General features: G+C 50.3%; 3 long non-coding RNA genes and 2 other non-coding genes across 6 annotated transcripts; all 5 read left to right on the forward strand.

Moving 5' to 3' along the window:
* Positions 1-930: 930 nt before the first annotated feature.
* Positions 931-1,002, forward strand: trnap-agg (transfer RNA proline (anticodon AGG)). The gene has a single exon. It is a non-coding gene; the product is annotated as a tRNA-Pro (tRNA).
* A 17,487-nt stretch (positions 1,003-18,489) lies between these two features.
* On the forward strand, positions 18,490-18,562 carry trnav-cac (transfer RNA valine (anticodon CAC)). Its single transcript has one exon. It is a non-coding gene; the product is annotated as a tRNA-Val (tRNA).
* A 9,636-nt stretch (positions 18,563-28,198) lies between these two features.
* Positions 28,199-29,771, forward strand: LOC138243219 (uncharacterized). The gene is made up of 3 exons (XR_011192047.1): positions 28,199-28,255; positions 28,834-28,997; positions 29,126-29,771. It is a non-coding gene; the product is annotated as an uncharacterized lncRNA (long non-coding RNA).
* Positions 29,772-31,889: 2,118 nt separating this feature from the next.
* On the forward strand, positions 31,890-50,641 carry LOC138243198 (uncharacterized). Of its 2 annotated transcripts, none has more exons than XR_011192030.1 (4): positions 31,890-31,986; positions 34,523-34,596; positions 35,380-35,450; positions 50,172-50,641. It is a non-coding gene; the product is annotated as an uncharacterized lncRNA (long non-coding RNA). The 2 variants fall into 2 exon arrangements; XR_011192031.1 differs by lacking the exon at positions 31,890-31,986 and adding an exon at positions 32,005-32,522.
* A 5,917-nt stretch (positions 50,642-56,558) lies between these two features.
* Positions 56,559-58,519, forward strand: LOC138242704 (uncharacterized). Its single transcript, XR_011191658.1, has 4 exons — positions 56,559-56,845; positions 57,386-57,635; positions 57,958-58,016; positions 58,189-58,519. It is a non-coding gene; the product is annotated as an uncharacterized lncRNA (long non-coding RNA).
* Positions 58,520-71,492: the final 12,973 nt, after the last annotated feature.

A 71,492-nucleotide genomic window follows, 5' to 3' on the forward strand; every position in this document is an offset into this window, starting at 1 on the left:
GCGAGCGAAAGTAATGGCAAATTTCTTGACTTATTTCTGAATGTGAATGTTCTTTAGAAAAGGGATGCGGCGTTGCTTCTCGCCCGTGTAAAGGTCACGCATTCCAGACGTGGTTATGAGCGAACAGTTGCCGCAAGTGTTTGAAAAGAGCAAGAGAGGAAGCAGCCCTGCCCCGTGTGAGGATCAAACTCAGGCCCTTCAGATGACGAGACTGACGCACTACCAATTACGCCAACAAGCCCAGCTGCAGTACACACACCGGAAAGTTTGCCTCACATGGATTTCAGTCGCCCGTTCCCTAATCTTTAGACGCCCTCTGCTGAATGTTGCATTTGCCTTTTGATCTCACCGATACATTTTTGGTCTGTTTCTGTTGCGAGTCCGTCTTTCAGATCTCACCTAGCACAAGTCTCTGTGGCTGAAGTGGCCTCTCTGCTTCAGCATCGTGCCCTCACTCAGCCATTAAAAATGTCACTCGGACTTCTGACATGCTGACATGAAATGTCAAGAGAGAGGGGCGGAGTGACGCTTAAGCCAGAGAGAAGATGAAAAGGGGGCGTGGCTGCGAAACGCTTGACAGCTGCACGATGCTCTCCATGTAAGGCGGGACCACAGGCTAAAGGACACCTTTCGGCACATCAAGCTCTAAGCACACACCTGGAGGATGCGGGAATTGATCCTGCTATCTCCCACATGCAAAGCAAGCGCTGTACCATACAAGCCAACCCCCCTCGCTGGGACTTATGCCTCGGCGTCACCTAGTGCCGCTTGTTCCCCTCTTACCGGGCACAGTTCACTGCCCTTCGTCTGCAAGGCAGTCGTGTAATTGCAGCTTTCTTGACTTATTGATGAAGGTCTGACTGGACGAGCGAATGGCGCCTCTCCCCATCCTCAAGCTCGCTGACAGATTGAAATGGAAAGTGCTGCTGTGGCTCGTTGGTCTAGTGGTATGATTCTCGCTTAGGGTGCGAGAGGTCCCGGGTTCAACTGCCGGACGAGCCCTCGTGTGCTCTTTTCCTCCTCTTCCACAAGACTGGGAACTGATATCCACATCACTTCGCAGCGTCTGCTTATGGCAAACGATGGAATGTGACTAATGACTGAACGAGCCTGGTGAATTCTCATCACGTGGCACAATGAGAGCGTGCAGTCAGCTGTCCAAGGCGGCAACCTCATTGCTCGTTCAAAAGAACACGTACTGAAAACTCATCACCACTGTGTCGTAGATGAGCACCGCGATTGCTTGTTGTCATGCGTCCTTACTTGGGAAATGCAGAAGCAAAAACTGCCCTCTCTCAGCCACCGAAACGTGTGCGGCTCGCCTTGCGCTCTCTGCGCCTCACATATTTGTCGAGCTGTCTGCTCTTCTTTCTGTTGAAGTAATCAAGTTACGGGGCGTCCTGCAGCCTATGATGTTCTCACTGAGAGCTTTCAAGATTTGAAGGAAAACTACGAGCTTGATGGCTCAAGTCGAACGAATGTGATTGTTAAGCAATCGATGATCAAAAGCACGTCTTCTAACAATTCGTGAGAGTATTATCAGCACTGTTTTCACTCGGATATACTTTTCACTTGCTAAGCTGACAAATTGGACGAGAAAATGCCGGGGACGCACTCAGTGCAGACTGAGGTTGGGAAGGAGGTGTGGCCCTTCAACGCTTGACAACTGAAGGACATTCTCTCTGCAATGGAGGAGCACCTGTCAGAAGTCGCAGAGGCTAAACGAGAGCACCGGGCATGCTAAGCGAGCGCTGTACCATTTGAGCTAATCCCCCTCGCTTCATGTGTCTCGGCATCATGGCTTACTGCCTCTGCCCCTCTTACAGGGCACCGCCCACTGCCCTTGGTCTGCAAGGCAGTCCTTTCATGTGCGATGACGACGCTGGGATCTTCGTTGCCTATTGTACGAGCTGAACTTTTGTGCTCTTTCCATCAACTCATCTTGTCATCTTACAGTCTGGGTAATTGGAGACTGCACTGTTCTGCTTCCTAAGGTCATATACGGGTTTTTCGCATGAAGCCGTATTGAACAGTTTTTCTCGCATTGTGAACATGTGCACACAGCGGTCCACCGGGTTCCAGTTAGTGCGTAATTACGCATCGATGAAAAACGAAATTAGCTCACTGAAAGTTTGATGTAGAGAATGTGGAAATTTCCACAAGTTGTGGTCTTTAAAATGCATTTGGTTTGAAGACGTTCTGTGCTTCCATTGTGAAGATATGGACAAAACAATATTTGAGCGTGGTAAAAAAAAGTCATAAAAATGGCAAAGTGAAGGCTGAGAAAGCATTCATAATGCATTTTATACACAAAGCAAGTGTTTTTGTAACTCTAAGAGATTTCGCGAAAGCACTACAGGTGTGCCAAAATCGTTTTTGAACTTCAAGCTAACTTTACCCCGGTCTTAGAGAAAGGACTGCCTTTCACTTCTCTGTGTTTTCTTTCACAGCGCTGTGCACTTTTTCATTGCTCTCGCTTTCAGAGCCTCTGCACAGCACACGACTCGACATCAGGAAGCACATTGAAGTGAAAGCAGAAAGCGCTGCGACATGCACTGTGCAGATCCCGCCACACTAAGAGGTGAGTGGGTCTGTTCGATCACAGCGCTAGGCGAATCCCCAAACAGTGTGCGTGGCAACAAAAAAAGCTGCTCTGTTTTGAACTGGGGACATTCCACATGTGAGGCTAACGTGATAACCACTACACTCTGGAAACGGTGGGAAATTGTGCCTAGTGGCCCAGTGCTGAGCTACGCCAATGCTATTCAGGGGCTATTCAGGGGCCAATGCTATTCGATGTGAATTGAATGCTATTCAACTCGCCAATGCTATTCAGGGGTGGAAAAGGGTGGAGCCGTGTGTGTCTTTTGTTCAAAGACACCCCCATCTCAGAGCCGGAAGTACAGGCCTTCCTCCCGCAGGTCCACAAAGATGTTATTTTTTAAGAAGATCCTGCGAAAGTCGGCCATCCGCCTCTCAGCCCTGCAGTAGGCCAGGCTGAGAGAGAAGCAGTCCTTCACCCTGGCAATGCACAGCCTGACAAGGTCTGGCTTCAGGCCATTGTACATCATGAGGTTCCTCCTCTCCCAGACAGCTGTCCTCGTTAGGCTGAGGAGGAGGTTCACTAAAATGGCGTTAACCCCCCTCTCAGACCCGCGGTACCCAAAGAGGAACAGCTCTTTCCAGGGCACCCCGTCAAGAACAGCTCCTCGAACAGAGCGAAACAGGCCATCCAGCAGATCCGTCAAGTATGCCCTGGCTCGAGCTGGGGGAAGATCTTACCCCAGAACACCTCTGAGACCGGCACTCTGAAGCGTTTCGCCACCATCAGCCTGTAGAACATGCTGGTGGTGAACCCCAGGAGGTTCACCCCACGGTCCCCCCACTTCACCCTCAGCTCCAGCCAGGCTGGGCCTGCTGCCCCGTCTTGTGGACGGAGCTTCTCCAGCCAACTGTCTGGGAGACCGAGTTTGAGCTGCTCGTAATCCTGACGGATCTTACTGACAGGCAGCTCGTCGTCGACCTCTCGCACAGCGTCGACAATAGCCTGGGTGGGCAGAAATCCGTCCTTTACTTCATAAAGAAGATCCTTGACCTTGGATATGCCAGCCTCGTAGAGCTGCCTGTTCCATCGAGACACCAGCAGGGGGTCGAGGAACAGAGGCTGTTCCAGAATCTGGGCCCGGGTCTCCGGCGTGTAGGAGACATGCTGGGACATGAACTACCCCCTCGCCAGCAGGACCTCCCTGTAAAAGGAGGGCAGATGTTTTATCAACCCCGGAGTGAGCCTCACCAGGAGGGTCTCCTGCCCCAAGCCCCCGCAAGTCTCGAGGTAGCTTGCCATACCAATCTTCCAAATGCTGACATTATCCAGGTCAAGGAACTTCTTCACTACTTTCAGCCTAAAGCTTTACAGCTTCAGGCCTACATCACACAGCTTCAGCCCACCCCTGGAGATTTCCCCAATAAGGATGTCATGAGTGACCCGCGGAGGCTTCCCCTCCCACACGAATCCAACCACCAGTTGCCTAATCTCATTCTCTACCCGTTCAGGAAGAGGCATCACAGACAATGGGTACCACAAGAGGGACAGGCACAGTGTGTTAACGAGCAGGACCCTTCCCTTTAGGGTCAGGGACCTGTGTCTCCACCGATTTAATTGGCCCTCATCTTAATGAGCTTCTCCTTCCACAGGAGAAGCCCAGTGGCCTGCTCATCAGCGTTAATGTAGACGCCAAGGACCTTCAGGTGACCCGTCTCAACCCTGAAAGGGTAACCGAAGAGCGGGGCAAGGTCTGCCCTCCCCACCGGCATGACCTCAGACTTCTCCAAGTTTACCTTGGCGCCCGAGGCAGCGCAGTAGGCCTGCACCACCTCTAAAATGGCCGAGATCTCCGCCAACGTCAGTCTGGTGTCGTCAGCATATTGGTAGATCAACGAGGTGGCGGTGCCCCCAGGCAAGGTCACTGGAAAGAAGCTCGTGAGGGAACCATTCACCTAGACACAGCTCACGATCCCCTTGTCCCCTTGACCCTCACACCTGAAGAGTGCTGGCTGTGATGAATTAAACCAGTTTTACAGGTTTCAATCACAGACCATGTGACATGGGACTCAGTAAACTAACAGCGCCACCAGATTTGATAATACCTAACCAAAATCCGCAATATGGAAACAGAACCTGTGTGATTGTTGATAGATGATGTACTCGTAACATTTTTTCAAGACGAACTACAACATTTAAAAAATGACTTGTATGTACTTGACCCCAGGCAAGGTCACTGGAAAGAAGCTCGTGAGGGAACCATTCACCTTGACACAGCTCACGATCCCCTTGTACACGAGCCTCACCCAGGAGATGAAGGCCTCGCCGAAGCCAAAGCTCTTCAAGACCTCAAACAGGAAGGAATGCTCCACCCTGTCGAAGGCCTTCTCCTGGTCCAGTTTCAGGACGTATCCACCCCTCGGCTGCTCCCGCATAAGGTCCACAACATCTCTGATGGAGCACACCGTGTCCGCGATGTCTCTCCACTTGACACAGTAGGTCTGCGAAGGCGACAGGATCCTGGGCAGAACCTTCCCGAGCCTGAGGGAGAGAAGACGAGTTAGTATCTTATAGTCCGTGTTCAACAGGCTGATCGTGCGAAAGTTTTTCAAAAGGGAGGGATCCCCCTGCTTTTTGTAGACAAGAGAGATCACCCCCCTTCTCATAGATGGGGTCGGAGCGCCGGTCCTGGCAATCTCCTGGAACACCTCCAGAAGGAGGGGCCCCAGGGACTGCTGAAAGTGTCTGTAGAGCTTGGAGGAGAGCCCGTCCCACCCAGGGCTCTTGTCAGGAGACGAGCCCCGAAGTGCTTCAAGCACTTCCTCCAAGCTCAGCGCACTGTCACAGAGCTCACGATCGCTCTGTGACAGGCGGGTACTCACCCAAGCCAGCATGGCCCGGGTCTGCTGCTCATCCACCACTTCGGCCAGAACAAGGCGCTATAAAAAGAAAACACCTCATTCCTAACGGCCTCGGGGGCAGAGAGCCGCACACCGTCCTCTCCCACCAGCTCCTCGATGAAGGAGCTGCGCTGCCTCTCCTGCTCCAGGCCGAAAAAGAACCTCGTGCTCTTCTCGCCCTCGGCCAGATACTGGGCTCTGCTGCGCACCCTGGCTCCTCTCCACTTCTCCTCCTCCAGGGCTTGCAGCTCACCCCTCAGTTCCAGCAAGAGCTCGCAGCCCCCGCCGTGATCTGCCAGGAGCCCGAGCTCTGAGGTGATCCGAGCCCGAAGCTGTCTCTCCCGCCTGGCCTTCTCCCGCCCCCGGGACAGGCCATACTAGATACTGAACTCTTTGATGGCGTACTTGAGATTATCCCACCAGACCAGCTTTTCTGACCTATACAGGGGACACTGCAGCTGCTGCCGGATAAGGTCTTCTATGCCCTGACAGAATGAAGCCTCCCCAGGAGCGCCTTATTAAAGCACCAGAGGCCGGGGCACCGGTCCTCCTGAGCCCCTGCTAGAGAAAAGTGAAGCACAGCATGGTCGCTCAGGGTCATGAACACATAGCGCATCTGGCTCAGGCACGGGAAGAGACTCATGTGCCCCTGCAACAGGTCGATCCGGCTCTGTCTCAAGACACCTTCGACGACCTGCCGCCGAGAAAAGTCCCTCCGCGCACACTAAGCCTGACGCCACGCATCCACGAACCAGTGAGCTTCCGCACTGCGCTCCAGGAAGCTGCGAGCAGCACTGCTCTTAAAGGTCATCCCAACCGCGACATCAAGCGCACTCAGTGCACAGTTAAAATCTCCGACGACCAGCCCTGGCTGCTGAAAGCAGCTTGCCTCCAGCTGCTTGAAGAAGGCGAGCCGCTCAGCTTCCCCATTGGGGGTGTAGATGTTGCTCAGCAGCACGGACTGTCCAGGAAACCCAAGACAGACCTGCAGGAGCTGGCCCTACGTGTCGCGGTGCAGGAGCCTTACGCTATCGTACACTCCCCTCCTCACCAGCACAGCCACCCCCCTCCTGCACAGACTGGAGGTGTTGCTGTAAAACAGCTCCCCGTCCCACTGTGCTCGCACCTTCCGGACACACTCCTCGTCCCAGAAGGTCTCCTGGAGGCAGACAACATCCGTCCGCCCCAGCAGAGCTAACACTGCCCCCAGCTTTGCTCAGTCCCTCAGCCCGTTGGCGTTTAAAGAGGCGAAAGTTGCCATCACGCATATGGCCATAAGAGTGAAATTAATTCTCCGGCCCGCGCGACAGTTCCCCCGCCCTTTCTGCCACATTCTCAGTGCCAACACTTGCCGCTTCCTCCCCACCTCCTGTCTCCGCCACCGCAGAGACATCAGGGATGGGTCTGCGGACAACTCTTGAACTGGGCTTCAGGTTGGGCTGAGGCCTGACGTGGTGCCACTGGATTCCAGCCTTCGAGGGCCCAGGCGGTTGTACCCCGGCTTGCCCACAGCTGGGGAACCGCTGACGGTGATGGTGGTGGTGGTGCTGGTGCCGTCGCCTCCTCCCTCTGCCTCTCTCCCTGCACAGGCTTGGGTGTCAAAAGCCCACTGGTACGCTGAGGGGCAGCCTCTGGTGGTGGTGGTGCCCGTAGGATCTCAGCTGCACCACGCTGCACCGCCGCATGTTGTGGAGCAACCTCCCTCTGCTTCTCTTGCGGCAAAGAGTGGGATGCAGCAGGATTGTTAGGGCAACGGGGCGCCTCTGCTGGTGGAGATGCTGGCTGGTCCCCGGCTCCTTTCTGCTGCGCTGTACCCAGGATTGGAGGGGCCTCCTCTGCCTCTCTCCCATCACCGGCTGGGGCGTTGCTGGCTCACTGGGGTCCTGGGGCGCCGCTGCTAGCAACTCTCCATGCTCAGCTGCAGTGGCCACTCGTAGTCCATCTTCAACCCCCTCAGCGTTGCGGGCAGCTGCTCCTGCGGCGGCTGGATCTTCCGGCTCTGGCTCGCAGTTGCAGCTCATGAGCGCATGGAGGCAGTCCGGGCACTTGGCAGCGGTGCATTTCCTGGCGCGATGGCCGGGCTGTCTGCACTCATAGAAGAGGAACTCAGGGCAGTCCTTGGCGATGTGCCCCAAGTCCAGGCAGACATGACACACCCTTTGTTGCTGGTCGTGGAGGACCCTGAAGTACTGCCCCCCCTCTGCCGTGGCGAAGCGGGTGCTGTATGGCAACGAGGCTACATGATCGGGAAAGCGAATCCGAACAAACCTCGTGCCATCAGCAATGGTGGTCCCGGGGTAGTGGCGCATCCTGATGTCCGAAATGACTCTCACCCCCCAGCTACTCAGCTTCTCCTTGATAGTCTCGTCTGAGATATATGCCGGGAGGTGGAGGAAGGACACCACTACCTCCTTCCGCTCCAGCCAGCGGCAGTAGCAGGGTGTGCCCTGCACATCCAGCCCCACAGCCACCGCGTCCGCATGTTCTTTTGAGTACAGAGTCAGTTCAAACTCTTTTGGCGTCTGGGGGCGGCAGGCAAAAAGAGAGCCCTCCCCACAGACGCCGTACACAGCTGCGATAATAGCACCCGCAGATGGTTTCTCCACGCGCTCACATCCACCACAACAGTATGCGCCCTTGCAAAAACCCGCCAGGGGGGTCGGTCCAAATTCCTCATCCTTCTCTTACCTACACCACTCTCCTCCTCCACTACAATAACATTCTCTGCCTCCATGTTTTTTCCTTCCATTAAAACACAAACAGGACTCAGAAAGCAACAAAAAAGCAACAAAAAAACCCCAAAAGTCTCTCCCCTCCCCAAACAGAGCTAGGCTGAAGGGGAGGGCTTCAAAAATCAACCAAAAACACCAAAAAAACACAAAAAAACAAAGTCTAACTTAAGACAAACAAATCCTCTGTTCCTCTTCTTCTTCTCCTTCTTATAGAGAGAACAGCTCCGTCACCTCTTTTACAATGCTGCTTTTTTTCCCTTGCGTTTTTCTCTTCTTCCCACGTTCTCTCTCTTCACTGCCTTCGTCCCCGCTCTATTTCACTTCAGCCTTTCACTCTTGCTTCCTTCCAATGAGGACGGAGCTGAAAGGGCGCTATAGAGGATCGCTGTGGAGAGCTGCTGCGGTGCTTTGACATCTGAGCTCTGTGGAAAACGATCTCAATACAATTCTGAAAAACGCGACTCCCCGAACGCCAGCCGAACAAGTCTCCACAGCCGAAGCGCTGTGTCTCTTTTCAGCTGGCGATAAACCTTTCCTCGATCCTTTGCGGACTTGTAAAACTGTTCATGATCAGAATAAAAAACGCTCACGCTAATACACAAGCACCCGTGTCTCGCCAGAGCTGACAAATAAACAGACGGACAAGCCGCACTGCACTTGTGAACAGGGGAATGAGCGAGCGAGCGGGGATAGGGCGCCTCCTGCGCTTAAAAGCACCTGGTATTCCCAGGCTGTCTCCCATCCAAGTACTAACCAGGCCCATCCCTGTTCAGCTTCCAAGATCAGGCATGCTCAAGGGGGTGTGGCCGTAAGCTAGAGCAAAGCTCGCTGGCACCCCACTTATAGAGCGGACAGCTCTGTCACCTCTTTTACGACGCTGCTTTTTTTCCCCTGCGTTTTTCTCTTCTTCCCACGTTCTCTCTCTTCACTGCCTTCGTCCCCGCTCAATTTCACTTCAGCCTTTCACTCTTGCTTCCTTCCAATGAGGACAGAGCTGCGGGAGAAAGGGCGCTATAGAGGATCGCTGTGGAGAGCTGCTGCTGTGCTTTGACATCTGAGCTCTGTGGGAAACGATTTCAATACAATTCTGATAAACGCGACTCCCAGAACGCCAGCCGAACAAGTCTTGAAGTGGAAATCTAATAAGTAAATTGATTCTTAAAATGTAGAGAGCTTTGCAAGAAATATATTGGTGCTTTAAGATGTAGCGGTGAGGCTTAAATAATAAGGCAGAATTAAGTGTTTCTGAGCTTCCCAAATGAGGCCCCATTTCTCTGTTCATCTCTGTGGTGCAGCCACAGAGAAACTATTCATGCAAGATGTTTTCTTTTGATAAGGACAGCTCCCACAGGGGGATGCACTTAGCTAAGCCTGGCTATCATGATCAATGGTCATCCATTGGCGCCTATCTGTTTAGGGAGTGCCAGTTGGACATCTGGACTGCATTACTAAGTGTCAGGAGTAAGTGACTCATATCTCACCTTGATCAACCAATCAGGGACTGGTAGGGCCGAGTAACCCACGTGGGACTCTGATGCCCATGGAACTTTCAGCCAATCAATGAGCTGAAGTTCCTCCAGGTAAAACAGGCAACACAGAGAGCCTGGGAGATTGAGATTCAGATTCAGATTCAGACAAGATTCAGATTCAGATTCAACAATTCTAAAGGGAATTCAAAGGAGAATCCCAAGGGCAGGACATTCTCACAGCGCGCCTCCTGACCATCCTGAGACTCAGCCCGGACAACCACGGAACGGCCAGTGTGTCCGAGTGCCAGAACTTTCCTTTGTTCTAAGAGTCTAGAGTGGAGGTTGCCAGAGAGTAACCAGCAGCAGGCCTCGTGAACAGGTCGGAACTGTGGACAGCTGAATCACTATTCAGAACTAGCTCTTCATCAGGAACGAACCAGTCCTCTTCCTGACTTGCTGGGACCCACAGTCATCTTTTCTCCTGTGCACAAACTTTGCTAGTTAAGCCAACAGTGAGCATCAGCAGCGCACCGTCGCAAGCCGCACAGCACAGCCTGGCACGGAGCCAGAGAGCGCGGATTGGACAGCAACAGCCTGCAACTGTTTCTTTGTGCCCGCAGGAGATCTGAATCCCCAAAGATTGGATGAGTATTCAACTTCAATGCATTACAGCTCGAGAATTCAATTGTTATCCAAACCAGTTGATATCAATTTAATTCCTAAGAGTTATGTACTTGTTTGAGTATCTAATGTAGAAGTTGTAACCAAGTTCACTTTACGAAACGGTCTTAATGAATGATATACTGAATGTATGTCCTCTTGATATGTGTAACACTTTGTAACTGATTGAATATATACCTTTTGTATTCTGATAACCCTCTCGATAAGATCTGTTAGGTTTACATGCATATTCTATGTATTAATAAATGTATCCTCGTGTGTTAGTACCTGTGTGTGTGCGTTGTTTGAGTTATGTCGCATGGTTGGATTCTAAAGCCATCAAAAGAATCAACTTTGTGATTTACTGCTACAATTAATAATTGTCTCAGTTAATGCCCAAACCCTACAGAACTGGTGCCTTCAGAGACCCACTATGATTACATATTTGGCGTCCCTGGACCGGTTTTCCCTACATTATTTGGCGTCCCTGGGTCAGCTTAATCTACAAAGATAATATATTTCAAGGATGTAAATGCTGTGCTACAGTACGTGCAGAATTTTAGAAAACAGTGTATCAACAAAGTACACTGTTTAGGTTACTTTAGAAGACAATGTACCAAAACAATATATGCTTTCTGGGTCGTTAGAATTAGCTGAAAGTAACTGATTAGCTTTGAATAACAAATCTAGTGCTTCTTCTCTCGCTTTTTGATGTAATCAGTTTTCTCTTAGGGAAAGGACAAAGCGCTGAGCTTTTTTACAGCGCAACATCTTTTAAAAACCCTGTACTGCTTGTAACAAATTGAGTCTCTGGTTGCACTTTGCGAAGTGGCAGCAGGGCTTGCAATATTGAAATAAAGACCTTACTCAGGTGAGAACTCTCTCTTGTGGCTTCCTTGATAGTTCCATGACAATTTGGGGGCTCGTCCGGGATCAGAAACCTGAACGCGAACGGCTGCTGAAACTCCATCTGGACCCTGACAATTTTAGCAAAATTGGACGAACCTCAGAGGATAAATTGTTTATCCTTCCAGAGACGCGTCTGGAGAATTGGCAGCTGTCTGACGCCAGTAAGTGATCCTTAAAAATTAATAGTTTGAGAAGCGAGCCACAGGGGTGTTCTCACGTGGGTTTGATGAGTCTGGGACTCATATAAAGAACTTATCTTAACACAGACGTGTGTTTTTTGCTCTGCGGAGTAGTTGATGTGATAAGGTTCTAAGTAAGGCACCGATTGGTAAAAATGGGAAATTAAAATTCAAAGATGAAAATGGGACCGAGCAGTCCAGCAAAAGTACATGTACGACAAATTCAGAGAAACAATTATAGCCTGGGTTAGAGTAAAAAAAAAATAATTATGTTCATGAACTGTAAAGCTAGGGTAATAGGTGTAAGGGAACTTGCACATAATTTATATATGATAATTAGGGGCCCATAACTATGAAGGATCTTTGTAAGTGAATCAGAATGGACAGAGGAAAGTTGAATTAGGAAAAATAAGTTTTCTGAAGAAGGGGAAACTAAGAAGAGAAGGAGAAGAACGGAAAGAAAGCGAATTGGAAAGCTTATGTAATGGAAAGAGAAATCACAGAAATAATGGGAAGCTTCAAAAAAGACTAGTCTTGAAACTAAAGAACAGCAAGCTGCAGCTAAAGTCATGACCATGCCTTCTAAAAAGAAAAAGTCTCCACCAAAACTAGAAAGCGGTCCGGAGCCAAAGCCTTTTCACTTGTTCGTGAAATGCCAATGTGGACTTTAACAGGTCCAGAAGGAACTCCAGCATATGTACATTGACATTGGTCTCCTAGTGAATTATTTGCATTAGTTAAGTCTTTTCCTAAATTGCCTGATGACCGTAAAGAATTTCGAAGAAAGGCAAGCCTTGTTCTTGATTGTCTTAAGCCTAATTACAGTGACATAACCTTGTTGCTAGATTATATTGTTCCTAAAGGTTTACAACATCCTCTAAAAAGGAGGAGGCAGATTGGTGGATACGTGACCCAAATGATGAAGAAGTATCCATCTAAATTAAACCACACGGACATGGAGAGGAAAAGTTAGGCGACCGCTTCTAAAAAGAGGTAAGGACTCCTCTTTTCTAAAAAGTCCCTTGTCCTCTCCATGTTGCTGTGGTGCTGAAGCAAGTACAACAGAAAAATGAGTTAATGGTGTATGTGTTTTTAGATGCCTGTTTTGTGAAGGTGGGGTAGAAAAAAAGGGATTGCTGAAGGAATAGCGTCTCGCCCTGCCCGTGCGAAACAATCCAGGTGTTGCATCCTGGTACACGACTGCAGTACGGCTGAAGGTAGTAACTAGAACTGTACTCGCAGAAGAGCCGAAAATGGTAACTCGATTCAACTGTGTGTTTAAAGCCAGGATTTGGAACCTGGTCCGTGATCCTGAATTGTGATAGTTCGTCAGTTTGTCTCGACTGGGGGGTTCCGCGGGGCGCGTGGGAGACATGTAAATGGTTTGGTGTGAAGAAAAAAAAAAGTTTGATTAATCCAAAGTGAAACAAAGAAATATGTCGGACGGAATTTAGGCTGAACAGGAATGTAGAAAAGTGCATGAACATTTGGATAAAAATAAACAATATTTAGAGGAATATTTGAGAATTCAACAGAATATCATAGATGAGACACAAAAATCTCTGATGGAAAATCTAAAAGCAATGGCTGAACGAAACGAAGTTATATATGCAGAAAAAGAAAAAGCAAAAGAAGAAATAGAACGCCTTGAGAGAGAATCTGGGAGAAGGGTGGGAATTAGTGTGGAGATTTTTGAAAGAGCATTACCCACCGAAAACTGATTAGACAGCATGTCAGCAGAAGGAAGTGAGGATGTTTCAGATTTTACAGAAAGGTTTATAGCTTTATGGATATTATACTCGGGGTTAGCCGATGAGAAGGAAGTGAATGAAGATACTTCCACAGTAATAAAACAAATTTACTTGAGTGGGTTGATGTTGCTGATGATAAAACCTGATGTTGCCAAGAATGTACAACTATGCTTTCCTGATATTACGGACAGCGGAGACAGATTTGATTTAATAACTCGTGAAGCATGCATGCAGAAGTGCGAGCGCTGCAAATGGGGTAAAAAGACTCCCAAGGAGGAGAAAAGGGAGCCGCCAGTTTGTTGAAATTATTGTGCGACTTTAATGTTATACCGAGATATAAAACCCCAAAGACAAAACTACTAATAAGCTGGTGTACAGTTACTAAAAAAAAGGTGTTTTTTGGAGAAATTGTAAGAAAGAGGCTTGATTTCACAATTAAAGAACATGTCAGAAGCTGAAACGAGAGCCGTGCGTGAACTAACAGTTTTAATCTAGTAAACCCCTCTGTAGCCTTCCTAAATTTATCTCAGGATTTAAATAAAAGTGAAATAATCTTACAGTGTGCAGTAACTGGGGGACACAGGAGCACAGCTGTCCTGTTTTTAGACTAAAACAGCATAAAGATGTGATATAAAGTTTTCTAACGGGTAACAGGAGGCTACAGGAGAAGGGGTGCAAGGGTTGTGTTTAAAGCAAATATAAGCTGTCACAGTCTGCTTGGGAAAAGATGTACAGTTTCAACTACTGATGTGGGTGGGGGACACCCCAGACCTATTTTAGGCCCAGACTGCAGCATTTTATAAGGAATTACTGCATGAAATAGCATTTATGTAAACTAACTCAATAGAGTTATGTGATATTGTGATTGTTTTACCTAATTAGGGAATCCATAAGGCCGGGAAAAAGGAAAAAGAGGAAAAAAAGGAGTATAAAACCAACTACATGATAAAGCCAGGGTGAATGCCTTCTCAGAACGAGCTTGTCCAGTGACGTATTGGTTTAAGGGGGGTAGTGCAGTCTAAAGACAAAATTGCCTTGACCCCTGCAGCACAAACTGTTTTTGATGTTTTGAAACAAGCTTTCTTGCAGACACTGGCCCTGGACTGTATTCCCTCAGACTGATCATCTGCATGTAATCTGTCTGTAAGTGAAAGAAATGGGTTGTGAGCCATTGTGCTGGTGCAGGAGCATGGAGATAGGCATCGTCTGGTGGGTTATTATTATTCAGGACCCCTTGATGCGGTGGCCAAGGGGCCGTGTTTATGTGTTGTGCAGGCTACCTGCCTGGCTGTATAAACTGTGAATAATCTGGTGTAGAACTACCAGACTGAATGAAAATATTTAATTGAAACTTGTAAATATGCTAAATGGAAAATTGTAGCAATTTATATAGACTGTATATATACATTTGGTGTATGCTACAATTTTGGATGGCAGTGAAGGAATAGGGATTTCCCCAACATGGAAGGGACTCCAGTCAAGAATGCTGGGTTTGTCTCTGAACTGTTAGAAGCTTTGCAGCTACTGGCTGAAGTAGCTGTGGTAAAGTATAAATCACATAATAAAGAAATGTTTCCAGTAACTCGAGGGAACAACTTTGCAGATGTAGCTGTCAGGTGAGCAGTACTCGTAGAACAGGAGTCTGAGACCCCTGTGAGACCTCTGTTGGTGAAAAGGGGACAGCTACAGGATATTCAGGCCTCTAAAGCAGAGAAAAGGACATGGTTAGAAAAGAGTGTGGTGCTGCCAGCACACTGGACGCTCTGCATGCCCTCACAGCCTAATGCCCTTTGTAGCTCGACAAATGCACTCTGTCGGACACCTGGGTGGGGACCGTGTTTGAAGCAGTAGCCACTTATGTGGTAACTCAATGTGATGCTTATCAAAGGAACTCAACTACAGTTCAGGTGCAGGTGCTACAGCTCAAAAGGCCTGCTCCTGAGAAACCTTTCACGCAGTAGCAAATGTTTACAATTTACAATTGTAAAGGGAAACCTTGGCTCTTATCATCTGTTTTCCCAGTGGGTTGCTGTCACTGCCTCTGTGTCTACCAAACACTTGATGATGGAGATAAGCCCTCGGTGGGCACTGACCTACCGCTTGTATTATGATCAAGGGACAGGCTGTGGCTGGATTATTCGGGGTGAGATGGACTGAGATCACCCTCAGTCTGCTGGAACAGTGCAATGAAGGAACAGAACTCTAAAAGATCGACTAGACATCAGACTGAAGGAACGCCATGGAATGCGGGCTGGATCAAACAGAACTGTGTAATAGAGCCTGTTTGATATCATCACAAGCCAATCAACAAAACTTCCTGGAGGGATGAATTTGGCTAATGGATTGTTGAATTTGCTAATTCTCTATTGTAGTATTGTAGGTTGTTAATTGAAGTGGTGCATGGGGCTGGTGAACAGGTGCTGGACACTTGGAGACCTCCAGTAGAGGGAAGACACAACCTGATACCTGGCGAGTGGGTATGGTGAGGAAGATATACCCTGCCAGATGTTGCAACCCTGCTGGGAAGGACCATATCAAGTGCAACTGACTACCGACTCTGCCATCTGAGTGACAGGACGAGATCGCTGGATCTACGCATTGCGCCGACACCGAACCACTGCACCAGAGACTGAGTGAACATTAATTATTATATTGTAACTGTTTCTGTGTTTGTTGAGCTTCCTCAGTGGGGGCGACAGTGTACCTGTTAAGTGTAATGAGTTTTACTTTGATAAAATGGGGATATAGAATCAATACTTTATCAGTCAGCCACAAATAATAATCAGAGCTCATGTTGGGATTGTATTGCTATAAAAGATGCTCATGGGAGTAATCCCCTTTGATAGAGGTGATTATTTAGGTTTATTGGAATGGGTAAATAGCCCTGCTTTTAGTCTGAGTGTAACTCAGATATATTAGAATGGAAATAACCGTATGCTCCTTGCTATAATCGCAGTTTTAGGCCATTCTCTATTAGGGTGATAGACAGCTGTTTAGGTGAGCAAAGACTAAACAGTACTTGTATTCTAGACAATTATTAGCAAATGAATGACTTAGCAAAGCACATCTATGATGAAGAAAATTATATATCATAATTATAATCCAGATAATTGGGGCATTGGTGCATGGCTACAGTCTGTGCTAGGAACCTGGAGAGGGTCTCTGGTTCAATACATATTTGTGTGTCTGGTATTATTCGTTATGATCATACTGTTAATATCCTGCTTGAAAAACATGTGGACTAAAACTGCTGCTTCTGTGCTAATTGTACACCCTGAAGGGATCATGAAGGTCAAAAAATGATTTCATGGGAAAGGTTCTCTTATCTAGTGGCAGAACCTGATGGGTAGAACAATATGGTTTTAAGGGGGGTTACCCTTGAGACTGATTCCCATAGATGCACATTATTATTATGGTTTGTTTGTTCATAATAAGATGTTTTGCAGGAACGGACCAAAGAGAAATTTTACAACTTCAGCTAGAATTGTTCTGCAAAACGGCACAGCTGAGGCAGTGGAACAATGTGTAGATTTTTCTAAGAGTTATTACCCAGCTGTTGACCAATCTTGTAAAAAAACCCTTAGAAAAATGCTGGGCTCCAGCCCACAGGGATTTACCTGTGCTGTAAGAACTAATGCGTGAATAAGGAGACTGGATTCTGGTGAAAGACAGGAAAAAGAAATGGTGTTCGCTCAGGTGGAGGGGGTTGTGCCAGGTGCCCTGAATTCATGCTTCCCACTGTAAAAAGGTCACAAACGAACTGAGCAAAGAGCAGGAGTGATGTCTCCACAGGGATAGATGGGGATCACATGCTTGGGACTGATGTGCACAGCCTTTTTCCTTTTTATGTGGAAGCCTGTCACCCAGAAGCCCAGAAAGAGGAAGAATCTAAACGCGAAGCCTCTTTGTATACAAACTGGCTGAATGAAACTGATAATGAGGGGGGTATGAGTAATTTGTGGTACAAATTTATAAATCATACTGTAAAGTTAAAGAAATGTAATGCATCTTGTTATGTATGTGTTTTAATGCCTCATTCTACAGCCTCACCCATTTCTCTCCTGGTTAGAATCACTGTTTGGGCCAGGGGGAATGTTTTTATTTAAGTTACTAACACCGATTATAGTAGCTGTGATACTTGTCTTTCTGTTTTTGTGTTGCTGTACAAAATATATTATTCCAATGCTTTGAAATATGGTAATGAATATGTTTGCGCATCAGTATGTTCTGATAAGAACGCAAGAATCCGAAGTATGGGAGCCTCCTGGGAGTCCATATGAAGAATCTAACTTTTAATCATTTTCAAGAATAAAAAGGAGGGAATTGAAGTGGAAATCTAATAAGTAAATTGATTCTTAAAAATGTAGAGAGCTTTGAAAAAATATATTGGTGCTTTTAGATAATATATTTCAAGGATGTAACTGCTGTGCTACAGTGCGTGCAGAATTTTAGAAAACAGTTCGTCAACAAAGTACACTGTTTAGGTTAGTTTAGAAGACAATGTACCAAAACAATATATGCTGTCTGGGTCATTAGAATTAGCTGAAAGTAACTGATAAGCTTTGAATAACAAATCTAGTTTTTCTTCTCTCGCTCTATGATGTAATCTGTTTTCTCTTAGAGAAAGGGGAAGTTTTAGAAGGGACCAAGTGCTGACTTTTTTACAGCGCAACGTCTTATAAAAACCCTGTACTGCTTGTAACAAATTGAGTCTCTGGTTGCACTTTGCGAAGTGGCAGCAGGGCTCCCAATATTGCAATATTGAAATAAAGACCTTACTCAGGTGAGAACTCTCTCTTGTGGATTCCTTGATAGTTATATTTCCATGACACCGGGAACAGCATGGTTGTTCGCTGCCATATAGTCTAGCGGTTAGGGTTCCTGGTTTTCACCCAGGCGGTTCGACTCGGTTTTGCCTCCTGCTTTCCAAAAGATCAGCACCGTGTACGAAAGAGCCGCATTAAAACTACTCGAACGTGCAAAACGTGCGAGAAGAGGGGGCGCTTGTTTCCAACCGAAACTTCTCGCGTGTGAGACGAGCTTATCATCGCTGTGGGAGGGTTACTCTGGAAGACAGGGCTGACCTTCGGCAATAGGATTTATAGTCTCCAAGATGATATTTGCACTTTCTGGAGAGGCGATTTTCTCCACTTCAGTAGCCCGATTTCGTCGATTGCGTGGAGAGGGCTGTAGAATGTGGCGCCGCCTTTCCTGCTCCGTCCATGACAGGCGTGCTGGTCTCTGGAGAGAGAGCACGGTCCATCAGCGCACTCCAATAAAGGCACTGGAAGCAGCTGAATCGCATTGGCGAAGCTCAGCACTGGGCCGCTGGGCACGTCTTACCACCGTTTCCGTAGTGTAGTGGTTATCACGTTCGCCTCACACGCGAAAGGTCCCCGGTTCGGAACCGGGCGGAAACAGACATCTTTTGTCGCCAGGCACAAAAGGGGATTGGGGATTCGCCTAGCGCTGTGATCGAACAGACCCACTCACCTCTTAGTGTGGCGGGATCTGCACAGTGCATGTCACAGCGCATCCTGCTTTCACTTCAATGCGCGTCCTGATGTACCCCAGTCTCCCGCGTGACAGGTGGGGACAGGTGACAGGTCCTATACTAACAAGGAAGACATCGCTCTCTCCAACCCCCGGCATCGTGTCCCGACCCACCGTGCTGGAAGCCGACGCGTGCTGTGATCCCTTTACGGAGCAGAAATGACAACCGAGGAGCCGAGAGATCATTTCAGCATTTCGCGTCTGAACGGAAAACACAAACGACCCACTCGGAATGACTTGCCTTTGACGCTTTTCAAAGTGTTCTTTGTGCACGACGACTGCGCCGCCTAGCAGCAACAGGGGTTTATGGCAGGAAAGGGGGTTAACTGATAAGGATTCCAGATGTGAGGGGGCATAATCTTAAACTGACCATTTGGCCAGGGTCTCTTAACTGGCCAAATATCATGACCCCCCCCTTACCATAACACCGAATGACGTCTGAAGCAGCAAGCAAGGACTATATAACCTAAAAGTTTGTACCGGCACATCGAACAATACTTCGGTTTTGTTGTTTCTTGCGGGAAACAAGACTTCGGCTTTATTGTTCCTTGCATGCAATACACTCATCTGTTTTACTTCATCTCAGGATCCAGAACCTTATTCCTTCTGTTACAACAAATTTGGCGTAGTCGGCGGATGCTCCAGAAGGCGCAGAACTTCCCATCCGCAGGAGAGACGGTCAGCGCTCACATTACTAAGAGGTAAGGAGTCCTCTTTTTTATTAAAAAAAGTCCCGACTCTCTCTGATTGATTGGTAAGTCTCTGCTCCCTGCGAGAATCGCCTGAGATGACGGAGTAAACGTGAGTTCCTGAATTCATCTGGCCCGGGGAAGACACCGGTGTATGTAATGGGTGGTTTGCTGTAAGCCCAGAATTTGGTCTGGCAGGCGGTCCACGGTATTGTGTACAGGCGTTCAAAGCTGGTGTAGGCGTCCCACACTGACAGATTGAAGAAACTGAGTCTCTTTAGTCTGAAGGGAGTGTCTCACACTGACAGGCTGGAGGAACTGAGTCTCTTTAGTCTGAAGGGAGTGTCTCACACTGACAGGCCGGAGGAACTGAGTCTCTTTAGTCTGAAGGCAGTGTCTCACACTGACAGGCCGGAGGAACTGAGTCTCTTTAGTCTGAAGGGAGTGTCTCACACTGACAGATTGAAGAAACTGAGTCTCTTTAGTCTGAAGGGAGTGCCTCACACTGACAGGCCAGAGGAACTGAGTCTCTTTAGTCTGAAGAGATTGTCTCACACTGACAGATTGAAGAAACTGAGTCTCTTTAGTCTGAAGGGAGTGAACCCAGGTGCCCTGTGCTGAGCCAGGATCAGGGTGGAGTGGCGATTGCCATGATCCGGCGAGCACAAAGCTTCATCAGCTGCCCTTTGCCACAGGAGGTAAGAGGATGTCCAGTGATGACGTGCTTCCCTGTCCGTCGTGGCAGTGAATGGGTCCTGGTTACAGGACCTCTAAAAAAGGAAATAAAGACTGAAATCAGATCCGACCCACCATGCTGCCACGGCGACGGTGCACTGTCCAGTGAAAGTGGCAGCCTGTCCCTGGACTGTGGGTGGAAACTGGAGCACCTGGAGGAAACCCCCACAGACCAGGGAGAGAACATGCAAACTCCACACAGACAGCACCCACACCCCAGGTCCAGCACTGTGAAGCATGCCCGACGATGCGGAAGGGCTTTTACAAATGAGTGTGTAACTCACACTGGTGCCCAGGATGGCCTGCTACCGGAACGCAACCTAATTTTCTTAATACAGTTTGTTCGAAGCGGTTCGCAGGAGCTGGAGGTGAGGACTGAGCTGGGGTCCAGTGTGCGAGAGTGACTGCTGATGTCGGTTGTGTGTGTGTGTGTGTGTCTGGATCATTGTGAGCACCATCAGGTTTGTGTATTTGTTTAAACAAGAGGACGTCTCTGTGCGGGTCTGACTCTGTGTGAAGGTGCAGCTCTAACTGTGTCTATCTCTCTAGCTGTGAGCGCGCGGGCCTGTCTATCTCTACAATGCATGAGGGGCTAAATCTGCCTCCGAGAACCCGACTTTTCAGAAGAAAAATCTATGAAAAGGCACGGCCTGGCCCTCTTCTCTTGCTCCCGACGTATAACACACTGGGGGATGAAGCTGGTGTCTTCAGCTGTAACCCTAGCTATTTATGCAAACAGCTCTTTTATGAAAAGCAGCTCTAGGCCTAGACAAGAGGAACAGATAAGACAAATCTTGGACTTATGACTTATTCAAAGCAGACTGAGTGCTGCTTTACTGTATGTAGGAGCCACAGATGAAGAATGAGCTATTTAAGGAAATCAGGAGTGTGAGAGAGGGACTGTGTGCTTTTCCTCCCAAATAGAAGGCTTGTGGTTCTTTATGCTTTTCTGCACAGGCTGCCAACGTTTGGTTCTTGGTTTGAATGCTCGAGTTGTCAGGCTGGTGTTTTTTGTTCCTGTTGGAGCCCATAATTGTGAACAAGGCGCTTGAGGACTGAAGCTGCGGGGCCCCAAACTGGACTGAAGCTGAGGGACCCCAGACCCCAGTCTGGACTGAAGCTGAGGGACCCCAGACCCCAGTCTGGACTGAAGCTAAGGGACCCCAGACTGGACTGTGGAAAACTTTCACATTATCTCCACCTGAGTCCTCAGACCGTCTGCATGACCTTGTATTATTAAGTATTATTTTAAGGTCCTGTGATGATCGTAAAGATGGGGGGGGTCACTAAATAAACCCTTGACATTCATCTGTATTGTAATTTTTGTTCTTTTGTTAAGCATCAATAAAAAAATTAAAAAAAAATCTGTTCAGCTTTTGTTTTTTTCCCTCCCCCCCCACCAAAACGAACGAACAGAGTCTGTCCTTCTCTTTCATCCCGGAGAGTTTGTGATTGATGGATTGAGGCCGAGAGCTGCATGCGCGCCACACTGAATGGATCAGCGTGTGTCTACCCTTCACCGACAGGTGTGTACAAAGGGCAGGGACTTAATCAACGCGAGCTTATGACCCGCGCTTACTGGGAATTCCTCGTTCATGGGAAATAATTGCAATAATTGCAATCCCCGATCCCCATCACGCATGGGGTTCAGCGGGTTACCTGAGAAGGACAGACTCTGGGCATCACAGACCTGTTATTGCTCCATCTCGTGTGGCTGAACGCCACTAGTCCCTCTAAGAAGTTGGACGCCGACCGCACGGGGCCGCGTAACTAGTTAGCATGCCGGAGTCTCGTTCGTTATCGGAATTAACCAGACAAATCGCTCCACCAACTAAGAACGGCCATGCACCACCACCCACAGAATCGAGAAAGAGCTATCAATCTGTCAATCCTTTCCGTGTCCGGGCCGGGTGAGGTTTCCCGTGTTGAGTCAAATTAAGCCGCAGGCTCCACTCCTGGTGGTGCCCTTCCGTCAATTCCTTTAAGTTTCAGCTTTGCAACCATACTCCCCCCCGGAACCCAAAGACTTTGGTTTCCCGGACGCTGCCCTGCGGGTCATGGGAATAACGCCGCCGGATCGCGAGTCGGCATCGTTTATGGTCGGAACTACGGAACAAGGTTGCTGCTGGGAGAGGTGTGAGTGGGGCCAGCAGGGGGCGCTCTCACCCTGTGGTCTGTGTGGGTCCTGATGCCCCAGTATAGTGACGGGGGACACTGGACTGTAAACAGGCGCTGTCCTTCGGACGAGACGTCAAACCGAGGTCCTGACTCTCTGTGCTCATTAACAATCCCGGGGTGTCTCTGGAGAAGATTAGGGGTGTTACCCCAGTGTCCTGGCCTGATTCCCCCCCTGGTCTTTACCCATCATGGCCTCCTAATCACCCCCCTCTCTGAACTGGCTCCATCCCTCTGCTCTCCTCCCCACTGGATCCCCCTGACCTGGGAAGAGCTCTGAGGGGAGGGTCCAGACTTATTAATTATTATTATTATTCGTGCTGCACTGGGCTCCTGTCCTGGCAGTGAGAGGGGGACTCTGTGATCAGTACAGATACTCATGACTGTATAATAATACACGATAGAAATGGAACACAGGGTAGTGCTGTAGTCCCTTCGAAACGTTTTGAACTGCCAGAAGAAGTTTTCACAACCCGGACTCGTGAAGGTACAGGTCTTCTCCCATCGTCCGGAGCAAGGTGTATCGTGTCCTGGTGATTTCTCCCGTTTCGAATGGAGTTTAATGTCGCATTTCTAGTTTATTAGAGAGAGGCACTGAACTTTGGGGAACGTGACATCCACCCAGTATTACTAGTAGGTTGATAAATATAAATGTTCTTTTTCCCCCCGTATTATACCTCGCGAAATATAATATGTGTGTGTGTCCTGTGATGGACTGGTGTCCTGTCCAGGGTGTGTGAGTGTGTGTGTCTGTGTGTCCTGTGATGGACAGATGGTACCCAGCCATGAGACACTGGCTGTGATGGACTGGTATCCTGTGAAGGACTGGTGTCCTGTCCAGGGTGTGTGTGTGTCCTGTGATGGACTGGTGGATCACAATATTAATTCTCCTCCTTGATTCCCTCCTTCATCGCCAGAGTGAAAGCGGGACACGGCAGTAAAAGCTCAGCCCTGTGGCTGGTGGTCCTCTTGGCCACACGGGGGCGCTGTGGCTCCACGGGGGGGGGTTATGTTCAAGTCTCGCTGGGAATCGCACCGACGCGGCGGAGTTCGTGAACGTCCCAGACACCAAGAAAACGAGAGAGAGAAAAAAGGTCGTTTTCGGGGTTCAAGAAGCAACCCCGAGATTCAGGGAGTTTCCCCGCTGAGCTTACTCTGCCGAAAACACGCAGGTTTTATTTTTTTCCCGTGTCCCCCCTCACACAGGCCGTTTCTGTAGCGTGAAGTTGTGTTTTTTTGCGCAACGGTCGGTGAGGGGCGAAATTTAATTTATTTTTTTCCCACGGTCTGAAACAGAAACAACCGGGTGGTGTTGTAGAGAGGTCGACGTGCCTGGTTTTCCTCGTTTGCGAAGCCCGTTTTTTTTTTGGGGGGGGGGGTCGTGAGGTCCCACGCAGCGCTCGGAAAAGAAAATGGCGTTTCTTTTCCCCGCAGGACGGGGGGGGGACCTGTGTTTTTTGGACGTGGCGTGGCCCGAAATTTACGCCCTTGGGCGCTAGAGGGGGGTGGAGGTTGGTCTTTCTTTGATTTGGGGGTCGGGGGGTGGGGTGCTAATTTCACTGAACCAAACCCCACGGAAACCCGTGTTGGACGTGGGGGTGCTGAATGCGCCCTCGACGTGATTTTGTCTTTAAATTCAAGTGCAGCTTTTGTCACCCTTGGGCCGGAAACACCTGGACCCGTTTCCCCTGCCTGTCCGAGGTGGCGACTACCGGGGTCGTACAGGGACACCCGGCTGGCCGCCGAGAGTTGGAAAAATAAAATGTCCACCCAAAAAAAAAGAGCAACCGTGAAAAATGTCGGCCATTTTTGTTTCGCGGCCGAGCCGTGAGCGCGTTTGGGGCGACGTCACGGAGGCGTCACAATGAGCCGCCTGACGTCACAGAGCGGCGGATTCTAGCGGGGGGCGGCGCCGGAGCCCCGTGAGCTCAGAGGAGTGAAGAGAGAAGAGGAGGAAAGCGCTATATAGTCTTTTCTAAATACGTGTTTCTTCCAATAAAGTTACTTCGACTTAGATCGTTAGTTTCAGCTTCAGAATCGCTCTTCAGAATCCCCGTGAAATCGGTAAGTCAGTCAAAAGCGCCGCTGGCGAGAAATAACAAAATAAGTGGAGAAATAAGTTGTTTTTTTTACCGTTACTCCACTCTTATGGGTGTGATCGTGCTGTAAAAAGATATTGAGAGGAGGTGCACCTCTACACAGAGAGTGGTGGGGGTGGGGAACAAGCTGCCCAGCCCTGTGGTTGAAGCCGATACCCTGGCTTCTCTCCAGACACAGCTGAGTGAGCTCCTCCAGTCAGGACAGGAGGCTCTTCTGTACACCGAGGGTGGCGGGGGTGTGGAACAAAGCTGATACCCTGGCTCCTGTCCAGACAGAGCTGGGTGAGCTCCTCCAGTCAGGACAGGAGGCTCTTCTGTACACAGAGGGTGGCGGGGGTGTGGAACAAAGCTGATACCCTGGCTTCTCTCAGGACACAGCTGGGTGAGGTCCTCCAGTCAGGACAGGAGGCTCTTCTGTACACAGAGGGGGGCGGGGGTGGGGAACAAGCCGCCCAGCTGTGTGGCTCCGCCCCCTCCCCTCCCCTCTGTGACTCTGCTTGTCTCGGCAGGACGATGGACCGACAGAGATGCCGCACGGCCGTGCGCGGTCGCAGCAGGACCCAGGCCCGGCGAGGCGTCGTAAGTCCACCCCTCCCGCCCGCCGTCCACAGGGTCGCAGGTCCATTATAGCCTTCTGAGAGCACAGATTGCCTCTGAACGTCCCAGACTCTCACTGGACACACTGTAGAGACTACCCAAGGCCCCTAGTCTCGACACGACTGGGCTGGGCTATTTGGTCAGAGCTGTCTCGGAGATGGGCTGTTTGGCGTCTTCACAGGTCACACCGGTCAGGCCGAACCCGGACTGGCAGCGGGAGAGGTCCCGGCCCAAGTCCCGGTGCTTTTCCGTAAGTCTGACCCGGTCGCCTTCCGCGAGACTGGACCGGCGGCCCTGTGGTGGGCCCGGTGCCCCACATCTACCCTACAGCTCCCAACTCTGACCCCTAAACTCCCGATACCCTACAGCTCCCCACACTGACCCCTAAACTCCCGATACCCTACAGCTCCCCACACTGACCCCTAAACTCCCGATACCCTACAGCTCCCCACACTGACCCCTAAACTCCCGATACCCTACAGCTCCCCACTCTGACTCCTAAACTCCCGATACCCTACAGCTCCCCACACTGACCCCTAAACTCCCGATACCCTACAGCTCCCCACACTGACCCCTAAACTCCCGATACCCTACAGCTCCCCACACTGACCCCTAAACTCCCGAAACCCTACAGCTCCGCACACTGACCCCCACAGTCCTGATGGCCGAGAGGTCTCTGCTTGCTGTAGTGATTGAGTGAGCTCTGTGGACCTGACCTTTGTCTTGTGTCCTCGTTTCCAGCGTCTCCTAGTGGTCCTGCATTTCACACGACCTGAAGGTGAGATCTGGGGAGGAGACAGAGCACCCCCTAACACCCCTGAGCTGGGTTACAGGGTAAGACAGCTTCTTACTGTTGGACACACCTGTCCACACTCTTACTGGACACACTGGACAAACTCGCCTGTCCAGACTCTTACTGGATACACTGGACACACTCACCTGTCCAGACTCTTACTGGACACACTGGACAAACTCACCTGTCCACACTCACCTGTCCAGACTCTTACTGGAGACACTCTCACTGGACACACTGTCCACACTCACCTGTCCACATTCTCACTGGACACACTGTACATACTCACCTGTCCACACTCTCACTGGACACACTGTACACACTCACCTGTCCACACTCTCACTGGACACAGTGTACACACTCACCTGTCCAGGCGTAGTCTGTGCTCCTCATCCCCCCTGCGTTGTGTCTCCCCCTCTCCCCGCTGGACAGAATCCTGTGGTGTCTTCGTGTCTCCCCGAGCTCGTCCAGAAGCTGGAGAGGGCGGCCGAGCTGCAGCTGGAGCTCCCGGGGTCGCCCGGCTCGTCCCGCTCGGGCTCGTCCGGCTCGTTCCGCTCGGTGTCCCCCCCCTCCTCGCCCGAGAGCCCCCTCCGCTCCCCGCCCCCGGCCCCCCCCTCCGGCCCCCTCAGGCCCCTGACCGCCCCACCCCGCCGCCCCCCCTTCCTCGCCGCCATGCCCCTCGAGCCCCCCCTGCTGCCCGGGGCGGTGCCCCTGCCCCTGCCCCCGCCCGTCCTGCCCCCCATCGCCCGCCCGGCCCCGCCAGGCCCCGCCTGGGGCTCCCCAGTTCGGAGGGCAAGGAGAGAGGCCGAGATGTCTGACGAGGCAAGTGGGGCAGAGTCCGTCTGTCCGTCTGTCCGCCCATCTGTCCGTCTGTCCATCTATCCTTCAGTCCATCTGTCCCTCTGTCCATCTGTCCTTTTCTCTATCCTGTCCTTCTGTCTTTCTGTCCTTTTCTGTGTCCATCTGTCTTTCTGTCCTTTTCTGTCTTTCTATCCATCACTCTATCTATCCTTTTCTCTGTCCATCTGTCCTTCTGTCCATCTGTCTTTCTGTCCTTTTCTCTGTCTTTCTGTCCATCTGTACTTCTCTCTTTCTGTCTTTCTGTCCTTCTGTCTGAGTCTCTCTTTTTCTCTGTGTCTGTCCCTCTCTCCCTGTCTCTCTCCCTGTGTCTTTCCATGTCTCCCTGCTCTCTGTCTGTCCTGCGTTGTCCCAGCTGGGTCTGTCTCCCTGTGTCTCTCCGTGTGTCCCCCTGCTCTCTGTCTGTCCTGCGTTGTCCCAGCCGGGTCTCTCTCCCTGTGTCTCTCCGTGTGTCTCCCTGCCTGTCTGTCCTGCGTTGTCCCAGCTAGGTCTCCCTCCCTCCTCTCTCTCTCCGTGTGTCTCCCTGCTCTCTGTCTGTCCTGCATTGTCCCAGCTAGGTCTCCCCCCCTCCTCTCTCTCTCCGTGTGTCTCCCTGCTCTCTGTCTGTCCTGCGTTGTCCCAGCTGGGTCTCTCTTCCTGTGTCTCTCCGTGTGTCTCCCTGCTCTCTGTCTGTCCTGCGTTGTCCCAGCTAGGTCTCCCCCCCGCCTCTCTCTCTCTCCGTGTGTCTCCCTGCTCTCTGTCTGTCCTGCGTTGTCCCAGCTGGGTCTCTCTCCCTGTGTCTCTCCGTGTGTCTCCCTGCTCTCTGTCTGTCCTGCGTTGTCCCAGCTGGGTCTCTCTCCCTGTGTCTCTCCGTGTGTCTCCCTGCTCTCTGTCTGTCCTGCGTTGTCCCAGCTGGGTCTCCCTCCCTCCTCTCTCTCTCCGTGTGTCTCCCTGCTCTCTGTCTGTCCTGCGTTGTCCCAGCTGGGTCTCTCTCCCTGTGTCTCTTCGTGTGTCTCCCTGTCTGTCCTCTCTGTCTGTCCTGCGTTGTCCCAGCTGGGCCTGTCTCCTCTGCTCTCTGACTTCAGCTCTGTTCGCCGATGTCCTGCCAGCCCGTCTCTCTCTCAGCCTGTCTCTTGACTTGAGGAAGAGGAGGTGGAGACAGCTCTTCCGGCAGGAGAGAGGAAGGAGGTCAGTGCTGGTCCCACCCTGCCCCCTGTCCTGTCTGTGGTGGAGTTTCGCCGTCTTGTCTGTCCCTGGGTCTCAGTGTCTCTCTCTCTTTCAGCCCTGTCTGTCAGTGTCTCTCTCGGCCTGCTGTCTGCCTGTCCCTGCCTCTCTGTCTCTCTCTCTTTCAGCCCTGTCTGTCAGTGTCTCTCTCCTCCTCCTCTCTGTCCTCAGTGTGTCTCTCTCCTCCTCTCTGTCCTGTGGTGTCCAGTGGGTCAGTATTAGTGGGCTACACCCAGGCTCACTCACTGCGAGTGTGGTCTCAGCAGAGTCTCTGTGCTCTTGGGACACTTGACTCACCTGTCTCTCTCTTTCTCTCCCTGTGCTGTCCCTCTCCTGCCCCCTCTCTCCCTCTTTGGACTCCAGCTGGAGGAGGTCCAATCACCACCTCCTCTGAGACAGCAGAAAAAGAAGGTGGGTAATGCTCTGATCCTCTCTTTACTCCTGTCTAGTGTCCAGTCAGTGTGTCTGTATGAACCCCTCTCTCTCTTAGTGTAGTGTTCATGTCCTGGAGTGTCCAGTCAGTGTGTCTGTATGAACCCCTCTCTCTCTCAGTGCAGTCTTCATGTAATGGAGTGTCCAGTCAGTGTATCTGTATGAACCCCTCTCTCTCTCAGTGCAGTGTTCATGTACTGGAGTGTCCAGTCAGTGTGTCTGTATGAACCCCTCTCTCTCTCAGTGCAGTGTTCATGTACTGGAGTGTCCAGTCAGTGTGTCTGTATGAACCCCTCTCTCTCTCAGTGCAGTGTTCATGTACTGGAGTGTCCAGTCAGTGTGTCTGTATGAACTCCTCTCTCTCTCAGTGCAGTGTTCATGTCCTGGAGTGTCCAGTCAGTGTGTGTGTATGAACCCCTCTCTCTCTCAGTGCAGTGTTCATGTCCTGGAGTGTCCAGTCAGTGTGTCTGTATGAACCCCTCTCTCTCTCAGTGCAGTGTTCATGTCCTGGAGTGTCCAGTCCGACTCTTAACGTGACTCTCCTGTCTCTGCTTCAGAAGCGCCGATGCGTCTTTTTGATGTCCCTGAGCTGCGTGTCGGTGGAGACAGAAGATCAGGACGAGCCGATGGAGGCGGCGGAGACCGTTGCTCAGGAGAGGAAGAGAGAGGGAGAAGAGGAGCAGGCTGCCGGGAAGGACAAGAAGAGGAAGAGGAGGGGCAGGTGAGCAGACAGGGGGGCGCCGCCCGGTCATGTCTGTGATTCAAGGAGGAGTCTCCTCTTGCTGTTTGATGTCATGGTGACGTCTGTGTCTATGTCCCTCACACCTGCAATAACAATATACTTTCCAGGTTACTTTCCTGGTTCTGTGCCTGCTAAGATCTGGACTGGACTGGACTGGACTGGACTGGACTGGACTGGACTGGACTGGACTGGAGCTGAGGGACACCAGACGACTGGACTGGAGCCTAGGGACACCAGACTGGACTGGACCGGAGCTGAGGGACACCAGACTGTGCTGGACCGAAGCTGGGGGACCCCAGTCTGGACTGAAGCTGAGGGACCCCAGACTGCTGGGCCGAAGCTGAGGGACCCCAGTCTGTGCTGGACTGAAGCTGAGAGACCCCAGACTGTGCTGGTCTGAAGCTGAGGGACCCCACACTGGACTGCACTGGAGCTGAGGGACACCAGACTGGACTGGACTGGAGCTGAGGGGCCCCAGACTGGACTAGACTGGAGCTGAGAGGCCCCAGACTGGACTGGACCAAAGCTGAGGGACCTCAGGCTATGCTGTACCGAAGCTGAGGGACCCCAGACTGTGCTGGACCGAAGCTGAGGGACCCCAGACTGGACCGAAGCTGAGGGACCCCAGTCTGTGCTGGACCGAAGCTGAGGGACCCCAGACTGTGCTGGACCGATGCTGAGGGACCCCAGTCTGGACTGAAGCTGAGGGACCCCAGTCTGTGCTGGACCGAAGCTGAGGGACCCCAGACTGGACCGAAGCTGAGGGACCCCAGTCTGTGCTGGACCGAAGCTGAGGGACCCCAGACTGTGCTGGACCGATGCTGAGGGACCCCAGTCTGGACTGAAGCTGAGGGGCCCCAGACTGTGCTGGACCGAAGCTGAGGGACACCAGACTGGATTGGACTGGAGGTGAGGGACACCAGACTGGACTGGACTTTTGTAAAGCATCAATAAAATGTTTTTAAAAAAAATCTGTTTAGCTTTTGGTTTTTTCCCTCCCCCCCCCCAAGGCTGCTGCTGGGAGAGGTGTGAGTGGGGCCAGCAGGGGGCGCTCTCACCCTGTGGTCTGTGTGGGTCCTGATGCCCCAGTATAGTGACGGGGGACACTGGACTGTAAACAGGCGCTGTCCTTCGGATGAGACGTCAAACCAACTCTCTGTGCTCGTTAACAATCCCGGGGTGTTTCTGGAGAAGAGTAGGGGTGTTACCCCAGTGTCCTGGCCTGATTCCCCCCCTGGTCTTGACCCATCGTGGCCTCCTAATCACCCCCCCTCTCTGAACTGGCTCCATCCCTCTGCTCTCTTCCCCACCGAGAGCTGCTGTGTGCTGAGCGGACTGGAGCATCATCCAGGTGGGGGCTGCACACTGAGGGGGGCTGGAGGGGATCCCCCTGACCTGGGAAGAGCTCTGAGTGGAGGGTCCAGACTTATTCATTATTATTATTATTATTATTATTATTCGTGCTGCACTGGGCTCCTGTCCTGGCAGTGAGAGGGGGACTCTGTGATCAGGACAGATACTTATGACTGTATAATAATACACGATAGAAATGGAAAACAGGGTAGCGCTGTAGTCTCTTCGAAACGTTTTGAACTGTCAGAAGAAGTTTTCACAACCCGGACTCGTGAAGGTACAGGTCTTCTCCCATCGTCCGGAGCAAGGTGAGAGGTCACCCCCTCGGGGCGCAGTATCCCCGATGCACCCCCCCGCACCACCACCCAAAACGACACACACTTCTGTGACGATTGGGAGACCCCGGTTCGACCAGCCCCTGCGGTGGAGGAAACGACCCGCTGGAGAGAACACGCAGACTCCACACAGAAGGGTCACCTCGGCATTTATTCCAACAGCAAAACAACACCAGAGAGAAACGGTCTCCGAAAGAGAAGCGTACACCGGGAAAAACATGACGGGGTCATTACAAATGGGAATAGGAGTTCTTTTTTTCTTTTCCGGACGTCAGCTGTATCGTGTCCTGGTGATTTCTCCCGTTTCGATCGGAGTTTAATGTCGCGTTTCTGCTGTATTAGAGAGAGGCACTGAACTTTGGGGAACGTGACATCCACCCAGTATTACTAGTAGATTGATAAATGTAAATGTTCTTTTTCCCCCTGTATTATACCTCGCGAAATATAACGATGGCCAACTCCTTAAGTCGAAATTTAAACCCTTTTCACGCTACAAGACTCCGGACGTTTCCTTTTTTGTCCTCTTTGGCCTCCAAAATAAAAAAAAACTGGGATCCATCGTGGCGTTGCCAAATTAAAACGTCAACCACTTTTCGGGCTTTCGGAACTGTTTGTGTGGAGTCTGCATGTTCTCCCTGTGTTCTCCGGGTCCAAAGACAGGCTTTTGGGCTAATTGGCTTCTGGGAAAACTGGCCCTGGTGTGTGTGTGTCCTGTGATGGACTGCTGTCCTGTCCAGGGTGTGTGAGTGAGTCTGTGTGTGTCATGTGATGGACTGGTGTCCTGTCCAGGGTGTGTGAGTGTGTGTGTCTGTGTGTCCTGTGAGGGACTGGTGTCCTATCCAGGTTGTGTGTGTGTGTGTCCTGTGAGGGACTGGTGTCCTGTCCAGGGTGTGTGAGTGTGTGTGTGTCCTGTGATGGACTGGTGTCCTGTCCAGGATGTGTGAGTGAGTGTGTGTGTGTCCTGTGATGGACTGGTGTCCTGTCCAGGGTGTGTGAGTGTGTGTGTCTGTGTGTCCTGTGATGGACAGATGGTACCCAGCCTGGACACCCATGAGACACTGGCTTCCTCAGAAGACTCTCACGGAGGGCACACTGTCCCTAACCCGGGTCCAGAAGAAACTACAGTGATCTATAATTCCTGCGCCTCGGAAGGGGTTATGACGTCTATGTCCGGCGCCCGCGCCCGCGGACTGGCGGTTCGGCGTCGCGCTCCGCAGCTCGAGCTTCGGTGCGAGGCAGGGCGGGAGGGAGTCGATGTGGCCTCGGCGCCATCTTTGCTGGTGAGTCAATTGTGACCGTTGCGGTACAATAAACCATCAATAAACCTTTTCCTACTCCGACCAGTATTTCTTTCGCGGCCCACGTCCCTTACAATCGACAAACTATAAAAAAACAGTAGCCCTTCGCAACATTACACGCCATTTTTTTATTTTAAACGTCCGTTAGATACGCAGGTGGCTCGATACCTGTCTTAACCTCGCCGGCGTCTTTATACCGGCAAGTGAATTTTATTTGGGGTCCCTCAGAATTGTGACAGAAATGTCAGTGAAACACAATAAAAAACGAAACTTTTTTTTAAAGGCGATGAATGGATTTTAAGAGTAACCGTGTAGCGACTGACGTAAGGAAAAAAAAAGTTGTCTTTCCCTACGAAGACCTTTTGGTACAGGACTTTCTTTAAATATCAGTTGTGCATAGCGTTTTACAAAAAGTTGATGATGATCTTGGAGATAATTGCAAAGGAAAATTGAGATAACTACCAAAACATTACGTGTGAAACGACAGGACAGAACTTTGAACCCACAAAGAAACAAAGGTATGAAATATTGCCTCGTCATGGGGGGTTGATAATTGTAATAAGTGTTCCTAATTTTCGTAAAGAAATGTATATTATGGGAGTCACACGTGAGATTTAGTGTATATACGTTTCATATTGTGCATATATACGGGGTTAAAAAGCGGAATGAGTATGATTATAAACTCGTGTGTCCTATAATCAGATAATTTTTGAACAAGCTTTGATTAGACAGGTGAAAAACAACATCAAATCCTTGTTTTTAATATATTCTCACGTCTGAATATCAGCTTCTCCCCTCTGGCCAACATTTCAGGGCTCCCATATGTAGATCCCAAATTGAAACAAATATTCATTTGTTACCCTTATTAAAACAGTTAATAGAAGTGAGTGACCAGGGTAAATAAAGGTTGGTCAGTGTAAACTGTTTATTCTGGATCAGACTTCGTCATGTGTGATATGTCATGACTTCTTATATTAAGTTTTATCTTTATATTTAGTTATACATGTGTAATAGATGCGATGTGTGTCCATAAAACGGTTTCTCCAGGGGAAAATCAAGTTGGTTTTAAAACTGTGTTTCCTTTGTAGGGTCCGTTTGCATTACATGTGTGGGGTTTTTGCCTTTTTATCATATTTCCAACCCCGGTGTCCTGGCCAAAATTCCAATTGGCCTTTACCAATCATGGCCTCCTAATACTCCCCCTCTATGAATTGGCTACATTACTCTGCTCTCCTCCCCACTGATAGCTGATGTGTGGTGAGCCTTCTGGCGCACTATGGCTGCCGTCGCATCATCCAGGTGGATGCTACACATTGGTAGTGGTGGAGGGGAGTCCCCATTACCTGTAAAGCGCTTTGAGTGGAGTGTCCAGAAAAGCGCTATATAAGTGTAAGCAATTATTATTATTATTATTATATTTCGGATGTGAATCCGTGGTATTTTTCCTGAGACAAGTTGCCTTTCTTATACGCGGAGGGATCTGCTCGTGAGATGTCCGCTCGGTCCATTTCTGAGCTCAGTATAAGGTGTAGAAAGCATGACTGTCATCATAACCCGCCTCTCACCCTGGCCCGAGCCTGAAGCATGCCCCCTAGTGCAGGGTTAGAGGTGTGGAATAATGTTGTGACTATTGCTTCATCAATAACATGCTGATTGCATGTTTCTAGATGGGTATAACAGAGGGGCTTTATTAATAATTGCTTACACTTATATAGCACTTTTCTGGACACTCTACTCAAAGCGCTGCACAGGGAATGGGGAATCCCACTACCGCCACCAATGTACAGCCCCCACCTGGATGATGCGACGGCAGCCATAGTGCGCCAGAACGCTCCCCACACAGCAGCTCTCAGTGGGGAGGAGAGCAGAGGGATGAAGCCAGTTCAGAGTGGGGGGTTATTAGGAGGCCATGATTGGTAAGGGCCAATGGGAAATTTGGCCAGGACGCCTGGGTTACACCCCTACTCTTTTCGAGAGACGCCCTGGGATTTTTAATGACCACAGAGAGTCAGGACCTCGGTTTTACGTCTCATCCGAAGGACGGCGCCTGTTTACAGTATAGTGTCCCCCGTCACTATACTGGGGTATCAGACCGCAGGTTGAGCGCCCCCCTGCTGTCCCACTAACACCTCTTCCACCTCTTATTAGCCAATGAAAAATGGTAGCTTCCTCAGAGACACCGCAGGAAGACAGGAGTTTGTGATGAAAGTTCGAGAGGGATGGCCACACCCTAGTTCGGTCTGACTCGGCTGTCGATATTTTAGCAATCACTCCTGACTCCTCTCCTGAAACACTGTCAATACTGCACGTGATCCCCCTCTCTCCCTCGCGTCCCTCTCCCACCCCGTCTCCACCTGTGTAGCTGCCCCCCCTGGGCACTCCTCCTCGCTGTGCAGGGGGGGGTCCCCGCCTCCTCGTCCTCTGGCCAGGAGCCCTCAGCCAAGAGGGTTCAGCCAGATCATCACTCCATGATCCTTTCAGTATGCTAAATTCCTGGTGTTGTTTTTTTTCTCCCCAGAAAACTGACTGTCCGCCCCACCTCTGCGCTAAGTGGACGATGAAGTCAGGTTCCAGTGTGCCTGTTGTTTACAGGTAATACTTCAGACCTCAGGGTGTCTGGGCGTTTGATATTATACAGTTGCAATGCTGAGGCCTGTGACTGTGATGCTGTAAGGCTACAGGAGTCTCTCTGGAGATCCTGAGTGATTTCCGGCATTCCTGCGGAAACACAGCCCCACCCTCCCGCAGTTTCCAGTCCGCAGAATTTCCTGGAGACGTGGTCTCGCCGATGGGCGACCCCGCCAGCTAAAGATTAGCTGAGGCAGGATGTTCTGTACGGTTCAGTTAATTAGACACGCACAGATGTTGAGCTCATCGTCCTTTTAATTGTGCCATCTATGCTAACTGTAGCCGAGATCGAACTATCAAGGTGACAGATCAATAATTTTAAATTAAATAGATGCATGATATTGCTAGCGCTGATGCAAGAGGCAAGTCAGAGGAACTGAACACAGAATGGATAGAAGTCGCAGTGAGTGAGAGAGCAATGAGCTAAATTATTTTTAATTTAAAAATAATTAAAACACTGAAGAACAGGAGACCCAGTGAGACAGAGGAGATCACAGGAAATACCTCAGTAACAAACATACTAACACACAGGACAGGAGACACAGCGAGAGAGAGGAGATCACAGAGAATCCCTCAGTTTTAAGTGCAGACAACCGGACAGGAGACAGAGTGAGGAAGAGTAAATGAAACACAGTAGGATTGATAGGAGACGGGTTATGAAGAGATGGGACACACAGAGATGGAGAGAAGGGAGGCAACAGTTGAACTCGCTGGCTGAGTTAATTGACGCTGCTGTTTCTTTGGCAGATGAAGTCGGGGTCCAGAATTTCGCTGACATGGCAGAACCGTCCCAGCTCGGTCTCCTCCCATTCCTCCAGGTCAGTGCCCCTTCAGTCAGACCCTGTGTTCGGGGAGACACACAGGGAAGTCGCACACTGTGAAAAAAGGCTCCAGAGACATCGCCGAACCACAGAATAGCTCCAGAGCATTTGTGCACCTTTTGGAATTCTTCACGTATAGTGAAAGGTGAAAATAAAACCAAGAATGGGTGACGCGTCTTTACACAGAGGTGGGTGGGGAACAAGCTGCCCAGCCTTGTTGGTGATGCCCGTACCCTGGCTTCTCTCCAGATACAGGTGGATTAAATCATGGGTCCAATTAATCACTAACTACCAGACAGGCTTGAAAAACCGAATGGCGTTCTCTCATTATTAACCTTTCTTCAGTTCTTAGAAAACCTACACGCAGAAAAAAAAATAATTTGCATTTTTTGACTACTTCCAACGGTCAGGTCTGTGGGTATTTAAATCTGACTAGAATGTGTATTGTTCAAAATCTCTTGTTCACTATCAGTGTTGTTGTTTTTAGTGTCATTCTCATTACTCCTGTGGGTTTTATACTGTGGTAAAGAGTTAAAAAAGTCCTCACTTTGTGCTGCTCTCGGTTTGTTGACGGTGGCGTACTCCACATCACTGTTGGGTAGTGTGATGTCTGTAGAGAATAGGATACGGGTCAATACTTATGTTAACTTATACTATACAGGATAAGACTTATATTAACACCATACTGAACAACATGACTCACTGTTCACACGCGTATTGACACTGTTCAGACGACAGGACTCACTGTTCACGCTTGTATTCACGCTGTACACAACAGCAGGACTCACTATTATTACAAATGTTCACACTTGTGTTAAAACTGGACAGAGCAGCAAGAAGTTATCATGATGTTTTATTTCTGCTAGTTTAATAGATAAAAGTAAAAGATCCTCACTTTGTGCGGCTCGGGGTTTGTTGACTGGAGTATTCAACAGCAATATCTGTCTGTGTTAATTCTGCAAAGAATAAAACACATGTTCTCACCCGTTAACACTGTGCAAAGCAAGAGGGAATTCAATGAGTTAACACTGTACAGAACAGGACTCACTGTTCACACTCATATTGACGCTGTACTGAACAACAGGACTCATTGTTCACACTCGTATTGACACTATACTGAACAACAGGACTCACCGTTCACACTTTTATTGATACTTTTTTGATCAACAGGACTCACTGTTCACACTCCTGTCGACACTGTTCGCACTCGTATTGACACTGTACTGACCAACAGGACTTGTGTCGACACCGTTCACACTCGAATCGACGCTGCTCACACTCGTGTCAACACTTGACACTCGTATCCAGCACTGATTGCCCAACCCACCACTTAGCAGAGCTCCCGGTGGTGGGGCTGTGGTCCAGGGGCTCTGCCCCGACTTCACCTCGCACTGACCTAGCAAGCCCGCGCACCACAGGCGTCTCGCCGCCCCCCGCCGCTGCCGTTTGAGCCCTGCGAGCCCTTACACGCGAGAAGGCAAAACCTACTTCCGCCCGCGGGCCCGGGATCCTGGATCACGGAGTAATGGCATTCCTGCGGTGCTGCAGTTCCTGAAAGAGAGAGATAACGGTCAGGGAAGCGTTGCTGAAGACGCGCGGCAGGTAGGGATAACGGTCAGGGAGGGGGCCGTGTCGGCCACCCGCAGGCCGCAGAGGCAGCAGGTACGGGATCGTTCCACGCGGCCGAGAGAGAGGGGAAAGAGACGCGACATTTCGACTGTGGTCTTTTCCGGCTTCACGCGCCCGAAGGAGGCTCCGCGGCCGAAACGCCGCGTCTCTTTTCCTGTCCTTTCAGGGATAAACCTTGACCTGCTCCTCTGCGGGTGAAGACAAAGACGGCGTCGCTGGGTTTTTTAAAAAAACCCGCAGAGCCACTTCATACTTCTGACGACGATGGAATGGGAATATTTACAAGTCCTGTTCTAAAAGGTCTTCGGATCTCACCGTTACCGGCTGGGAGTGGGGTTTGTGCTAGGCAGTAGTCGGAGTCCGTTTTCTCCAGGCATTCTGAAAAAAACCAAAACACAGGGTGTGAGACCGCAGTTGTGAAATGAGTTAAAAGCCGATTGTTGGCCGCCCGTTTGCTAACTGAACCAGGCTTGCTCAGGCCGGATCCATTAAAACCCACAAACTTCATGAATTGATACTTGAGCTTGCGTTGTCCTGTTCTGGGAGCGACCAGCTTTGACTTTGCTGGACCTTTTATTGACCATCATATCGGACTGCTCCAGTGAGAACTCCGCATTACAGATCTCTCAAGGTCAAACTCACAGAAGAGCCACAGTCAGACAGAGACAGGATCAGAGACACAGGGGAGAGTCAGGACGGTGAAGGAGTCCTCATGGAGGAGATCAGATACAGATGCAGCCATTCAAAATGCGCGGTAAAAACCCGCGGTACAGTAACCTACCCACAAGCCACCGCGGGGCACCGGAGGGCACCGCAGGGCAAGTGATTGGCTGGCCAAAATGACCGACAGGGGCACTCGTGGTGCATTGGTTGGTAGTGCAAAGATTTAATCATTTAATGTCTTTACTGTGCACATTTTAATCTGCTTAGTTTTGAATATTTATATGGATTTTACCACTAAAGGGAAATTTTAGTAGCTGAGCATAAAAAGAAGAGGAGCATAACGCATCTGAAGGTCATAAACGATATTAATTTAGGAACATAAACATTACTGTATGTATGTAAACTGTACTGTGTATGGCTGGTCTTGGTAGTTTAAAGAAAAAATACACACCAGTCTTCCATTTCTCCCTAAACATTTTAAGCATGAAAGTTTTATGAAACGGTACCCAAATATGCGATTGCTGTATAGAATGAATTTTAATTTTTAAAAATTATTTAACACGAAAATTAAGCTGTTTACATCTTCCGCCTGAGAACAGTCACCCGTTGCTACCCAACGCAGAAACACAGCCACTAACTAGCAAAGAGAGGACATTAGCTAGCCAATATGATAAAGAAATAAATGATTATTTTGTTTATTTCTTTTGCACATTTATTTGAACATTTCCATCGATTGTACAAGCACTTAGAAACTGTCCAATCCCTAGTTCATCAAGCATTTACCGGTCTGGCGCCAGTCTGTGTCTTCCAGGATATAATGCCAGCGAACTCTTGTTTTTATGTCCACTATAACAGACAATCTCCTTTGCTTTTAACCGAGCGTTTAATAATTTCCTAAAATGAAAATGATTTACTTTATTTCCCTCACGGGATCAATAAAAGTATCTATCATCTGTCTAAACTATGGGACAGAATTCTGGGGTCTCCCCATACCAGAGATTATGGTAGGGCTTCAGAATGGTGATTGGCTGACACCATCTGACACCCCTCTGATTGGAGAAAAAAGACGTGCTGGTTTGCTATACATACTGTACCAGGAAGAGGATTTCTTTCTATTTAAAACGTGTATTTTAAAAGTTTAAGGAGTAAAAACCTTACAGCGTACACAGATTTCTAAACTGATCAGGATCGTTATCTTTGTCTTATGCATAATAATGTTCACCGCTCTGTCCAGCAAATTAATAATAAACTTTATTTTATATAGGGTTTTAAACGAATAAGTAATTAGATTGCTCATAAACCTAATCACTTGCTTTTTCTTTTTATTTAGGCTCAGATTTCAACTATAGATCGTATTATTAATAACCATAATAACAACCAACCAACAAAAACAACCATATAAACATAATACCAACCAAAAACATAGATAACAACCACAATACAAAATCAAATAATCAAACCATTTTACTCTCGCAAAGTCATCCAATTATCATAATCCCGCCCCTTATGCAAAACCAAACCTTCCTCCCATCCCAGTTTATCCTGTTTCTCATAAACAAAATCCACCTCAATTTTCAACATAAAGCATTACACAAAATCAATACCTCAACACTCCATACTCAACAACGATAATTCACAAACAGCCAGAACATGTAACTACACATTCCCAAACAGACCTAATTTCCATAGCCCCGCCCCTTATGCAAAACCAACATCCCTCCCCTGTTCTCTCTCTCCCCTGGCAGTTGTAATTGTTTTTATTTTCAAATAAATTTTAGCAAAGTCATGTATTTTAAAAATCTTAAGATTTTTATATTGATGTCTTTATTTAGTGGTTTCATTAGTGACAAAGGCTAAACTTTCCTGGAAAATGTCTTTTATGTAAACCATGTTTGCTATTAATTCATTCAGGGCTAAAATATGTTCATTGTCTTCTAATGAAAGAAGGGTTCCTTTCGCCGTAGTCGGGAGCCTAGCCTTTAACTAGTAAGTACTGTACTTACTGGGTTTTTGAGGGGGGGGAGGTGTCTTTCGCTGGAAATCTCGCCTCCTACTTTGAAAATACCTGTGAAACCGGTTCAATTCGTCACAGCCAGCACTCCTGCAGAGAGGGGGGTTGTACTTGCAGTGTATACAGTACACGCGTCATGCTCTTCGTTAATGTCTAAGCCGGAACATATCATTAAATCTCATTTTGTATTTCTTAAAAAAAAATCGTTTTCCCAGCCTAACAGTATTGTTTTTAACCTGTAAAGCGCTTTGAGGAGCCACCTTTAAAGGCGCCATATACAATAAAGTTCATTATTATTACTATTGTAAATTTGCTGGACAGAGAGGTGAACATTATTACACAGAAGACAAAGATAGCAATTTACGTGCTGCTTTAATACAGTTTTAAATAATTAAAAGTCTAAACAGTATCAGCAGTATTATGGGTTTTAAATAAAGGTGATTTAAACGCGATTTAAATCAATATAAATGTTTATATTGTAACGCATAGGTGACTATTCATTGTTATTAAAATGACTTAAATTCGATTATGTTGTGATATTTAGAAATATACATTTGTTTGGTGCGAGTGAAGTTTTATTTAATCTCTGAGCCATACTGATTCTTCTGGAAGCCAGTTTCCGCCAGGGAGTAAAAAAAAAAACACACTATGGTATTCTCTCCAATGCAGTGCAGTTAAAAACATACCTCTGATGCTGCTCCTAAATGAATATCGTTTATGACCATCAGAAGCTTTATGCTCCTTTTCTTTTTTCCAGTGGATTGAACAGGGAGAGGCATTTCATGATGTACTTTTCACTGATGAAACAACAGTGGCTCTGGAACAGTTTTCAACCAAGTCGTTTTATAAAAAGGGGAGATATGTACACGTTACTGAAGCTAAAAGTTTAGCCTTTGTCACTAATGTAACCACTAAATAAAGACATATAGAAATCCCTACGTTACAGACTGTATATGGCTGGTATTGGTAGTTTAAAGAAAATATACACACCAGTATTCCACTTTCTCCCTAAACATTTTAAGCATCAGAGTCTTACATGTGGTTAATTCGGAAACGTTTGTACGTGCTCCTTCTGACCATGTTACTGTTTACTGTTACTGACCATATTAAGTTTAAGTGCCTGTGGGCACTTTTCCTGTCCGTGGGGGGTGGACCGTCTTTCATTAGAAGGTTAGTCTGTTCTACTCTGAGAATGTAGAGGGGGTGGAAAGTGCCCGCGGTCATTTAATTAGTATTAAAATTCACACTGATTCCCTTGCGAAGATACGGACATAGGAATATTCGTGCGTGGTCAAAAAATGGCATAAAAACGACAAAGTGAAGGCTGTGAAAACATTCACAATGTACTTTATACACAAAGCAAATATACCCCCCCCCCTCTCAATTCAATTCAAGCTGCTTTATTAGCATGACAGATGGGTACAATCAGTGTTGGGTATTTACTTTGCTTTGAGATGCCACTTTTAAAGGTGATATATAAAATCAAAGCTTTAACTTGCTTTAACTCCGCAAGTCTGAGTTCTTGTGTCTGTCCTATCCGAACCCGAAAGTATTACAATATGTATCTTTATAGCAGGTGGTGTACAGCTTTTTAGTATAGATTACACTTTTCTAAAATGTATTTAAAAAATAAAAACGATTACAATCTAATCTTTCCACGTTTGATCCCAAAATAAATCTAAACAGGGAGAAAGCTATGCTGAAAGTTTATTAAGATACTTAGAAGACAAAGATATCAATTTATGTTGCATTTGTCTGATTGTGAATCAAAAAACACATATATTTAAACCCGCATTTGCGATTTAAATCAAAACGTTATTTAAATCAATATAAATGTTTATATTGTAACGCCTAGGTGACTATTCATTGTTATTAAAGTGACTTAAATTCGATTATGTTGTAATATTTAGAAATATAAATTTGTTTGGTGCGAGTGAGGTTTTATTTAATCTCTGACTCAGTGATGGCCTGGCATGGTGAGGTGCGCTGGCAGCTATGTGGTGTTACGCAGTGGTGGCCTGACATGGTGAGGTGCCCTGGCAGCTGTATGATGCAGTGGTGGCCTGGCACGGTGAGGTGTGCTGACAGCTGTGTGGTGTGGCGCAGTTGTGGCCTGGCACGGTGAGGTGCGCTGGCAGCTGTGTGATGCAGTGGTGGCCTGGCACGGTGAGGTGCGCTGGCAGCTGTGTGATGCAGTGGTGGCCTGGCACGGTGAGGTGCGCTGGCAGCTGTGTGATGCAGTGGTGGCCTGGTACGGTGAGGTGCGCTGGCAGCTGTGTGGTGTGACGCTGTGGTGGCCTGGCACGGTGAGGTGCACTGGCAGCTGTGTGATGCAGTGGTGGCCTGGCACGGTGAGGTGCGCTGGCAGCTGTGTGATGCAGTGGTGGTGTGGTATGTAGAGGTGCACTGGGAGCTGTGTGTTGTGACGCAGTGGTGGCCTGCCACGGTGAAGTGCGCTGGCAGCTGGGTGATGCAGTGGTGGCCTGGCACGGTGAGGTGCGCTGGCAGCTGTGTGGTGTGACGCAGTGGTGGCCGGGCACGCTGAGGTGCGCTGGCAGCTGTGTGACGCAGTGGTGGCCTGGCACGGTGAGGTGCGCTGGCAGCTGTGTGGTGTGACGCAGTGGTGGCCGGGCACGCTGAGGTGCGCTGGCAGCTGTGTGATGCAGTGGTGGCCTGGCACGGTGAGGTGCGCTGGCAGCTGTGTGGTGTGAGGCAGTGGTGGCCGGGCACGCTGAGGTGCGCTGGCAGCTGTGTGACGCAGTGGTGGCCTGGCACGGTGAGGTGCGCTGGCAGCTGTGTGGTTTGACGCAGCTGGTGGCCTGGCATGGTGAGGTGCGCTGGCATCTGTGTGACGCAGTGGTGGCCTGGCACAGTGAGGTGCGCTGGCAGCTGTGTGATGCAGTGGTGGTTGGGTATGTAGAGGTGCACTGGCAGCTGTTTGTTGTGACGCAGTGGTGGCCTGGCACGGTGAGGTGCGCTGGCATATAATGAATATATTCATGTGCATCCAACACACAGTTCAGCTAGCAACTACACAAAATCTAAAATATGAGCTCTACTTGCCACTTACAATACCAACAGTACCAGCTAACTTCAGTAGTGACATTTTCATGGATCTTTTTAACAATAAAATTTACAACATCAGACTTCAGACACAATTAAACAGGCCTCAAAAAAGTCTGGTACAAACATTTTCAGCATGGTGAAACATGGTGAACATTTCCACCACTGCGTCACACCACGCAGCTGCCAGCGCACCTCACCGTGCCAGGCCACCACTGCATCACCCAGCTGCCAGCGCACCTCACCGTGCCAGGCCACCACTGCGTCACACCACACAGCTGCCAGCGCACCTCACCGTGCCAGGCCACCACTGCGTCACAACACACAGCTGCCAGCGCACCTCACCGTGCCAGGCCACCACTGCATCACCCAGCTGCCAGCGCACCTCACCGTGCCAGGCCACCACTGCGTCACACCACACAGCTGCCAGCGCACCTCACCGTGCCAGGCCACCACAGCGTCACACCACACAGCTGCCAGTGCACCTCTACATACCCGACCACCACTGCATCACACAGCTGCCAGCGCACCTCACCGTGCCAGGCCACCACAGTGTCACACCACACAGCTGCCAGCGCACCTCACCGTACCAGGCCACCACTGCGTCACACCACACAGCTGCCAGCGCACTTCACCGTGCCAGGCCACCACTGCGTCACACCACACAGCTGCCAGCGCACCTCACTGTGCCAGGCCACCACTGCATCACACAGCTGCCAGCGCACCTCACCGTGCCAGGCCACCACTGCATCACAACACACAGCTGCCAGTGCACCTCTACATACCCGACCACCACTGCATCACACAGCTGCCAGCGCACCTCACCGTGCCAGGCCACCACTGCATCACACAGCTGCCAGCGCACCTCACCGTGCCAGGCCACCACTGCATCACACAGCTGCCAGCGCACCTCACAGTGCCAGGCCACCACTGCGTCACAACACACAGCTGCCAGTGCACCTCTACATACCCAGCCACCACTGCATCACACAGCTGCCAGCGCACCTCACCGTGCCAGGCCACCACTGCGTCACATAGCTGCAAGCGCACCTCACCGTGCCAGGCCACCACTGCGTCACACATATTTCAGCGCCATATATTTCATGGATATTATGGAATATAATGGATGGATATCTTAGTTATCTTTCTAGTTCACAGGTTTGCATGCATAATTTAATTTTGAAAGCCACTTAAACATCAGGTACTTCTGTTGTATTTATGAAAAAGAAACAAAACAAAAAACATACAAACAACTGTGCCATCCTACTCCTTAGTTAATACATTTTATTATTCAAAAACAGTTAACATTGTTAGCAAAATATTTTGAATTATATTTAACCATATTTTTTCTTTAATTTTGTATTTACCTTATTATATGATAGTCAGACTTAATGTATATTTGAACAATGAAAATATATTTTTACAAGATTTTACATTAAGCACTAAAAATTAATATGGTTAATAATAGTAAACTGAAATATGCTGTAACGAGATCGGTTAAACTGCGAAGAAAATGCTTTCAGAGAAAATGTTTCAGGTGTGAAGAACATAGATCTCCAATGCAATTTCAACCAAACCTGTTCCCACACACCCTGCCCCCACTACCATTAGAATATACACAAACATTTTAGCGTTTCATTCTGAGCAGAAGACCCTCACACCTGAAGAGTGCTGGCTGTGACGAATTAAACCGGTTTTACAGGTTTCAATCACAGACCATGTGACATGGGACTCAGTAAACTACAGTAACACCGTATTTGATAACGCTATAAAAACGCTATAAAATAATGTGACTTAGCACAGAACAAGTTTACAGCACAGTACAAAAATAAATGCTGACCATGACTTTAGAAGCATAAATTGCCTTACACTCAATTTAAACACAAGCTATCTTTAGCCCTCTAAGCTGGTTCATACAGAAATGTAGAGATCCAGGCTCAGAACACACAGCTTCATTAGCGAATACATATGCAGGACAACTAGAGAAGACGTTTTACAGAGGATGGATTTTTAGAAACATCCCATCAGACATCCCATCATATTCACAACGTGAAATCTAGAAAATAATATTATTTAACCAAAATCCGCAATATGGAAACAGAACCTGTGTAATTGTTGATAGATGATGTACTCGTAACATTTTTTCAAGACGAACTACAACATTTAAAAAATGACTTGTATGTACTTGATATCTCTAATCAATCCACGGGTCCCAGCACAAAACGAAACTAAAACGCATACCGTTTCGCGGTTCTTATTAGTTGCTCAAAAGTAATTTGACCGTATGAAATGCATAATATAAACCTAGAAACATATACGTGAGCAGTACTTAAGCACTGTAGTATCGGTGTTAAGACATACCTCTCAAATACTGTAAATCAAGTTAAAAATATCTCAAGACCGATTCTGGTCATAATGAAACCATGTTTCGTGTATGTTTTCTTTAAAGTACCGAGACCAGCCATATACTGTATGTTTATGTTCCAAAATTAATATCGTTTATGGCCTTCACACGCGTTACAGTATGCTCCTATTTTTTTATGCTCAGCTACTAAGATTTCCCTTCAGTGGTAAAATTAGATATGAATATTCAATACTTAAACGGGCACAGTTAAGACATTAAATATACATATACATACTGTATACAGTACAGTTTGCATACGGTAATATGTTTATGTTACGCGATTAAAAAATAAATAAATAAAAATGAAAAGTCCGGCACCAGCTGGATTCAAGCATACAACCTGCTAGTTGGTAGTCACGCACCTAGACCAGTAGGCTACAAGACAGCTCACATGAACAGGCAGGCGAAACAGCCCTACACAGCCCTGCCGCAGTACACGGATATAATCATACCGTTATTAAATTCTTGAGATACGCGATTCCATATTATATTCCCTTTTAATCAAATTCTAAAAGTATGCTTGTTGACTCCGGTATCACGTTAGTTAAAGACTTCGAAGCTTACAATGTTTAGGGAGAAATGGAATACTGGTGTGTATTTTTTTCTTTAAAGTGCCGATTCCTGGAACACCCCTCTGAAGTGGTTCCATAAGAAAAGAAAGCGTTGATAAATACAAGTGTCTTTTAATACACTCTTTGCTGTGCTCTTGAGGATCCTTGTGATATTTTAAGCTCTAGTTGAATGATAGGTGTCGCATTTTAAATCATTTTTGTAGTTAGAAATTATGAAACGCCCTGTTAAAAGCAAGGAAATTTTTATGCCCGTTGAAGTAAAACAAAATGCCTGACAAAGTATGGCTTGGACAGATTCCAAGTGCTTGTACAAATGTGCTAAAGAAATTATACTTTGAGTATACAGCTTGTCCAAAGTCATCCATTATTAATACTATTAGTAATATCTTCAGTAAAGGCTTTGATGCATAAATATTTCTGATAAAGGTAGGTTGTGTACTTTTGTCCAACTGAGCAATCTTGCTTTCATAAAATATACCAACATTTTAATGACTGATGATTAACATGCTGTAATACACAGTTCAAAATAAAAGGCTCAAATGCTGTACATGAGAGGTTAAGCTCCCCCTGGCGGTTTTACAAGGCGACGCCGGATAGCTAGTCACGTGACACACGTGAACCGCGTGATACCCCGGTGGGCGTGTCGCGGTATGCCGCGAAATACCTCACCCATTTTGAATGGCTGCATCTGTACACCGATACCTAGTGTTCTCGGTGCACTCCCAGTGTTCAGAGGATACCCAGTGTTCCCAGTGCACACCCAGTGTTCAGAGGATACCCAGTGTTCCCAGTGCACACCCAGTGTTCAGAGGATACCCAGTGTTCCCAGTGCACACCTAGTGTTCAGAGGATACCCAGTGTTCCCAGTGCACACCCAGTGTTCAGAGGATACCCAGTGTTCCCAGTGCACACCCAGTGTTCAGAGGATACCCAGTGTTCCCAGTGCACACCTAGTGTTCAGAGGATACCCAGTGTTCCCAGTGCACACCCAGTGTTCAGAGGATACCCAGTGTTCCCAGTGCACGCCTAGTGTTCAGAGGATACCCAGTGTTCCCAGTGTACGCTTAGTGTTCAGAGGATACCCAGTGTTCCCAGTGCACGCCCAGTGTTCAGAGGATACCCAGTGTTCCCAGTGTTTGAGTTCTGCTTCTCCGGTGTTTCCTCTAAAGCAGCTTTCCTCCCCCGGAAATGCAGTCGGCCTTTCTTACCCAGAGGGGAACGCATTCCTTCTCTGATCTAGGGTGTTTTTTTTTGTCTGTCTTCTATATCTGTTACCTTGTTTAACAATCGCTAGCTACCGTCATTAGCCATTTTTAATAAAGGTCGTACTTTCGGGTCATTGCAGTTTGCACAGGCCTGCTTCCTGTCGAAGAGGACATCTTGAGCAAGAGTTTGACCTGCCCAGTGTAGACTTCAGAAACCCTTAATAGGTCTCCACCAACATATCCTGCGTTTTTCTGAAGGAAATACAAATGTAATGTAATATGAGCGTTATGTAACACAAGCATGATGTAGTATTGTGAGTATCACTTAGGGATAATTGTGTCTGGGCTCTGCCCACGACATCAGGGAACAACAAAGGCATCCTTTCTGTCCCCTTTAACCAATGTGCAAACAACGTTTCTTTTATTCCTCATTTATGTAGAGGCTGGAGACCCTTAATGAAGTTATATACTTTTTCACCTGAACAATCAGTGCAACATGCATCACAATCTGAAAGAGAAACAGAGTTTGATGACGCCCTGCACAGCCATCCTGTCTACTTCAGCCCCCGCTGTCCCCTTTAAACAGCATATAATTTATTTTTAATTCATATAGAGGTTGGAGACCCTTAATGAAGTTATATACTTTCTCACCTGAACAATTAGCGCTGCTTTTATTAAAGTCTGAAAGAGAAACAGAGTTTGATTAGGTACAGCAAAGCCATCCTGGCCCAGTGTTCCCTAGTGCCTAGTGTTCAGTGGATACCCAGTGTTCTCAGTGCACGCCCAGTGTTCAGAGGATACCCAGTGTTCCCAGTGCACACCCTTGAAGTGGTGTTCCAGCCATACTCACTGTGACTTGTGGGAGCAGGAGTGGTGGTGCTGGATGTTGTTAAGTCTGGGAATGAATGAAAGACGTTAGTTCAGCACCAGCTCCAGAAACCAGTGGGAGAGCTGACTTTGGTTTTGCAGGGAGAGCTTTTAAAAAATCATTTGACAGCCCAGACTGATTAATTGATCATTGACTAACTCAACTAACTTGTTCATTAACTAACTCGATTTTTGACTGATCTAATTGCTTGCTGGGTTGTCAGAGGGTTGGCTGATCTGACAGATCGATTCACTGATTTATCCCAGGCAGTTCCTGGTCCAGTCAGTCCGGGGGTCTGTGTCCCCGGTCCAGTCAGCCCATGGGGTCTGTGTCCCCGGTCCAGTCAGTCCATGGGGTCTGTGTCCCCGGTCCAGTCAGTCCAGAGGTCTGTGTCCCCGGTCCAGTCAGTCCAGAGGTCTGTGTCCCCGGTCCAGTTCTGGACACTCCACTCAGAGCTCTTCCCAGGTCAGGGGGATCCCCTCCAGACCCCCCAGTGTGCAGCCCCACCTGGATGATGCTCCAGTCCGCTCAGCACACAGCAGCTCTCAGTGGGGAGGAGAGCAGAGGGATGGAGCCAGTTCAGAGAGGGGGGGTGATTAGGAGGCCATCATGGGACAAGACCAGGGGGGGAATCAGGCCAGGACACTGGGGTAACACCCCTACTCTTCTCCAGAAACACCCCGGGATTGTCAATGACCACAGAGAGTCAGGACCTCGGTTTGACGTCTCATCTGAAGGACGGCGCCTGTTTACAGTCCAGTATCCCCGTCACTATACTGGGGCATCAGGACCCACACAGACCGCAGGGTGAGAGCGCCCCCTGCTGGCCCCACTCACACCTCTCCCAGCAGCAACCTTAGTTTTTCCCAGGAGTCTCCCCTCCAGGTACTGACCAGGCTCCCACCTGCTGGGCTCCAGTGGAGGGGGGGCTGCCAGCTGGGAGCTGCAGGGTGAGATGGCTGCTGGGCAAACGATGGCTAAAGAGCTTCCTAGGACACCCTGGACTTCGTGGTCGACTTCCTTCTCTTCAGACGGAGGTGGCTTGAAATCTGTCTCGTTACAAGGAGTATTGGACACGATGCCCCCCCTGCTATATCCCCGCCAACTGGTGGCACGCCGACGACGAGGGCTCTCGGCCTCAATCCGTCAACCACAAACTCTCCGGGATGAAAGAGAAGGACAGACTCTGTTCGTTGTTCCGGGGGGGGGGGGGGAGGGAAAAAAACAAAAGCTAAACAGATTTTTTTTTAAAAATTTTTATTGATGCTTAACAAAAGAACAAAAATTACAATACAGATCAATGTCAAGGGTTTATTTAGTGACCCCCCCCCCCCATCTTACGATCATCACAGGACCTTAAAATAATACTTAATAATACAAGGTCATGCAGACGGTCTGAGGACTCAGGTGGAGATAATGTGAAAGTTTTCCACAGTCCAGTCTGGGGTCCCTCAGCATCAGTCCAGACTGGGCTCTGGGGTCCCTCAGCATCAGTCCAGACTGGGGTCTGGGGTCCCTCAGTTTCAGTCCAGTCCGGTCTGGGGCCCCGCAGCTTCAGTCCAGTCTAGGGCCCTTCAGCTTCAGTCCAGTCCAGAATGTGGCCCCTCAGCTTCAGTCCAGTCCAGACTGGGGTCCCCCAGCTTCGGTCCAGCACAGACTGGGGTCCCTCAGCTCCGGTCCAGTCCAGTCTGGGGTCCCTCAGCTCCAGTCCAGTCCAGTCTGGGGCCCCTCAGCTCCGGTCCAGTCCAGTCTGGGGCCCCTCAGCTCCAGTGCAGTCCAGTCTGGGGCCCCTCAGCTCCAGTGCAGTCCAGTCTGGTGTCCCTCAGCTCCAGTGCAGCCCAGTCTAGGGTCCCTCAGCTTCGGTCCAGCCCAGTCTAGGGTCCCTCAGCTTCGGTCCAGCACAGTCTGGTGTCCCTCAGCTCCGGTCCAGCGCAGTCTGGTGTCCCTCAGCTCCGGTCCAGCACAGTCTGGGGTCCCTCAGCTCCGGTCCAGCGCAGTCTGGTGTCCCTCAGCTCCAGTCCAGTCTAGTCCAGTCCAGATCTTAGCTGGACTGTCCAGTCCAGTCGTCTGGTGTCCCTCAGCTCCGAACCAGTCCAATCCAGTCCAGATCTTATCAGGCACAGAACCAGGAAAGAAACCTGGAAAGAATATTGTTATTGCAGGTGTGAGGGACACAGACACAGACGTCACCATGACATCAAACAGCAAGAGGAGACTCCTCCTTGAATCACAGACACGACAGGGCGGCGCCTCCCTGTCTGCTCACCTGCACCTCCTCTTCTTCTTCTTGTCCTTCCCGGCAGCCTGGTCCTCCTCTCCCTCGCTCTTCCTCTCCTGACCCACGGTCTCCACCGCCTCCATCGGCTCATCCTGATCATCTGTCTCCACCGACACGCAGCTCAGGGAGTTTAAAAAGACCCACCAGCGCTTCTGAAGCAGAGACAGGAGAGTCACGTTAAGAGTCGGACTGGACACTCCAGTACATGAACACTGCACTGAGAGAGAGAGACGGGTTCATACACACACACTGACTGGACACTCCAGTACATGAACACTGCACTGAGAGAGAGAGGGGTTCATACAGACACACTAACTGGACACTCCAGTACATGAACACTGCACTGAGAGAGAGAGGGGGGTTCATACAGACACACTGACTGGACACTCCAGTACATGAACACTGCACTGAGAGAGAGGGGTACATACAGACACACTGACTGGACACTGGACAGGAGTAAAAAGAGGATCAGAGCATTACCCACCTTCTTTTTCTTCTGTCTCACAGGAGGTGGTGATTGGACCTCCTCCAGCTGGAGTCCGAGGAGGGAGAGAGGGGGCAGGAGAGGGACAGCACAGGGAGAGAAAGAGAGAGACAGCTGAGTAAAGTGTCCCAAGAGCACAGAGACTCTGCTGAGATCACACTTGCAGTGAGTGACCTGGGTGTAGCCCACTAATACTGACCCACTGGACACCACAGGACAGAGAGGAGGAGGAGAGAGACACACTGACTGGACACCACAGGACAGAGAGAGACAGAAAGGAAGGAGAGAGAGAGACAAAGATGATGGCACAGAAAGACAGCAGGCAAAGAGAAAGATTGAGTTTGAGGGACAAACAAACCAAGAGACAGAGAGAGGAAAGAGAGAGAGAGAGACAGACTGACAGACGGGGCTGAAAGAGAGAGACAGAGAGGCAGGGACAGACAGACAGCAGGCCGAGAGAGAGACACTGAGATCAAAGGGACAGACAGGGCTGAAAGAGAGAGAGACAGAGAGGCAGGGACAGGCAGACAGCAGGCCGAGAGAGAGAGACTGAGATCGAGGGACAGACTGACAGACGGGGCTGAAAGAGAGAGAGACACTGAGACCCAGGGACAGACAGGACAGGAGGCAGGGTGGGACCAGCACTGACCTCCTTCCTCTCTCCTGCCGGAGGAGCTGTCTCCACCTCCTCTTCCTCCTGCAAGTCAAGAGACAGGCTGAGAGAGAGACGGGCTAGCGGGACATCGGGGAACAGAGCTGAAGGCAGAGAGCAGAGGAGACAGGCCCAGCTGGGACAATGCAGGACAGACAAAGAAACAGACAGGGAGATACACTGAGAGACACAGGGAGAGAGACCCAGCTGGGACAACGGAGGACAGACAGAGAGCAGGGAGACATGGAAAGACACAGGGAGAGAGACAGGGAGAGAAGGACAGACACAGAGAAAAAGAGAGACTCAGACAGAAGGACAGAAAGACACAAAGAGAGAAGTACAGATGGACAAAAAGACAGAGAAAAGGACAGATGGACTGATGGACAGAAAGACAGAAAAGGACAGAAAGACAGATGAACAGAAGGACAGAAAAACAGAAGGACAGATGGACAGAAGGACAGAGGGACAGAGAAAAAGAAAGAAAGACAGAAGGACAGAGGGACAGAGAAAAGGACAGATGGACAGAGAAAAGGACAGAAGGATAGATGGATAGAAGGACAGACGGACAGACTCTGCCCCACTGGCCTTGTCAGACATCTCAGCCTCTTTCCTTGCCCTCCGCACCGGGGAGCCCCAGGCGGGGCCTGGTGGGGCCGGGCGGGCGATGGAGGGCAGGACGGGTGGGGGCAGGGGCACCGCCCCCGGGCATCGGGGGGGCTCGAGGGGCATGGCGGGGAGGAAGGGGGGGCGGCGAGGCGGGGCGGGCAGGGGCCGGTTGGGGGGGCCGGGGGCAGGGAGCGGAGGGGGCTCGAGGGCGCGGAGGGGGGGGACACCGAGCGGAACGAGCCGGGCGAGCCCGAGCGGGACGAGCCGGGCGACCCCGGGAGCTCCAGCTGCAGCTCGGCCGCGCTCTCCAGCTTCTGGACGAGCTTGGGGAGACAAGAAGACACCACAGGATTCTGTCCAGCGGGGAGAGGGGGAGACACAACGCAGGGGGGATGAGGAGCAGAGACTACGCCTGGACAGGTGAGTTTGTCCAGTAAGAGTCCGGACAGGTGAGTCTCTACAGTGTGTCCAGTGAGAGTGCGGACAGGTGTGTGTGTACAGTGTGTCCAGTGAGAGTGTGGACAGGTGAGTGTGTACAGTGTGTCCAGTAAGAGTCTGGACAGGCGAGTGTGTACAGTGTGTCCAGTAAGAGTCCGGACAGGCGAGTGTGTCCAGTAAGAGTGTGGACAGGTGTGTCCAACAGTAAGAAGCTGTCTAACCCTTTAACCCAGCTCAGGAAAGTTAGTGGGTGCTCTGTCTCCTCCCCAGATCTCACCTTCAGGTCTGGAGGACACAAGACAGAGGTCAGGTCCACAGAGCTCACTCAATCACTACAGCAAGCTGAGACCTCTCGGCCATCAGGACTGTGGGGTTCAGTGTAGGGAGCTGTAGGGTATCGGGAGTTTAGGGGTCAGTGTGGGGAGCTGTAGGGTATCGGGAGTTTAGGGGTCAGTGTATGGAGCTGTAGGGTATCGGGAGTTTAGGGGTCAGTGTGGGGAGCTGTAGGGTATCGGGAGTTTAGGGGTCAGTGTAGGGAGCTGTAGGGTATTGGGAGTTTAGGGGTCAGTGTGGGGAGCTGCAGGGTATCGGGGGTTTAGGGGTCAGAGTGTGGAGCTTTATTATTATTATTATAATACAGCGAGCGCTGCTGGGGGCGGAGAGGTCAGTCGGTGGAGGGCTGGACGCTGGACGCTGGCGGGCGGGAGGGGTGGACTTACGACGCCTCGCCGGGCCTGGGTCCTGCTGCGACCGCGCACGGCCGTGCGGCATCTCTGTTGGTGCATCGTCCTGCCGAGACAAGCAGAGTCACAGTGGGGAGGGGAGGGGACGCAGCCACACAGCTGGGCGGCTTGTTCCCCACCCCCGCCCCCCTCTGTGTACAGTAGAGCCTCCTGTCCTGACTGGAGGACCTCACCCAGCTGTGTCTGGAGAGAAGCCGGGGTATCGGCTTCAACCACAGGGCTGGGCAGCTTGTTCCCCACCCCCACCACCCTCTGTGTACAGTAGAGCCTCCTGTCCTGACTGGAGGAGCTCACCCAGCTGTGTCTGGAGAGAAGCCAGGGTATCGGCTTTGTTCCACACCCCCGCCACTCTCTGTGTAGAGGTGCACCTCCTCTCAATATCTTTTTACAGCACGATCACACCAATAAGAGTGGAGTAATGTTAAAAAAAACAACTTATTTCTCCACTTATTTTGTTATTTCTCGCCAGCGGCGCTTTTGACTGACTTACCGATTTCACGGGGATATTGAAGAGCGATTCTGAAGCTGAAACTAACGATCTAAGTCGAAGTAACTTTATTGGAAGAAACACGTGTTTAGAAAGGACTATATAGCGCTTTCCTCCTCTTCTCTCTTCACTCCTCTGAGCTCACGGGGCACCGGCGCCGCCCCCCGCTAGAATCCGCCGCTCTGTGACGTCAGGCGGCTCATTGTGACGCCTCCGTGACGTCGCACCCAGCCGGGTGTCCCTGTACGACCCCGGTAGTCGCCACCTCGGACAGGCAGGGGAAACGGGTCCAGCTGTTTCCGGCCCAAGGGTTACAAAAGCTGCACTTGAATTTAAAGACAAAATCACGTCGAGGGCGCATTCAGCACCCCCACGTCCAACACGGGTTTCCGTGGGGTGGGGTTCAGTGAAATTAGACCCCCCCCGAACCCCAAATCAAAGAAAGACCAACCTCCACTCCCCTCTAGCGCCCAAGGGCGGAAATTTCGGGCCACGCCACGTCCTGCGGGGAAAAGAAACGCCATTTTCTTTTCCGAGAGCTGCGACCCCCCCCCCAAAAAAACGGGCTTCACAGACGAGGAAAACCGGGCACGTCGACCTCTCTACAATACCACCCGGCTGTTTCTGTTTCAAACCGTGGGGAAAAAAATACCGAGAGGACCACCACCCGCAGGGCTGAGCTTTTACTGCCGTGTCCCGCTTTCACTCTGGCGATGAATGAGGGAATCAAGGAGGAGAATTAATATTGTGATCCACCAGTCCATCACAGGACACACACACACCCTGGACAGGACAGCAGCCCATCACAGGACACACACAGACTCATACACCCTGGACAGGACAGCAGTCCATCACAGGACACACACACTCACACACCCTGGACAGGACACCAGTCCATCACAGGATGTTCAGTGCCTCTCTCTAATAAAGTAGAAACGCAACATTAAACTCCGTTCAAAACGGGAGCAATCACCAGGACACCATACACCTTGCTCCGGCCGAAGGGAGAAGACCTGTACCTTCATGAGTCCGGGTTGTGAAAACTTCTTCTGGCAGTTCAAAACGTTTCGAAGAGACTACAGCGCTACCCTGTTTCCATTTCTATCGTGTATTATTTTACAGTCATAAGTATCTGTCCTGATCACAGAGTCCCCCTCTCACTGCCAGGACTGAAGCCCAGTGCAGCACGAATAATAATAATAATTAATAAGTCTGGACCCTCCCCTCAGAGCTCTTCCCAGGTCAGGGGGATCCCCTCCAGTCCCCCCAGTGTGCAACCCCCACCTGGATGATGCTCCAGTCCGCTCAGCACACAGCAGCTCTCAGTGGGGAGGAGAGCAGAGGGATGGAGCCAGTTCAGAGACGGGGGTGATTAGGAGGCCATGATGGGTCAAGACCAGGGGGGGAATCAGGCCAGGACACTGGGGTAACACCCCTACTCTTCTCCAGAAACAGCCCGGGATTGTTAATGACCACAGAGAGTCAGGACCTCGGTTTGACGTCTCATCTGAAGGATGGCGCCTGTTTACAGTCCAGTGTCCCCGTCACTATACTGGGGCATCAGGACCCACACAGACCGCAGGGTGAGCGCCCCCTGCTGGCCCTACTAACACCTCTCCCAGCAGCAACCTCAGTTTTTCCCAGGAGTCTCCCCTCCACGTACTGACCAGGCTCCCACCTGCTGGGCTCCAGTGGGGAGGGGGCTGCCAGCTGGGAGCTGCAGGGTGAGATGGCTGCTGGGCAAATGATGGCTAAAGAGTTTCCTAGGACACCCTGGACTTCGTGGTCGACTTCCTTCTCTTCAGACGGAGGTGGCTTGAAATCTGTCTCGTTTCAAAGAGTATTGGACACGATACCCCCCCGCTATATCCCCGCCAACTGGTGGCACGCCGACGACGAGGGCTCTTGGCCTCAATCCGTCAACCACAAACTCTCCGGGATGAAAGAGAAGGACAGACTCTGTTCGTTGTTCCGGGGGGGGGGGGGGGGAGGGAAAAAACCAAAAGCTAAACAGATTTTTTTTAAAACCATTTTAATGATGCTTAACAAAAGAACAAAAATTACAATACAGATTAAGTCCAGTCTGGGGACCCTCAGGTTAGGTCCAGTCCAGTCTAGGGCCCCTCAGCTTCGGTCCAGCACAGTCTGGGGCCCCTCAGCTCCGATCCAGCACAGTCCAGTCCAGATCTTAGCAGGCACAGAACCAGGAAAGGAACCTGGAAAGAATATTGTTATTGCAGGTGTGAGGGACATAGACACAGACGTCACCATGACATCAAACAGCAAGAGGAGACTCCTCCTTGAATCACAGACACGACCGGGCGGCGCCCCCGTCTGCTCACCTGCACCTCCTCTTCCTCTTCTTGTCCTTCCCAGCAGCCTGCTCCTCCTCTCCCTCGCTCTTCCTCTCCTGAGATACGGTCTCCGCCACTTCCATTGGCTCGTCCTGATCTTCTGTCTCCACCGACATGCAGCTCAGGGACTTCAAAAAGATGCACCAGCGCTTCTGAAGCAGAGACAGGAGAGTCACGTTAAGAGTCGGACTGGACACTCCAGGACATGAACACTGCACTGAGAGAGAGGGGTTCATACAGACACACTAACTGGACACTCCAGTACATGAACACTGCACTGAGAGAGAGAGGGGGGTTCATACAGACACATGACTGGACACTCCAGTACATGAACACTGCACTGAGAGAGAGAGGGGTTCATACAGACACACTGACTGGACACTGGACAGGAGTAAAGAGAGGATCAGAGCATTACCCACCTCTGCTGAGATCACACTCGCAGTGAGTGAGCCTGGGTGTAGCCCACTAATACTGACCCACAGGACACCACAGGACAGAGAGGAGGAGGAGGAGAGAGACACACTGAGGACAGAGAGGAGGAGGAGAGAGACACTGACAGACAGGGCTGAAAGAGAGAGAAACACTGAGACCCAGGGACAGACAAGACGGCGAAACTCCACCACAGACAGGACAGGAGGCAGGGTGGGACCAGCACTGACCTCCTTCCTCTCTCCTGCCGGAGGAGCTGTCTCCACCTCCTCTTCCTCCTGCAAGTCAAGAGACAGGCTGAGAGAGAGACGGGCTGGTGGGACATCGGCGAACAGAGCTGAAGGCAGAGAGCCGGGGAGACAGGCCCAGCTGGGACAACGCAGGACAGACAGAGTGACAGACAGAAAGGAAGGAGAGAGAGAGACAAAGATGAAGGCACAGAAAGACAACGGGCAAAGAGAAAGATTGAGATTGAGGGACAAACAAACCGAGAGAGAGAGAGGAAGGTGAGAGAGAGAGACAGAGATCGAGGGACAGACAGACTGACAGATGGGGCTGAAAGAGAGAGACAGAGAGGCAGGGACAGACAGACAGCAGGGTGAGAGAGAGACAGAGATCGAGGGACAATAATTTGGTTTCGAAATTTATTCTGAAAATATACAATCATTCACTCCTGAAAAATATCGAGTTCAAATTATACATTATGTACAATATTATAATCAACATATGGCTAATCATCAAAAATAAAAAAAACTGTACTGGGGGAAACAGCTGGCTGTGCTGTTCTGGACAGAACACACTGAGGTCCAGTTTCCACCTCCTGCAGGATCAAACAGCACCCCCACTGGCTCTCCAGTGAACAGAAGGACAGACAGAGAGGCTTCAGGCTGCAGGGTGACAGTGTCTCTGTGAGCTGAAAGACAATCAGGACAGAGGATGATAGAAGAACACACTCTGTCAAGAATATAGAGCCCTCTAGTGACCCTACTGTAGACCTGCTCACCGCCCACAGTGACGATCACAGTGCTGATACTGCTTCCCTTAAGGTCCCTCACTGTGTAGTTGCCCTGATCAGCTGGAGTGAGGGAGCGGAGTGTCAGAGAGCTGTTCTGCACTGTCACTTACTGTTCGTACCTGGGGCCAGGGAGCCCTGCGCTGCTCAGTAAGACTATACAAGACTGGACAGATCCTGCAGGATCAAACAGCACCTCCACTGGACCAGCAGTGTGGAGGGGGAGAGACAGAGAGGCACCAGGCTGCAGGCTGTGGACTTCTGAGTGAGCTGAAAAGGGACAGGTAGAAACATGTTGAATATTTAGTTTTACAACAATACCTTGAGTTTGGACTGCGATCAGCTTCATTTTGTATTTCAGCTGTGAAAATGCAATTTCAAAAATGCACGCCCCAGTCATGTTAGGTTCAAGTTACAGTTGCATCACAACTCAATACATTTGCAATTCACTTCAAATGTTGTTTTTGTTTGATCCAGTCTGTCCTCACCTAAAGGAGATATGGACTCAGTCTTTGGAATTTGTATATATATATTTCAGTGATCCCTCAGCCATTCCTTCTGTATTGTAATTCAATTTCTCTTTTAAAATTCCTTTCCCACTTCTAGGACCTGCAGTTGCTGAACTCCACAATGGCTTCTATTGGAAAGTCTGTGACTGAGACCAAGTAAGTGTTCACTTTTTTTATGAAACCATAATTTATTTTGGAGCAATGAGCAATTCTTATATAAATGCAATAAAATCATTATGCTCAAACTATGAGAGAGAAAATTAAGGATAATTTAAGAAATCAGTCTTAGCTTGTTTCTATACACAGATGGTATTATTTATTTTCAAAGGAAACCCACGAGGATTCCCCTGGTGTGCAAGATATGCCTGAATACTTTTGATCAGCTTCCTGCTCACTTGAAGAGGGCGTGTATGAAGCACGCCACGGCAGAAGAGATCAGGATGGCCTCTCAACAGGCGAGGAAGGACATGATAAATCACCTGAAGAACATTGTGGATTACAACAGAATAGAGATCGTGTCTGGCGAGGCAAACAGGGCAGTGGTTGTAAGACTGCTGGAGTCCTTGGCATTAGGGACTAAATATACTAAACGCATGATGCTAAAATGTTATTTTCACATATATTAATGTAATAAATGATTGCTTATGCTTTATGCACTACTTCACTGCTTCACTGCTCTATGCTGTCTGGAAATAAATCCTCAGACTGCTTACTGCCCTGGGCATGTACCAATAAATCCGAATGCACATCTGAATCCCAAACAGAATCTCTAGTAAAATACGATCATTTGTGAAACAGGCAAATGACTGTCTCAGGGGCCCATTCCTCATTCTCAAGACACATGTATGCAGTACGTACACCATGCATTGAGCAATAGGGACTGAAGACACCACAGGTAAGGTTAGAAGTCATTCTGAGGTGCCACATGTGAGGGATACAGCTAGGCATCTGAAATGCAGGGTTTGAGAGCCTTCAGGAGCACTGCATCCTTTGAGACAGACCCGTGCGTGTTAAACAAATGATCATTTCTTTCAGCATTAGGGACTAAATATACTAAACGTATGATGCTAAAATGTTATTTTCACATATATTAATGTAATAAATCATTGCTTATGCTTTAACAACAAATCTAATTAAAATAAAAGCTTAAGTTTTGTATTTATCTTGTACCATAGAACATGATTTTCTTTGTATTTCATGCCCACAAAGTGTCCAAATGTTCTATGATCATTTCTTTCAGCATTAGGGACTAAATATACTAAACATATGATGCTAAAATCCTGAAAAAAGGATGTGCTCCATCTCGTCAGTAGATTGGATTCCAAAACTGATTTGGGTCAATATACATTACCTTTGAAGATAAGGTACAGTCTACTGTAGGGAACCATCAACATAGAAAGCATTGGCCTTCCCTGGGGGGCAGGTAGGTGCAAAAGATAAACCTTTATCCTATCTTTATCCTAAGATAAGTGGCCAAGCTCATCATGTTGCCATAGTAGACAAAGTTCTATAAAATGTTAAATAACTTTTAAAAAAAGCATTTTGGTCTTTCAGTACTGTACAAGGTGAATTAAACTGTCCCTGGTAATGCAAAGTAATTAGAAGCATCCCAGAAACTTTATCTCTAGAGACATTAGCTGTTTTATATCATGTAATTTAGTGTGATGTTGTCAGAATTCAAGGACATTATCACACACAGAAATTGATTCAGTTAAATCTAAAAAACACAGCTAAACATGGGTTTAAATGTAAAATAGAAGTCTTACCTCTTGTCAAAAGATTTAATTCAAGAAGTGAACCTCAGATCCTTCTTTGAAAAAAGTAAGTTCAAATGAAAATGATTGTTAAAAACTGGGCTTTCAATAAATGACAAATTTAATCTAATACTGCTCTGATCATGGTAGCAGGAAGGTGTGAAAATTACTCTGTACCTAGGAGTAGTTTGATCCCGAGTTCTGAATCCCAAACAGAATCTCTAGTAAAATAGGAGGCACTGGACTATAAATACCCATCTATGTTATAACACACTCACCAAGGGTTTTTTAGTTTAACTCTGAGCTTTGGGAGATTTAATACCTATGGTACCCATATTCATCCTTTATTTAAGGGAAGTACACATCCTAGACACACAGGAAACCCTCTTGCCCCAAGGGAAGACCGATACTTTGGATGGTAATGATTGAACCTGGCTTACAACAGACATCTTTTGAAATGGTAATTCTTTCAGGTGGCTTGGCAAACTTCCTGCCCCAGCTAAGACAGGTACTTTGGATGTTAATGCTTGAGACTAGACATCTTTGGAAATGGTAATTCTTTCCGAGGGCTTGGGAAACTCTATTTCTTTGAATGCACCTGCACTGTTGAATATACTTTAAACCCATGCTTAGCCATGTTTTTAAAATTAAATTATAACGATTTCTGTGTTTGATAATGGTAGCAAAGGCTTACTGGATACGAGTGTCAAGTGTCGACACACACTCACACACCCTGGACAGGACACCAGTCCATCACATGACACACACAGACTCACTCACACACCCTGGACAGGACAGCAGTCCATCACAGGACACACACACACCAGGGCCAGTTTTCCCAGAAGCCAATTAGCCCAAAAGCCTGTCTTTGGACCCGGAGAACACAGGGAGAACATGCAGACTCCACACAAACAGTTCCGAAAGCCCGAAAAGTGGTTGACGTTTTAATTTGGCAACGCCACGATGGATCCCAGTTTTTTTTTTATTTTGGAGGCCAAAGAGGACAAAAAAGGAAACGTCCGGAGTCTTGTAGCGTGAAAAGGGTTTAAATTTCGACTTAAGGAGTTGGCCATCGTTATATTTCGCGAGGTATAATATGGGAGGAAAAAGAACATTTATATTTATCAATCTACTAGTAATACTGGGTGGATGTCACGTTCCCCAAAGTTCAGTGCCTCTCTCTAATAAAGTAGAAACGCGACATTAAACTCCGATCGAAACGGGAGAAATCACCAGGAAACGATACAGCTGACGTCCGGAAAAGAAAAAAAGAACTCCTATTCCCATTTGTAATGACCCTGTCGTGTTTTTCCCGGTGTACGCTTCTCTTTCGGAGACCGTTTCTCTCTGGTGTTGTTTTGCTGTTGGAATAAATGCCGAGGTGACCCTTCTGTGTGGAGTCTGCGTGTTCTCTCCAGCGGGTCGTTTCCTCCACCGCAGGGGCTGGTCAAACCGGGGTCTCCCAATCGTCACAGAAGGTTGTGTCGTTTTGGGTGGTGGTGCGGGGGGGTGCATCGGGGATACTGCGCCCCGAGGGGGTGGCCTTTCACCTTGCTCCGGACGATGGGAGAAGACCTGTACCTTCACGAGTCCGGGTTGTGAAAACTTCTTCTGACAGTTCAAAACGTTTCGAAGAGACTACAGCGCTACCCTGTTTTCCATTTCTATCGTGTATTATTATACAGTCATAAGTATCTGTCCTGATCACAGAGTCCCCCTCTCACTGCCAGGACAGGAGCCCAGTGCAGCACGAATAATAATAATAATTAATTAGTCTGGACCCTCCACTCAGAGCTCCTCCCAGGTCAGGGGGATCCCCTCCAGCCCCCCCAGTGTGCAGCCCCCACCTGGATGATGCTCCAGTCCGCTCAGCACACAGCAGCTCTCAGTGGGGAGGAGAGCAGAGGGATGGAGCCAGTTCAGAGAGGGGGGTGATAAGGAGGCCATGATGGGTCAAGACCAGGGGGGGAATCAGGCCAGGACACTGGGGTAACACCCCTACTCTTCTTCAGAGACACCCCGGGATTGTTAATAAGCACAGAGAGTCAGGACCTTGGTTTGACGTCTCATCCGAAGGACGGCGCCTGTTTACAGTCCAGTGTCCCCCGTCACTATACTGGGGCATCAGGACCCACACAGACCGCAGTGTGAGAGCGCCCCCTGCTGGCCCCACTCACACCTCTCCCAGCAGCAACTTTGGGGGAGGAGGCAGGGAAAAAACCAAAAGCTAAACAGATTTTTTTTTAAAAAAATTTATTGATGCTTAACAAAAGGTCATCAGTCCAATCTGGGGCCCCTCAGCTTCAGTCCAGTGCAGTCTGGGGTCCCTCAGCTTCAGTCCAGACTGGGGTCCCTCAGCATCGGTCCAGCACAGTCCGGGGTCCCTCAGCTTCGGTCCAGCACAGACTGGGGTCCCTCAGCTTCGGTCCAGTCTGGGGTACCTCAGCTTCGGTCCAGCACAGACTGGGGTCCCTCAGCTTTGGTCCAGTCCAGTCTGGGGCCTCTCAGCTCCAGTCTAGTCCAGTCTGGGGCCCCTCAGCTCCAGTCCAGTCCAGTCTGGTGTCCCTCAGCTCCAGTGCAGTCCAGTCTGGGGTCCCTCAGCTTCAGACCAGCACAGTCTGGGGTCTCTCAGCTTCAGTCCAGCACAGACTGGAGTCCCTCAGCTTCGGTCCAGCACAGACTGGGGTCCCTCAGCTTCAGTCCAGACTGGGGTCCCTCAGCTTCGGTCCAGCACAGTCTAGTGTCCCTCAGCTCCAGTCCAGTCTAGTGCCTCTCAGCTCCGATCCAGTCCAGTCTGGTGTCCCTAGGCTCCAGTCCAGTCGTCTGGTGTCCCTCAGCTCCAGTCCAGTCCAGTCCAGTCCAGATCTTAGCAGGCACAGAACCAGGAAAGGAACCTGGAAAGAATATTGTTATTGCAGGTGTGAGGGACACAGACACAGACGTCACCATGACATCAAACAGCAAGAGGAGACTCCTCCTTGAATCACAGACATGACCGGGCGGCACCCCCCTGTCTGCTCACCTGCCCCTCCTCTTCCTCTTCTTGTCCTTCCCGGCAGCCTGCTCCTCTTCTCCCTCGCTCTTCCTCTCCTGAGCAACGGTCTCCGCCACCTCCATCGGCTCGTCTTGATCTTCTGTCTCCACCGACACGCAGCTCAGGGACATCAAAAAGACGCATCGGCGCTTCTGAAGCAGAGACAGGAGAGTCACGTTAAGAGTCGGACTGGACACTCCAGTACATGAACACTGCACTGAGAGAGAGAGGGGTTCATACAGACACACTGACTGGACACTCCAGGACATGAACACTGCACTGAGAGAGAGAGGGGTTCATACAGACACACTGACTGGACACTCCAGTACATGACCACTGCACTGAGAGAGAGAGGGGTTCATACAGACACACTGACTGGACACTCCAGTACATGAACACAGCACTGAGAGAGAGAGGGGTTCATACAGACACACTGACTGGACACTGGACAGGAGTAAAGAGAGGATCAGAGCATTACCCACCTTCTTTTTCTTCTGTCTCACAGGAGGTGGTGATTGGACCTCCTCCAGCTGGAGTCCGAGGAGGGAGAGAGGGGGCAGGAGAGGGACAGCACAGGGAGAGAAAGAGAGAGACAGGTGAGTCAAGTGTCCCAAGAGCACAGAGACTGCTGAGATCATACTCGCAGTGAGTGAGCCTGGGTGTAGCCCACTAATACTGACCCACTGGACACCACAGGACAGAGAGGAGGAGAGAGACACACTGAGGACAGAGAGGAGGAGGAGAGAGACACTGACAGACAGGGCTGAAAGAGAGAGAGACAGAGAGGCAGGGACAGGCAGACAGCAGGCCGAGAGAGACACTGACAGACAGGGCTGAAAGAGAGAGAAACACTGAGACCCAGGGACAGACAAGACGGCAAAACTCCACCACAGACAGGACAGGGGGCAGGGTGGGACCAGCACTGACCTCCTTCCTCTCTCCTGCCGGAAGAGCTGTCTCCACCTTCTCTTCCTCCTGCAAGTCAAGAGACAGGCTGAGAGAGAGACGGGCTGGCGGGACATCGGCGAACAGAGCTGAAGTCAGAGAGCAGAGGAGACAGGCCCAGCTGGGACAAAGCATGACAGACAGAGAGACAGACAGGGAGACACACAGAGAGACACAGGGAGAGAGACCCAGCTGGGACAACGCAGGACAGACAGAGAGCAGGGAGACACACGGAGAGAGAGGAGGGAGGGAGACCCAGCTGGGACAACGCAGGACAGACAGAGACCAGGGAGACATGGAAAGAGACAGGGAGAGAGGAACAGACACAGAGAAAAAGAGAGACTCAGACAGAAGGACAGAAAGACAGAAAGAGAGAAGTACAGATGGACAAAAAGACAGAGAAAAGGACAGAAAGACAGAGAAAAGGACAGAAGGACAGATGGACAGAGAAAAGGATAGATAGAGTGATGGATAGAAAGACAGAAAAGAACAGAAAGACAGATGGACAGAGAAAAGAACAGAAGGACAGAGAAAAGGACAGAAGGACAGGACAGAGAAAAGGACAGATGGACAGATGGACTGAAGGATAGATGGACAGACGGACAGATGGACGGACAGACGGACAGACTCTGCCCCACTTGCCTCGTCAGACATCTCAGCCTCTCTCCTTGCCCTCCGCACCAGGGAGCCCCAGGAGGGGCCTGGCGGGGCCGGGCGGGCGATGGGGGGCAGGACGGGCGGGGGCAGGGGCAGGGGCACCGCCCCGGGCAGCAGGGGGGGCTTGAGGGGCATGGCGGGGAAGAAGGGGGGGCGGCGGGGCGGGGCGGGCAGGGGCCTGAGGGGGCCGGAGGGGGGGACCGGGGGCGGGGAGCGGAGGGGGCTCTCGGGCGAGGAGGGGGGGGACACCGAGCGGAACGAGCCGGGCGAGCCCGAGCGGGACGAGCCGGGCGACCCCGGGAGCTCCAGCTGCAGCTCGGCCGCCCTCTCCAGCTTCTGGAGGAGCTCGGGGAGACACGAAGACACCACAGGATTCTGTCCAGCGGGGAGAGGGGGAGACACAACGCAGGGGGGATGAGGAGCAGAGACTACGCCTGGACAGGTGAGTGTGTACAGTGTGTTCAGTGAGAATGTGGACAGGTGAGTGTGTACAGTGTGTCCAGTCAGAGTCTGGACAGGTGACTGTGTACAGTGTGTCCAGTAAGAGTCCGGACAGGTGAGTGTGTCCAGTGTGTCCAGTAAGAGTCTGGACAGGTGAGTGTGTACAGTGTGTCCAGTAAGAGTCTGGACAGGCGAGTGTGTCCAGTGTGTCCAGTAAGAGTGTGGACAGGTGTGTCCAACAGTAAGAAGCTGTCTTACCCTGTAACCCAGCTCAGGGGTGTTAGGGGGTGCTCTGTCTCCTCCCCAGATCTCACCTTCAGGTCGTGTGAAATGCCGGACCACTAGGAGACGCTGGAAACGAGGACACAAGACAGAGGTCAGGTCCACAGAGCTCACTCAATCACTACAGCAAGCAGAGACCTCTCGGCCATCAGGACTGTGGGGGTCAGAGTGGGGAGCTGTAGGGTATCGGGAGTTTAGGGGTCAGTGTGGAGAGCTGTAGGGTATCGGGAGTTTAGGGGTCAGTGTGGGGAGCTGTAGGGTATCGGGAGTTTAGGGGTCAGTGTGGGGAGCTGTAGGGTATCGGGAGTTTAGTGGTCAGTGTGGGGAGCTGTAGGGTATCGGGAGTTTAGGGGTCAGTGTGGGGGGCTGTAGGGTATCGGGAGTTTAGGGGTCAGAGTGGAGAGCTGTAGGGTATCGGGAGTTTAGGGGTCAGTGTGGGGAGCTGTAGGGTATCGGGAGTTTAGGGGTCAGAGTGGGGAGCTGTAGGGTATCGGGTTTAGGGGTCAGTGTGGGGAGCTGTAGGGTATCGGGAGTTTAGGGGTCAGAGTGGGGAGCTGTAGGGTATCGGGAGTTTAGGGGTCAGTGTGGGGGGCTGTAGGGTATCGGGAGTTTAGGGGTCAGTGTGGGGGGCTGTAGGGTATCGGGAGTTTAGTGGTCAGTGTGGGGAGCTGTAGGGTATCGGGAGTTTAGGGGTCAGAGGGGGGAGCTGTAGGGTATCGGGAGTTTAGGGGTCAGTGTGGGGGGCTGTAGGGTATCGGGAGTTTAGGGGTCAGTGTGGGGAGCTGTAGGGTATCGGGAGTTTAGGGGTCAGTGTGGGGAGCTGTAGGGTATCGGGAGTTTAGGGGTCAGTGGGGGGAGCTGTAGGGTAGATGTGGGGCACCGGGCCCACCACAGGGCGGCCGGTCCAGTTTCGCGGAAGGCGACCGGGTCAGACTTACGGAAAAGCACCGGGCCTGACCGGTGTGACCTGTGAAGACGCCAAACAGCCCATCTCCGAGACAGCTCTGACCAAATAGCCCAGCCCAGTCGTGTCGCGACTAGGGGCCTTGGGCAGTCTCTACAGTGTGTCCAGTGAGAGTGTGGACAGGTGAGTGTGTACAATGTGTCCAGTAAGAGTCTGGACAGGTGAGTCTCTACAGTGTGTCCAGGAAGAGTGTGGGACGTTCAGAGGCAATCTGTGCTCTCAGAAGGCTATAATGGACCTGCGACCCTGTCTCTTGAGCCGAGGCGTGTCCTCAGTCAAGATCACCACTGGGAGTGTCTCTCCTCGTCTGGAGGTGTTACCGTGAGACCTGGTCTGTCAAGCGCTTTGCGTTGCTATGTGTGTGAAAGGTGCTCTATCGGTGAAGTTTATTATTATTATTATTATAATACAGCGAGCGCTGCTGGGGGCGGAGAGGCCAGTCGGAGGAGGGCTGGACGCTGGACGCTGGATGGTGGGCGGGAGGGGTGGACTTATGACGCCTCGCCGGGCCCGGGTCCTGCTGCGACCGCGCACGGCCGTGAGGCATCTCTGTCGGTCCATCGTCCTGCCGAGACAAGCAGAGTCACAGAGCGGAGGGGAGGGGGCGGAGCCACACAGCTGGGCGGCTTGTTCCCCACCCCCGCCCCCCTCTGTGTACAGAAGAGCCTCCTGTCCTGACTGGAGGACCTCACCCAGCTGTGTCCTGAGAGAAGCCAGGGTATCAGCTTTGTTCCACACCCCCGCCACCCTCTGTGTACAGTAGAGCCTCCTGTCCTGACTGGAGGAGCTCACCCAGTTGTGTCTGGAGAGGAGCCAGGGTATCAGCTTTGTTCCACACCCCCGCCACTCTCTGTGTACAGTAGAGCCTCCTGTCCTGACTGGAGGAGCTCACCCAGCTGTGTCTGGAGAGAAGCCGCCGCTCTGTGACGTCAGGCGGCTCATTGTGACGCCTCCGTGACGTCGCACCCAGCCGGGTGTCCCTGTACGACCCCGGTAGTCACCACCTCGGACAGGCAGGGGAAACGGGTCCAGCTGTTTCCGGCCCAAGGGTTACAAAAGCTGCACTTGAATTTAAAGACAAAATCACGTCAAGGGCGCATTCAGCACCACCACGTCCAACACGAGTTTCCGTGGGGTTTGGTTCAGTGAAATTAGCATCCCCCCCGAACCCCAAATCAAAGAAAGACCAACCTCCACTCCCCTCTAGCGCCCAAGGGCGGAAATTTCGGGCCACGCCACGTCCAAAAAACACGGGTACCCCCCCGTCCTGCGGGGAAAAGAAACGCCATTTTCTTTTCCGAGCGCTGCGTGGGACCTCACGACCCCCCCCCCAAAAAAAAAAAAAACCGGGCTTCGCAGACGAGGAAAACCAGGCACGTCGACCTCTCTACAACACCACCCGGCTGTTTCTGTTTCAAACCGTGGGAAAAAAATAAATACAATTTCGCCCCTCACCGACCGCCGCGCAAAAAAACACAACTTCACACTACAGAAACGGCCTGTGTGAGGGGGGACACGGGAAAAAAATAAAACCTGCGTGTTTTCGGCAGAGTAAGCTCAGCGGGGAAACTCCCTGAATCTCGGGGTTGCTTCTTGAACCCCGAAAACGACCTTTTCTCTCTCTCTCTCGTTTTCTTGGTGTCTGGGATGTTCACGAACTCCACCGCGTCGGTGCGATTCCCAGCGGGACGTGAACATAACCCCCCCGTGGGGCCGAGAGGACCACCACCCGCAGGGCTGAGCTTTTACTGCCGTGTCCCGCTTTCACTCTGGCGATGAAGGAGGGAATCAAGGAGGAGAATTAATATTGTGATCCACCAGTCCATCACAGGACACACACACACCCTGGACAGGACACCAGTCCTTCACAGGATACCAGTCCATCACAGCCGATGTCTCATGGGTGTCCAGGCTGGGTACCATCTGTCCATCACAGGACACACAGACACACACACTCACACACCCTGGACAGGACACCAGTCCATCACAGGACACACACACATATTATATTTCGCGAGGTATAATACGGGGGGAAAAAGAACATTTACATTTATCAATCTACTAGTAATACTGGGTGGATGTCACGTTCCCCAAAGTTCAGTGCCTCTCTCTAATAAAGTAGAAACGCGACATTAAACTCCGTTCGAAACGGGAGAAATCACCAGGACACGATACAACTGACGTCCGGAAAAAAAAGAACTCCTATTCCCATTTGTAATGACCCTGTCGTGTTTTTCCCGGTGTACGCTTCTCTTTCGGAGACAGTTTCTCTCTGGTGTTGTTTTGCTGTTGGAATAAATGCCGAGGTGCCCCTCTGTGTGGAGTCTGCGTGTTCTCTCCAGCGGGTCGTTTCCTCCACCGCAGGGGCTGGTCGAACCGGGGTCTCCCAATCGTCACAGAAGTGTGTGTCGTTTTGGGTGGTGGGGGGGGGTGCATCGGGGATACTGCGCCCCGAGGGGGTGGCCTCTCACCTTGCTCCGGACGATGGGAGAAGACCTGTACCTTCACGAGTCCGGGTTGTGAAAACTTCTTCTGGCAGTTCAAAACGTTTCGAAGAGACTACAGCGCTACCCTGTTTTCCATTTGTATCGTGTATTATTATACAGTCATAAGTATCTGTACTGATCACAGAGTCCCCCTCTCACTGCCAGGACTGAAGCCCAGTGCAGCACGAATAATAATAATAATAATAATTAATAAGTCTGGACCCTCCACTCAGAGCTCTTCCCAGGTCAGGGGGATCCCCTCCAGCCCCCCCAGTGTGCAGCCCACACCTGGATGAGTGAGCGCCCCCTGCTGGCCCCCACTAACACCTCTCCCAGCAGCAACCTTGGGGGGGGGGGAGGGAAAAAACCAAAAGCTAAACAGATTTTTTTTAAAAACATTTTATTGATGATTTACAAAAGTCCAGTCCAGTCTGGTGTCCCTCAGCTCCAGTCCAGTCCAGTCCAGACTGGGGTCCCTCAGCTTCACTCCAGCACAGACTGGGGTCCCTCAGCTTCGGTCCAGCACAGTCTGGTGTCCCTCAGCTTCGGTCCAGCACAGTCTGGGGTCCCTCAGCTTCGGTCCAGCAGACTGGTGTCCCTCAGCTTCGGCCCAGCACAGACTGGGGTCCCTCAGCTTCACTCCAGCACAGACTGGGGTCCCTCAGCTTCGGTCCAGCACAGACTGGGGTCCCTCAGCTTCGGTCCAGTCCAGTCTGGGGTCCCTCAGCTTCAGTCCAGCACAGTCTGGGGTCCCTCAGCTTCAGTCCAGCACAGTCTGGGGTCCCTCAGATTCAGTCCAGCACAGACTGGGGTCCCTCAGCTTCGGTCCAGCACAGACTGGGGTCCCTCAGCTCCAGTCCAGTCCAGTCTGGTGTCTCTCAGCTCCGGTCCAGTCCAGCCTATTGTCCCTAGGCTCCAGTCCAGTCGTCTGGTGTCCCTCAGCTCTGGTCCAGTCCACTCCAGTCCAGTCTAGTCCAGTCCAGTCCAGATCTTATCAGGCACAGAACCAGGAAAGGAACCTGGAAAGAATATTGTTATTGCAGGTGTGAGGGACACAGACACAGACGTCACCATGACATCAAACAGCAAGAGGAGACTCCTCCTTGAATCACAGACACGACCGGGCGGCGCCCCCCTGTCTGCTCACCTGCACCTCCTCTTCCTCTTCTTGTCCTTCCCGGCAGCCTCCTCCTCCTCTCCCTCGCTCTTCCTCTCCTGAGCTACGGTCTCCGCCGCCTCCATCGGCTCGTCTTGATCTTCTGTCTCCACCGACACGCAGCTCAGGGACTTTAAAAAGGCGCATCGGCGCTTCTGAAGCAGAGACAGGAGAGTCACGTTAAGAGTCGGACTGGACACTCCAGTACATGAACACTGCACTGAGAGAGAGAGGGGTTCATACAAACACACTGACTGGACACTCCAGTACATGAACACTGCACTGAGAGAGAGAGGGGTTCATACAGACACACTGACTAGACACTCCAGGACATGAACACTGCACTGAGAGAGAGAGTGTTTCATACAGACACACTGACTGGACACTCCAGGACATGAACACTGCACTGAGAGAGAGAGGGGTTCATACACACACACTGACTGGACACTCCAGTACATGAACACTGCACTGAGAGAGAGAGGGGTTCATACAGACACACTGACTGGACACTCCAGTACATGAACACTGCACTGAGAGAGAGAGGAGTTCATACAGACACACTGACTGGACACTCCAGTACATGAACACTGCACTGAGAGAGAGAGGGGTTCATACAGACACACTGACTGGACACTGACTGGACACTGGACAGGAGTAAAGAGAGGATCAGAGCATTACCCACCTTATTTTTCTTCTGTCACACAGGAGGTGGTGATTGGACCTCCTCCAGCTGGAGTCCGAGGAGGGAGAGAGGGGGCAGGAGAGGGACAGCACAGGGAGAGAAAGAGAGAGACAGGTGAGTCAAGTGTCCAAAGAGCACAGAGACTCTGCTGAGATCACACTCGCAGTGAGTGAGCCTGGGTGTAGCCCACTAATACTGACCCACTGGACACCATAGGACAGAGAGGAGGAGGAGAGAGACACACTGAGGACGGAGAGGAGGAGGAGAGAGACATTGACAGACAGGGCTGAAAGAGAGAGAGACAGAGAGGCAGGGACAGACAGACAGCAGGCCGAGAGAGAGACACTGAGATCGAGAGACAGACAGACTGACAGACAGGGCTGAAAGAGAGAGAGACAGAGAGGCAGGGACAGACAGACAGCAGGCCGAGAGAGACACTGACAGACAGGGCTGAAAGAGAGAGAGACACTGAGACCCAGGGACAGACAAGACGGCGAAACTCCACCACAGACAGGACAGGAGGCAGGGTGGGACCAGCACTGACCTCCTTCCTCTCTCCTGCCGGAGGAGCTGTCTCCACCTCCTCTTCCTCCTGCAAGTCAAGAGACAGGCTGAGAGAGAGACGGGCTGGCGGGAAATCGGCGAACAGAGCTGAAGGCAGAGAGCCGGGGAGACAGGCCCAGCTGGGACAACGCAGGACAGACAGAGAGACAGCCAGGGAGACACACGAAGAGACACAGGGAGAGAGACCCAGCTGGGACAATGCAGGACAGACAGAGAGCAGGGAGACACACGGAGAGACACAGGGAGAGAGACCCAGCTGGGACAACGCAGGACAGACAGAGAGCAGGGAGACACACGGAGAGACACAGGGAGACAGGCCCAGCTGGGACAACGCAGGACAGACAGAGAGCAGGGAGACATGGAAAGACACAGGGAGAGAGACAGGGAGAGAGGGAAAGACACAGAGACTCAGACAGAAGGACAGAAAGAAAGAAAGAGAGAAGTGCAGATGGACAGATGACAGAGACAGAGAAAAGGACAAATGGACTGATGGACAGAAAGACAGAAAAGGACAGAAAGACAGATGGACAGAAGGACAGATGGACTGAAGGATAGACGGACAGAAGGATAGACGGACAGAAGGACAGATGGACGGACAGACAGATGGACGGATAGACGGACAGACTCTGCCCCACTTGCCTCGTCAGACACCTCAGCCTCTCTCCTT

Source organism: Lepisosteus oculatus, chromosome 14, assembly GCF_040954835.1.
Source record: "Lepisosteus oculatus isolate fLepOcu1 chromosome 14, fLepOcu1.hap2, whole genome shotgun sequence".
NCBI lineage: Eukaryota > Metazoa > Chordata > Actinopteri > Semionotiformes > Lepisosteidae > Lepisosteus > Lepisosteus oculatus.